The sequence below is a fragment of the Humulus lupulus genome, chromosome 4 (genome assembly GCF_963169125.1).
Source record: "Humulus lupulus chromosome 4, drHumLupu1.1, whole genome shotgun sequence".
Lineage (NCBI taxonomy): Eukaryota > Viridiplantae > Streptophyta > Magnoliopsida > Rosales > Cannabaceae > Humulus > Humulus lupulus.
The window spans coordinates 27,324,746-27,396,834 of record NC_084796.1 but is presented as its reverse complement, the minus strand read 5'-3'; the positions used below and the strand labels follow the sequence as shown (position 1 = coordinate 27,396,834).

The 72,089-nt window shown below is 38.4% G+C and overlaps 4 protein-coding genes, 1 long non-coding RNA gene, 1 other non-coding gene and 1 pseudogene across 6 annotated transcripts; all 7 read left to right on the top strand.

The window, feature by feature from the left end:
• The first annotated feature begins 40,278 nt into the window (after nucleotides 1-40,278).
• LOC133832022 (L10-interacting MYB domain-containing protein-like) lies at nucleotides 40,279-41,303 on the top strand. The gene is made up of 2 exons (XM_062262416.1): nucleotides 40,279-40,626; nucleotides 40,719-41,303. Exons 1-2 carry the CDS (start codon nucleotides 40,279-40,281, stop codon nucleotides 41,301-41,303), a joined length of 933 nt encoding a protein of 310 aa, XP_062118400.1.
• Nucleotides 41,304-41,558: 255 nt separating this feature from the next.
• On the top strand, nucleotides 41,559-42,892 carry LOC133832021 (protein ALP1-like). The gene is made up of 3 exons (XM_062262415.1): nucleotides 41,559-42,044; nucleotides 42,132-42,363; nucleotides 42,441-42,892. Exons 1-3 carry the CDS (start codon nucleotides 41,559-41,561, stop codon nucleotides 42,890-42,892), a joined length of 1,170 nt encoding a protein of 389 aa, XP_062118399.1.
• Nucleotides 42,893-47,188: 4,296 nt separating this feature from the next.
• On the top strand, nucleotides 47,189-47,292 carry LOC133833310 (small nucleolar RNA Z266). The gene has a single exon (XR_009892701.1). It is a non-coding gene; the product is annotated as a small nucleolar RNA Z266 (small nucleolar RNA).
• Nucleotides 47,293-47,524: 232 nt separating this feature from the next.
• Nucleotides 47,525-47,621, top strand: LOC133833312 (small nucleolar RNA Z266; annotated as a pseudogene).
• Nucleotides 47,622-49,808: 2,187 nt separating this feature from the next.
• Nucleotides 49,809-51,667, top strand: LOC133832020 (amino-acid permease BAT1 homolog). Its single transcript, XM_062262414.1, has 5 exons — nucleotides 49,809-50,083; nucleotides 50,876-51,030; nucleotides 51,116-51,258; nucleotides 51,363-51,527; nucleotides 51,605-51,667. Exons 1-5 carry the CDS (start codon nucleotides 49,809-49,811, stop codon nucleotides 51,665-51,667), a joined length of 801 nt encoding a protein of 266 aa, XP_062118398.1.
• A 10,444-nt stretch (nucleotides 51,668-62,111) lies between these two features.
• Nucleotides 62,112-64,740, top strand: LOC133832019 (conserved oligomeric Golgi complex subunit 7-like). The gene is made up of 3 exons (XM_062262413.1): nucleotides 62,112-62,258; nucleotides 62,413-62,695; nucleotides 64,594-64,740. Exons 1-3 carry the CDS (start codon nucleotides 62,209-62,211, stop codon nucleotides 64,738-64,740), a joined length of 480 nt encoding a protein of 159 aa, XP_062118397.1. The 5' UTR covers nucleotides 62,112-62,208.
• A 118-nt stretch (nucleotides 64,741-64,858) lies between these two features.
• LOC133828888 (uncharacterized) lies at nucleotides 64,859-66,753 on the top strand. Its single transcript, XR_009891362.1, has 4 exons — nucleotides 64,859-64,995; nucleotides 65,132-65,636; nucleotides 65,739-65,808; nucleotides 66,628-66,753. It is a non-coding gene; the product is annotated as an uncharacterized LOC133828888 (long non-coding RNA).
• Nucleotides 66,754-72,089: the final 5,336 nt, after the last annotated feature.

Genomic DNA, 72,089 nt, shown 5'->3' with positions numbered 1-72,089 from the left:
CTTATATAGGATATAAATGCCTTATCTGCATACCTTATTATGTAGCATAAGATATACTGATAGGGCCTGGCCCTTGACTATTGCATGATTTAAATAAAACGTGCTTATTAGCACTAATTTATCTTATGAATGCAAATCAACCGCTTATTAGCGCTTTTATATGGACATGTAGGTATGCACACTCATTAGCGATGTCATAAATACATGTATACCAAAAGATGCTTACTTGCATTGTTAAATGTTATGAATATCAGAACGTGCTTATTAGCACCTTACCTGAATATGAATATGAGTCGACATGCTTATTAGCACCTTACCTGAATATGAATATGAGTCGACATGCTTATTAGCATGACTGTTGAATGTGAATGGTTATATGCTTAATCTTGGACCATGAGGCAGCAAGAGGTTTTGTTATCACTACCTAACTGGCTGCATTGATTTTTGCACCAAGGTATAAGCTTGGAAGTATGATTCCAAGGCAGATTGAATCATCAAATGGCCAGGAAGATCAGGGCCAAAATGACAGACAGGGCCAGGATAATGACCAGGGTCAGACCCCACTGCCAGCTCCTGAGAACTGGCAGCAGGTGCTTACAGATTTGCAAGCCAGGGTATTGAGGCATAAAGAAGAACTCCACCTCCTGAGACAACAACATGTTCCTGTAGGGAACATCTAACAGAGGCACCACCTGTGATGGTGCCAACAGTAGAGCCACCGCTAGAGGCTAGGAATAAATAGGAACCTCTTTATGAAAGGTTCAGGAAACAGCACCCCCTAGTCTTTGACGATAGTGCAGATCTGGCTAAGGCCGAATAGTGGATGAGTATGGTTATCACCAACATATACTTTATGAGGGTGGTTGGTAATGAAAGGGTGGCTTGTGTCACATATATGTTTTGGGTGCATGCCCGAATTTGGTGGGAAGAGATATCCCAGACCAGAAATGTTGATGCCCAGATTGGGAAGAGTTTCAGAATCTGTTTAATGAAAGTATTACATTGATGACATTAGGGCGGCAAAGGCTGAAGAGTTCAGCAGATTACTTCAGGGCAACTCATTAGTGACTGAATATGCTCTGAAATTTGATAGACTGGCAAAGTTTGTTGGAGAACTAGTGCCCACTAATGGGACTAGAAAGGGGAGGTTTCTCCATGGGCTATAGCCTATGATAGCCCGGGATATTTGAATTACTGCTGTACAAGGGGTAACTACTTATGCACAGGTGATCGAGAAGGCGCCCACAGCTAAGAGCGCACAGAACAAAATCTGGAAAGATAATGCGGCCAGAAGAGACACTAGGAAGGTGGGACCTCCATTTATGGGTTAAGGTAGGAGCGGAGGACCCAGTGATAAGAAAATAGAGGCTCCTGATGCCTTTCCAGCTCCAAGCCCTGACAGGAGACCACATGTTATTACAACAGGCCACCAGGGTGGCAATGAGGGCTGGAGGACTTTTCCTAAGTACGCCAGATGCAAGAGGCGCCATATAGGAGAGTGTCGGGCAAAGGCCTACTTTTTATGCGAAATAGTGGGACACTTAAAGAAACATTGCCCGAAGGCAAGAAAGGCAGATAGCTCGACCCCAACTTGAGTGTTTTCATTGACACAGGCTGAAGTTGAGGCTTGTCCCTCAATAGTCACAGGTCAGCTATTTAGTGTTGGAACTTCTTATACTGTGTTGATTGATTCTGGTGCTACACATTCTTTTGTTGCTTCTAGAATAATTGATAGACTGTGTAGACCATGTGATTATTATGCTGTGTGGTTTGGGACCTTAATGCCCACTAGGGAGTTAATACTATCTAGGAGATTGTGGGTCAGATCATTGCCAGAGACAGTGGAGGGCAGAGAGTTGTCAGTTGATTTGATAGAGTTGATTATGACTGACTTTGACATGATTCTGGGTATGGAATTGTAGAGTCCCAGAATATTTTCTTAGCTATTATTAGTTTGTAGTATGTTAGATTCTGTGGATTTTGGTTGAAGCTGGGACTTAGTTGGAAACTCATAGCGACAATTATGGATTTTATAAGTTTAACCAATAGTTTAAGAATATTAATTATAACATAAGGTTTGATTAATATTGCTGGTCTTAGATATATATTTATTATAACCTAAGGTTTAGATAGAACCATTAAAAGCATGGCACTTGTCATAATCATGATTATTAATGAATTAACTATTTTGATGAATAGTTTTAATAAAAGAAAGATCGAGAAGCTCTCGAACCTTCCAGAAACTGTCAAGATCGTATTTAGACTCAGTCAAAGCTGTTTATCCAATTCAAAATATGCTAAAAAATTAGAAATACGTGTTTGATATATCAACGTATGCCGATATATCCCAGCTATAGGGGCTGATATATTGCCTACGGAAGATACGAAAAAATCGTCGACATTGCACGAACGATCGAACGAGGCTCGGGAATATAGGGGGAGGCGATATATTGCCTATTGGGGGGCGATATATCGCCTCCAAGGCATGATTTTTGAATGTTGATTATTTTTAAATTTTAAAATAGCCTTAACCACTTAGACCTACCTTTAAATGATTTTGACCGAGTTCTGGGCGTCTATTGAGCGAAAATTCAAATCTTTTTCATTTTATAATCATTTATTTTTTCAAATTAAAAGGGGTTAGTTTCACTCCTTGAACTCTATAAATAGGACCTACTATTCAGCCATTTTCTTCATTCTTCAAGCTATTGTTCAGAGCCTCCAAGTTGCTTGTAACGCCCTACTTCCTTAGAGTCGTCACTAACCAAGGATTTTAAGCCAAAAGTGTGATTAAACCATAAATAGAGTTGTGTACTTTGAAAATAGTTCCATTCATTGAAAATCATAAAGCCTTTAAAAATTGGGATCCCAATATACTGTTTAGAAATATTTACAACTTAGAAATATAACCAGAGTCAACTAAATGACAAAATCTAGGTTTAGTACAATCATCTCCCAAAATACCCTGGTCGTAGCAGCCAGACAGGCTAAACATGTACGCGCCGCTTCACACTCTCCGTACTCATGGTTGGTCGACCTTCCCCTTGCCCACCACAGAGCACCCATGAGCTGAAGCCCAACAAGAAAACCCTCACAAGCAGATAACATATGCATATTTAACATTCAACATGTAATCAAGCCACCAATAGGCCAAACATGTACGACCATGCTGTCCCAGGCGCTTTACCAAGCCCTAAGTTTGCGGTTCACACCGTGAGGATATCCTAGGTATCCTATAGGGTCTTGCCCTGGAAACTCACACTCCGTGTGCTAAACGCTGCCCTCAGCCCCTTACTGTTCTCGACCTTCGCCATTCCCGGGCCTCGACGTTCATTCACATATATGCAGACATAGCATAATTAAGCAGATACTCAAAAACACGTATAAACTCAATCAAAGGGCTACGCCCTGGAACACAACAGTATAGGGTCGTGCCCTGCATCACAAGCTCTACAGGTAGAACTGTTTTCTTACCTGGGTCCCGACCTTTCCAAGCACCGATATCCTGAGCACAGTCCCCTAGTCCGAGCCTCACCGAAACCCTAGTCACAACGCATTAACAATATCCATCCATCAAGTTCTAATCCATTAAATAACTTTGGGTCATAATTCTAGTCTCCGGGACCTTGAATTCTATCAGTCCGGGTGATAAATCCATCTCGAGCCTTAACAATTATGTTCCCAAGTCAGAAACCCACAAGACACCCTACATTTCGAACAAGGGCCGTGGCCCAATCCCTTAAGGGCCACGGCTTGCCTCAAAACAGAGGCAAAACACCTCCCTAGAAAGATACACGGGCCGCGACATGCTTGGCCAAGCGCCGCGGGGCGCCTTAAGCTCAGTGGCCTCCCCAGGCCTCGCATGCACACGGGCCGCGACATACCCCTCCTAGGGCCGCGGCTCGACCTGCAAACCCAGAAAAACCAGCCTTTTCTTCAAGTTTTCCCCAAGCTTAACCCCACATCTCTCACCCAAAACTTCCCCCAACCTCAGAATTAAGCCCATAATTTATATTCATACAACCTAAACACACTAACAAACTCATGAACCAATTCTTACACCCATCAAACATTCAAAACTAATCCTAGAAACCAAACCATGCATGCCTAAGTTCTAACACCCAACACCAGCAGAATTCAGCTTGTTTATTAAGTTTAACACTTACCTTTGAGCTTGATTAGATCCCTATATTAGTCCTCTAAATTCCAGCTTCCAGCCCCCAAAGTCCGTCTTTGAATTCCTCCTTTTTTTCCAAGAACATCAGCTTTCTTCCTCCTCTTCTTGTCTTAGCTTTTGTTTTCCTCTAGAGCTCCAAAGAAAATTCCAGCATAAGCCTAAGTGAATAAACGTGAAGCACTTTACCTCTGCCAATTCTAGCTTATCCTTTAAGCCAAATTCCCTATTTTCCCTATAAACCTATCCTTAACCCTTAAGTAACCCCAATGGCAATTTGGTCATTTCCCAAATCCCGTTAAGTCCTCGAGGGCAAAATAATAAATTTCCTCAATGTTCCCTCCTAGACATTATATCCTCAAATATATCTCCAAATATTTATTTCCATAACCTGATAACCCCATAAGACGTCCAATACCTGAAATACCCCTCGACTCGCCCCGAGTCGGATATTTTACCCCGTTGTGACTTTCTAGCTAAACCTCTCCCTAGGACTGTCTCAGATCGTGCAACATAGACATATCACAATTATTTCAATTATCACATTTATGCCCTCAACGGGCAAAAATTACAAACATGCCCGTAATAACCAAACGGGGCCCACATGCATATTTAATTCACATACTCATGCAAATTCACATATTATAATATTAAATCACTTATTGCCCTCCAGGCACACTAATCAAGGCCCTAAGCTTTATTAGCAAATTGGGGACGCTACATTGCTAGTGTTACTACAGAGAGAAACACTTGGGTTTTGAGTTAAAAACTTTATCATTCTAAGCTTTTCTAAACACTTGGGAAGTGAGATATAGTGAGATTTCTGTATTGAGGTTTAGATCAATCCATAAGATCATTCAAGGTATTCTTATCCCTAGTTCAGTTCTTTATGGTTCTTTATTTTTCTTTTATTTAGATCCTAACTCTTGTTTATGATTCTTGATTAGGTATGTAAGTTTCTTGAAACTTAAGGTTCTTCTTGATAAGTTTCTTCTTGATGGTTTAGTTCTCATTTCATCTTTATTATTTAGAGATACTCACCATTTTTACTGTTGGTTTATAGGAGAGTTTTAATCCTGTTCTTGTTCCCAAATATCCCAGTTTTTTCTAAGGAAAATAGGATAGATTATATGTGCTTTTATGTTTTATGTTATGATATGTATATTTATGTATGAATATGTCTTGTAGTCTTTGGGGCTTATAGTTGCTTAGCTAGCAAACCCCAATGTTTTTATGTTACTTGGGGCTTATAGTTGCTTAGCTAGCAAACCCCAATGTTTTTATGTCACTTGGGGCTTATAGTTGCTTAGATAGCAAACCCCAAGATTATTTATCATTTTCATGGTTTAGAGTTATGATTTAGCCTACCTCGACTAGTAGAGGACCTAGATGGGTTATCATATACTGCCATGTGATCTAACCTTCCTCGATTAGTAGACAGAGGACCTAGATGGTTTATCACATGCCATGTTAATGAGTTAATGGCCATTTTAGTTCTATATGATATATGTTTTTATAATCATATGTTTTATAGTATATGATATAGTCTTATGTTTATGATTTATGATGTATGTTGTTAGTAGATTTTCCTTGTTGGGCATTAGGCACACTCCTTTATTGTTAGCTTGATGCAGGAAAATGATTATGGAAAGCAGAAGGATTCTTGGCAGCTTGACTTGTGTGTTAAGGAAGAATGGAAGGAATGGACTACGTGTCGATCGAGGATGACGTTATTTGTTTTAAGTCTTTTAAATCATGTTTTGATGTAATTCCGCAAATAGTATTTAACAAATTTAAAGTTTATGTTTTATAAACAATGGGATCCCATACCATATCACATTTTATTTTATTTTTATTTTATTTTTACCTTATTTTGTATTTGATACAATATTTTGGGATTTTAAAAAAGATATGTTATTTCTTATGTTTGTATCAAAGTAGTAGCTATGTCTAGTAATTTTAATGGTCAAAGGTCATAGAAATAGTTGGGTCATTACAGGACTGGTTGGTGAAGTATGAAAAAATGGTAACCTTTGTGCCTGAAGGTGAGGATCTTTTGTGTTTATTGGCAATGTGCATGGACCCTGTGTACCGATGATATTTGTGTTGAGGGCTTGAGATCTATTGCAAGGTGGTTGCATAGGATTTTTAGCCAGTGTGGTAGATACCACCCAAGTCATGCCAGTTGGACCAAAGGAGACTAGATTGGTCTGTGAATTTTTGGATGTGTTTCCAGGGAATTACCAGGGTTGCTGCCACAAAGAGAGATTGAATTTTTCATTGATCTGGCACCAGGGATAGAGCCAGTGTCTAGGGTACCTTACAGAATGACCCCAGCAGAGTTAAAAGATTTAAAGGTAAAGCTGTAGAAGCTATTAGACTTGGGTTTTATTAGACCCAGTTTTTCACCATGGGGTGCACCTGTCTTATTTGTAATGAAGAAGGATGGTTCTCTAAGAATGTGTATTGACTACAGAGAACTGAATAAGTTAACAATCAAGAATAAGTATCCTCTACCAAGGATAGATGATCTGTTTGATCTGTTTGACTAATGCCTCAGGTTCTTTTATGGATCTAATGAACCGCTTGGATCGGTTTGTGATTGTCTTTATCGATGATATTCTGGTTTAATCTCAATCAGAGTCAGAACATGAGCAACATTTGAGGTTGGTTCTACAGAGACTGGGGGAACATAGGCTGTTTGCTAAGTTCAAGAAATGTGAGTTCTGGTTACCTCATGTAACTTTCCTTGGTCATATTGTCAGAAAGGAGGGGATCATGGTGGACCCAGCCAAGATTGAGATGGTCAGAGATTGGCCAAGGTTAAGGAATGCATCCGAGATTAGGAGCTTCCTTGGCATGGCAGGTTATTACAGGCGTTTTGTGAAAATGGTTCTCAAGGATTGCTACCTCATTAACTGAACTCACATGCAAGAATCAGAAGTTTGTGTGGTCAGAGCAGAGATTAATTACAACTCCAGTTCTGAGTCTCTCGATGGATCATGAGAAGTTTGTCACATATTGTGATGCCTCACATCAAGGTTTGGATTGTGTTCTTATGCAGTCAGGGATGGTGATTTCCTATGCATGACGTCAGCTGAAAGAATATGAACATAGATACCCCACTCATGATTTAGAGTTAGCAGCATTGCTCTTTGCATTAAAGGTATGGAGTCATTACCTTTATGGGGAGAAGTGTGAGATATACACTGACCACAAGAGCTTGAAGTACTTTTTCACACAAAAAGACCTGAACATGTGACAGAGGCGTTGGCTGGAATTGGTGAAGGATTATGTTTGTGAAATCTTGTATAACCCAGGGAGGGCCAACGTGGTGGCAGATGCCTTAAGTCAGAAGGGACCAGGACAAATATTCAGTGCGAGACTGATATCCAAAGAGTTGGCAGACGATATGACCAGAGTTGACATAGATTTGCTGGTGGGCCAGTTGGCCAATATCACGCTACAGTCTACGCTGTTAGAAAGGATAAAGGAAGTTCAGTTGGGTGATCCACAACTGACAAAGATCAGAGAGGGCGTCCTACCCGGAGTGTTTAGGGACTATCCAATGTCATATTTTGGCTTGTTAAGATACAAGGGTCGGAACTGTGTTTCGATGGACACTGTTATCTGATGGGAGATTCTGGATGAATCTCATACTACTCCTTACTCTTTGCATCCAGGCACCACGAAGATGTATCAGGATGTGAGATCGTTGTATTGGTGGCCTAGGATGAAGAAGAATGCTACAGAATATGTGGCTAAGTTCTTGACATGTCAATAGATCAAGGCTGAGCATCAAAGACCCAGTAAGGCTATTACAGCCACTGGAAATCCCAGAGTGGAAATGGGAGGACATCATGATGGACTTTGTGGTGGGGTTACCCAAGACTGTGGGTCAACATGTTTTAGTGTGGGTTATCGTGGATTGATACACCAAGTCAACTTACTTCTTACCAGTAAGGATACCTTATACAGTTGACTAGTATGCAGATCTCTATATGAGAGAGATAGTGCACCTTCATAGGGCTCCTAGGTCAATCGTGTCAGATCAGGACCCCACATTTACTTCCAAGTTTTGGGGAAGTATGCAGAGGGCCATGGGTACACAGTTAAAGTTCAGTAGTGCTTATCATCCTTAGACAGATGGACAATTTGATAGGACAATTGATATATTAGAGGACATCTTGCGAGCATGTGTGATTTACGTTGATGGGTCCTGGAGTAAGTATTTGTATTTGATATAGTTTTCCTATAATAATAGCTATCAGTCGACCATTGGGGTGGCTCCTTACGAGATTTTGTATGGTAGGAAATGCAGGTCTCCCATTCATTAGGATGAGATAGGAGAAAGGAGATACTTGAGTCCTGAGGCAGTTCATAGGACCAATGAGGCTATTGAGAATATTAGAGCTCGGATGCTCACTTTTCAAAGCAAGAAGAAAATTTATGCGGATCCAAAACGTAGGAATGTGGAGTTTCAAGTGGGAGACTATGCCTTCCTTAGAGTCTTACCATGGAAAGGGGTGAGAAGATTTGGGAAGAAGGGCAAGTTGCGCCTTAGATTTGTAGGACCATATGAGATCCTGGAGAGGATTGGTCAGGTGGCCTATAGGTTGGCCTTACCATTGACACTTTCGATCGTACACAATGTATCTCATATTTTGGTCCTTCGGAAATATGTGTCAGACGTGACTCATGTGTTGAGTTATGAGGATCTGGAGCTTGAGGTAGATCTATCCTATGGAGGAACAACAAGGTCGAGGAAGCGACCTGAGAGCTGGAGTCAGATATGCAGAGTCAGTATACTGAGTTGTTCACGTAAAATTTCAAGGACGAAATTTCTATAAGGAGCGGATAGTTGTAACATCCCAAATTCCCTAATGTTGCTTAGTGCCTTGATTAGCGGTCCAAGAGGGAAATAATTGGTATATTGTGTTATTATATGATTATATGCATGATTATGTGAGTTGTATTATTATATGGCTGTGTTTGCATGCATTTGGGCCCATTTCTTATTAGAAGGGCATTTTCGTAATTTTGGCTCGTATAGGGCATATTTGTATATTTGTGTGCATATATGTGTGAGACCACATTATTATGTGGATATATTTGAGATACTCGACATGAGGCGATCCTAGGAGGCAAGTTAGTGGTTTAGTAATAACGGGTCCAAATACCGAGCTCGGGGTGAGCCTAGGAGTAATTTGGTACTTAGTACATTACCAGGGTTGAGCGGGTAATGGGAAATTATTCGGTAATTGTTTGAGGATATTAGAAGTCACAGGAATTGTGAGACGTTAATTATGATTAACGGGACAAATGGCTAATGGCAAGCTTTCCCTTGAAGCATAGGAAGGAAAGATAAAGGGTTAAGGCCATTTATGTCATTTGGGAGGTAAAACTAGTGACTAAATAACTTTTTCCCTTGGCTGAAGGATAACTACAGAACACTCTAGCTCTTTCGCTCTTCCTCTCGATTATGCTTTTCTTCTCTTTCAATTTTTCTCTCAATTGAGTTTGGGTTTGGGATTTTGATGCTAAGGTTTGGGAATCAAAGCTTGAATTTGGTGTGGTTGGTGTTCTTGAGGCTAAGAAGATTGAATTCATTATTGAGGTAAACTTTAAACTCTATTTCTGGTTGAGTTCTATATTAGTTTTGGTGTTCTTGAGCTTTTAGGCTTAAGGTCTTGAATTTGAGTTTGTGACAATGTTTTGAGTGTGTTAAAGCATGGGTTTTATTGCTGGTTTGGTGATAATGTTGTAAAGGGTTTTAGTTCAGATTTTGGGATTGTTTGGAAATGATTTTGGTTGAGTTTGGGCTAAAGAAAAAACTGGGGTTCTGGGTTTGCAGGGGCACACTGCGGCCGTGTTCTTATGCGTTGTGGCGCGTGCGAACCCCAAGGCCTAAGGAGGAGCTCTATCTTGGTGGCGTGTCGTGGCTTGCCCCTTAGACCCAGACAGGGGGGCTTTCTGTTTTGGAGGCGCACTGCGGCCCTTAGGGGTAGGTCGCATCTCGCCTGGCCATTTTTGGCGATCTTACGTTTTTATGACAGGATTTCAAACCTAAAGGCTTGGGATCGAATCTACTACCCGATTTGGTAGAATTCTTGGTCCCGGAGGCTAAGACCGCTAAGGGCTCAAGATCATCGTGCTCGAGGGTTGTTCTTACTTTACAATATAGTCAGACCTGAGGTAAGAAAATTGCACCTATTATGTGACATACATGATTAGGTCTTGGATCGAATGCTGAATATAGTTTTGATTGGGCATTGGACACTGTAAATGCGCATGATTATGATTATTCCTGTGTATAATTGATTAAATCATGTTGAATGCTTTGTATATAGATATTTGTTATATGATGAATGCATGTTAGCATTATATACTTGAGAAAAGCATTGACGTATTAGTTAAGGACGACAATAGCGCTGGTCATAAAACATTGACTTATAAGTCAAGGGTGATAATAGCGCACTAAGCGCTAGTTGATATGATTAGATTTAATCATGAGCACCTTATACACTTGTCCGACCCAATGGTCGTATAAAATTAAAGTGTCAGGTACGCTGGGCCAACTTCAAGGCTGGTTATACAAAGGAGAGGGCAATGGGCCCCAAGAAAACTTATTAGTCCAAGATCCTAGGGCGCTGAGCCCAAATATGATTTATTAGTCATGCACTTAGGAAACGAGCTCTGATACGATTGTGTTAATCAATTATTAGGGCATTTGGTCCCATATGACACTGTACTCATTTATATGAATTATATGCATACATGACTAATGGTCCCCAAAATATAAGGGTATTTTGGATATTATATTTTTTTTATCCTTTCGCACTTAGATAATGTTCCTTTCAAGTGTTTTTAGGTGTTCTTAGCTTTGTTTTACGAGTTTTTGATTGATAAGTCATAAAATATTTTATAAGGTATTATTGATGACTTTGATACAATTTTGTGGTTAGAAATGAAGGTGCAATGATAGGATTTGAGAAAATGAAGTTTTGAACGAGTTTGAAGTGTTTCAGAAGTCCTTAAACCCGAGAATCGAGCCTAAGTTGGAGATTATGAAGAAAAAGAATGTGAGCAGAAAATGACCAGTGGCTGCGGCCACATGCATTTACTGGCCGCATCCTGGGAGAGAGGGAGTATTGGTCGTGGCCATCATGATCTCCTGGTCGCGGCCTCTGCTCGAATTTGGCCGAGCAACTGACCCGCTGCCGCGGCCACCAAGTATCACTGGCCGCAACCGTGCGACAAAATTTTCCTTAAAATTCAAATTTTAAATGTAATTTTTCATGGGATTTAAAAGGGATTAGGGTTAAATTTTATTATAACTTTGGATTGCGATTTTTAGAGGCTAGAGCAGCAGAGGAGGAGAAAAAAACATCATCATCTATATTCTTCAATCTAGTTTTTCTTTCTTCTCACAACTCTTTTATTTTCATTGAATATTTATGTTTATGAATATGAATATGATTATGGAGTAGTTTTCTTTATAGTTAAGGGTTATTTCAAAACCCTAAACATGAGATCTTGAATGTATTGATGAATTTTATTCCCTTATATTAAATTGCTTCTATTTATCTATTTGAATGTCATGGATCTTGTAAAATCTTGTTTAGATGGCCACTAATTGGGGTTTTGCATTGTTCTACTATCATCTTAGGATTTCTATTCACCTAATAGTTTAGGATTCTAAGTAAAGTGATAAATTGCAATTAAGGTATTGTGACAGGTATTTTAATTGTGAGGAAAAATAGAACCTAGGTTAAATGAATTGCATGCTTAATGAATTTGTTGCCTAGATTAACCTGTTTCCACAAAGTGTAATGCTTTTACTAGGTTAAATAGATTGCATGCTTAATGAGTTTATTGTTGGGTAAAAGGGGTTAATTAAGAGCGCTTAGCTTTAATTATTTATATTAGGAAAACTGGGATAATTGACTGCTTAAGTGTTATTTGCGAGGTTAATAGTTTAATTGGGAGTAAGGAATATTATTCATCATTGTTGATAGATTGATTGTTGAAGGTGGAGAGTAATTCTTGACTATTTATTTAATATCGTTATATCCTTAGTTATTCAATCGTTGATATTTATTTCATTTTATGTTTTTAGCTATTAAAACTAAAACCCCTTTTTAATTTCAGTCTAGTATTATTTTGAATAATAATTTGATCATAGTCCTCGTGGGTTCGACCCTTACTTACTGCTATACTGAAGTAGCTGGTGTAAGTAAATAAAAAATATATATATTTAAATTTGATACGGCATACAACACGCATCACTGGGTAGGTATATTATGATATGGAAATGTGTTATTCACTGCTTATGAGCATGTTAAACTTTCTTCCCTGGCCTTGGCTCATGGGAGCTATGTGGTGCAGGTAAAGGGAAAGAAAATTTGGACCATCCATTAGTTGGAGAGCTTAAGTGGCGACGTGTACATATGTGATCTGTTGACCACCACATCCAAGGTTTCTCAGAGGAACTAGGGTTTAACCCTATTTTTGCCGCTTAGGTCGATGGATTGTAACTTTTGAATTGTAATGACCATTTTGGAAATGTAAACAAATTTGTAAACATTACTATGGGATCCCATGCACATTTTCATGCTTTTAATGAAATATCCATTCATTTTAATCGAAATTTTAACCCTGGACCACTATTCACATTTAGATGCACGTTTATAGCCTAATGACTCGGTTAACGATTTAAGCACTATTTAAAATACACTGTGTAACGCAAGATTGAAGCCTAATGAATCGTTTAGTATGGCATTACAATCATGGTGAGCTCTGCTGGTGGACATTGCAGGATTTAAGCGAATCACTGACATTTATCACAACATTTTAAATACTCGAACGATTCTACTTTTACTGTAGGCCAGAAGTATTCTTGCCTAATTTCCTTCTTTGATAGACTATAACCTCCGGTGTAATCTCTGCAAAATCCTTCATGGATTTCTTCTATGATTTTTCTAGCCTCAGGTGGAGTTTCACACCTTAATAATGGCATAGAATATCCTCTTCTGTACAATCCCCCCTCCATGATAGTGTTTCTTGGTATATTGTACATCAACTTTCTGGCCTCGCTTCGGTTTGCTGGGAGGCTCCCGGTTTCAAGGTAGTGTATTATAGGAGTCGTCCAAGTAGGGTGCTAGTCTATGATGTTGACGTCATCTTCGTCAGGCTTAACTATGCTCGGTACTGGTAAAAATTCGACTGGTACCACATTGAGTGTATCGACTTCCTTGGTAGTTGTGAGTCGAGCTAGAATATCTTCATTCAAATTATGTTCTCACGGAACTTGTTCAATCACATAAAATTTGAATTGTTTGACTGCTGCTTTGACTTTCTCCAAGTATGCTGCAACTTTAGTTCCCCGAGCCTGGTATTCTCGTAGGACCTGGTTGACAACCAATTGCAAGTCACTATAGTAGTGAATGGCTTTTGCGTTTAGTTTGGAAGCTATTCGAAGTCCTACTAATAGTGCCCTGTTATTTTAGGCCCCGAAGCCGAACCATAAGGCTGAGTGAAACATGTTTCCTACGGGGTAATCAAGATAATTCCTACTCCGACTTGTTCTTGTTAGAAGAACCATCGATGTAAAGTCTCCACAACTCGCGGGCTGGGGTTATGACTTGCTCATTTGAGATTCCAATGCATTCTACTATGAAATCTGCCAACGCCGGTCCTTTTATCGTCATTCTCAGGTGATACGTTATCTCGAACACCCAAGTTCGACTACCCATTTTAATAGTCTCCTGGAAGTTTTAGGTTTTGACAATACCTTTCTTAAGGGTTGATCAGGCAACACGTGTACGGGGTGTGCTTGAAAGTAGCGTCAGAGTTTTCGGGATGCATGTATTAAGCATAAGGCTAGATTTTCCATCAACGGATACCTCAAGTCTGCTCCCAACAACCTTTTGTTGACATAATAATCAAGTTTTTCTACCTGCTCTTCTTCTTGAACAAGTATCGCACTAATTCCATGCTCGGTCATAGCGAGGTACAAGTACAATATTTCCCCTGTAACTGGTTTGGATTAGACAGGTGGTTTAGTGAGATGTTTTTTAAGAGCTCAAAAAGCGAGCTCGCACTCGTTTGACCATTCAAAGTTTTTCCCCCTCTCAAAAGATTAAAGAATGGAAGGCATCTATCTGTATATTTTGATATGAATCTACTTAATGCATCCATTTGTCCAGTTAAACTCTGGAAATCTTTATGCTTTCGAGGTGAAGGCATGTCAATTAAATTCGTTATCTTATCCAAGTTTGCCTCTATGCCCCAAGCATTCACTATAATCCGAGAAACTTTTCCGAAGTTACACCGAATGAGCATTTTTGTGGGTTAAGTCTCATGTTGTATTTTCGAAGTATTGCAAAACACTCGGCAAGATCATTAACATGGTTACAATTGTGTATGGACTTGACTAGCATATCATCCAAACACGCTTCCATGTTGTTTCCTATATGCTCGGCAAAAATTCTATTTACCAGTCTCTGATATATGGCCCCGACATTCTTGAGCTCGAAAGGCATCACATTGTAACAATAGCCCTTTATCAATCATAAAGCTCATGTGTTCCTAATCGGGTGCATGCATGGCGATCTAGTTATATCCAGAGTATGCGTCCATGAATGGCATGAAGCCATGACCTAAGGTAGCTAATGCGAGTTGATCGATTTGAGGCAGGGAAAAAAAGTCTTTTGGACATACCTTGTTGAGGTCCGAATAGTCAAGGCAAGTTTGCCACTTGTCATTGGGCCTCGGGACTAGAACTGGGTTGGCTATACAATTTGGGTAGCAAGCATCTCAGATAAACTGATTTATTTTCAGTCTTTCAATATAAAACTCACCAAATCAAGGACCGTTACACTATGTATTTTAAATAGTGCTAGACTCGCTAAACGAGTCATTTGGCCATAACCGTGTAACTAAACATGATTAATGGTTTAGATTAAAAAATTTTGGTCAAAAGGTATAACCGTTTCACTAAAACGTTTACTTCCATGCATGGGATCCCAAGAGAACATTTAAAAAGGTTAATTACAATTGAAATGTTACAACTAGTCGACCTAAGCGGCAAAATAAGGTTTGACCCTAGTTCCTCTGAGAAATCCCGACAGTGGTGCTCGAGTATCCACATTTGTACACATCGTCACCGAAGCTCTCCAACTCATGGATGGTTCATCTTCCTTTTCCCTTTATCTGCACCGCAAAGCACCTGTGAACCAAGGCTTAGCAAAAAAACTTGAACCTGCTCATAAGCAGTTAATAACACATTACCACATCATAATAAACATTCCTAGCAGTAATAACCCTACTCATGCATGCATACCATTCTTTAAAATGAATACAACGTCAAATGAAGCTAGATGCCCTAATTAAATGATTAATGAATCATATCGGGGCACGTTGCGCAAAATACATGATTAATGAATCATACTGGGGCTCAGCGCCCTAGGATATAGAACTAATGAGTCACCTCGGGGTCCTTTGCCCTATCCTTTACATAACCAGCCTTGGAGCTGGCCTAGCGTACCTGGCGCTGAATTTCCACGACCATTGGGTCGGACAAGCATTTGATGCGCTCCTGATTAGGTCTAACCATATCGACCAACACTCAGCGTGCAATTGCTGCACTTGACTTATAATTCAATACTTTCGACCAACACTCAGTGTGCTAATGGCATTCATGACTTATAAGTCAAGTCCGAGGCCCAGCCCAAGGATAAGGGACTAATAAGTCACCCCGGGGTCCATTGCCGTATCCTCTGTATCACCAGCCTTGGAGCTAGCCTAGTGTACCTGGCGCTGAATTTTCCACAACCATTGGGTCGGACATGCGTATGATGTGCTCCTAGTTAGGTCTAACTTTGAGAGGCTCTTCGTTTTTCTAGACATGAGCCGCGACACAGCCAAGTAGGCGCTGCGACATGACCCTACTTCAGGGAAACCGCCCAGACTTCTAGGTTAATGAGGGTCACGATGCGACTCAGCGAACCCAGTTTTCTCAGATCCAAATCCTCCCAAAACTCACCCAAAACTATACCAAACCCACAAAATGTAAATCAAAACTCAAGACACTTAAGGAAATAGAAACTCATAAATTCAAAGCTTAAACTACCTTTGATTAAGTTGTTTCCCACCAAAATCCTCTAGCTATTAAGCTTCTAATCTTCCCTAGAATCGTTATGACTCTAACCTTGCTTGAATTCGTGCCCTGCAACTTGAGTTTCCTTCGAATATGCTAATGAGCTGAAATGGGAGAAAGTGAGAAAGAACAAGAGAGTTTTCCGAGTTATATTGTTATAAGAGGTTACTTCGATTTCAAGTAAGCTTAAGCAAATCCCAAGGCTCGGGGTACCCAAAAACGTCACTGGGGGAAAAATGGTCAAAATCCCCATAATTCCCTCGTAATCTCACTAACTCTGAATATATCCTCAAATATTTATTACCATTACCCAATATCCCTAAAAAATACTAAATACCCAAAATACCCCTTGTCTCACCCCGAGTCGTGTAATGGTCTCGTTGTGACTTTCCCGCTAGCTTGCTCCCTAGGATCACCTCGTGCCGAGTAACCCAAATATATCCACATAATAATGTGGTCTCACATATATGCCAAATATACTCATAATGGGCCAAATTACAAAAATTTCCCTTCTTATGAGAAACGAGCCCAGATGCATATTTAATACACCTAAACATGCATATCAAGTCATATTATAATATAACTCACATAATCATATAATGATACACATATATATATCACATAAACACATAATTTTCCATCATGCCCCCCCTAATCAAGGCCCTAAGCCTTATTGGGTAATTTGGGACGTTACAACTATCCCCTCCTTACAGGAATTTTGTCCTCGAAATTTTACCTGAAAAGCTCGGGATACTGATCCCATATATCTAGCTCTAGCTCTTAGTTCGCTTCCTCGAACTTTCTATTCCTCCATAATACCATAACCAAGGTATAGTCTTATTCCTCAGGACCTTGTCCTTCTGTTTAAAATCTGAAGTGGCTTCTCCTCATAGGATAACTCTGCCTCTAGTTCCAGATCATCCTAACTCAACACATGAGTCTCATCTGATACATATTTCTTCAACATGGAAATATGAGATACATTGTGTACAGTCGACTGTGTCGGAGGTAAGGCCAATCTATAGGCCACCTTACCGATCCTCTCCAGTATCTCAAATGGTCCAACAAATCTAGTGCTTAACTTGCCCATTTTCCCAAACTTCTTCACCCATTTCCATGGTGAAACTCAAAGGAATACATAGTCTCCCACTTGGAACTCCACGTTCATGCGTTTCGAATTAGCATAACTTTTATGTCTACTCTGAGAAGCGAGTATCCGAGCTCTAATCTTTTCAATGGACTCACTGGTTCTCTGAACTACCTCATGACCCAAATATTTCCTCTCACCAATCTCATCCCAGGGAATTGGAAATCTACACTTCCTACCATACAACATCTCATAAGGTGCCACTCCAATAGTCAACTCGTAGCTGTCATTATAGAAAAACTCTATTAGAGGCTGTGAACTGAACTCCAGCTATGTACTCATCATCTTCTATAAACTTCCCTAAAACTTGGAAGTAAAGATAGGGTCCCTATCCAATAGGATAGACCTCGAAGTCCCATGAAAGCGTACTATCTCTCTCACATCAAGATCTACATCTTGGTCATCTTTATTTTTCATCCTCACTGGTAAAAAGTAAGCTGACTTCGTATACCGGTCCAAATGACCCAGACTGAATTATACTTGTCCACTGTCCTGGGCAACCCAACCACGAAATCCATCATGATGTCCTCCTACTTCTACTCTAGGATACCCAAAGGTTATAGTAGACCCACAGGTTTCTGATACTCTGCCTTGACCTGCTAACAGATCAGACACCTTGCCACGTACTCAGTCACGTCTCTCTTCATCCCAGGCCACCAATATATATAGCCTTTAAATCCAAGTACATATTTGTGGTGCCTGGATGTAGAGAGTAAGGGGTAGTATGAGATTCATCCAGAATCTCTTATCTAATCCTAGTGTCTATCAGAACACAAATCTGATCCTTATACCTCGATAAACCCATGTCTGACACTGTATAGTCCTTAACTATTCTAGCTAGGACATCCCCTCTAATATTTCCCAACGGTGCGTCTCTAAACTATTTTTTCTTTGATCCTTTCTAAAAGAGTAAACTAAAGTGTAATGTTGGCCAGCATGCCCACCAATAACTCTATTCCAGCTCTGGTCATATCCTTTGCTAACTCTTTGGATATCTGTCTCACATTGTACAACTGTCCTAGAACTTCAAGGTTTGACGCATCTGCTACCACATTTACTTTCCTAGAGTGATGAAGGATCTCACTATCATAATCATTCACCAACTCCAACCAATGCCTCAATCTTAGCTGAATCCACCTTGATCCCATCCTTACTGACAATGTGACCAAGAAAAGTCACATGCGGTAACCATAACTCACATTTCTTGAACTTCGTATACAATCGATGTTCCCTCAGTCTCTTTAGAACCAACTTGAGATACTTCCCATGTTCTACCTCTGACTGAGAATAAATTAGAATATCGTCAATGAAAACGATCACAAATCGATCTAGATAATCTTTCAACACCCTATTCATCTAATCCGTAAAATAGCTACGGCATTAGTCAAACCAAAAGACATGACTAAGAACTCATAATGGTCATATCTTATACAAAAAACAGTCTTTGGTATATCATCCTCCCTGATCCTCAACTGGTGATAACCAGATCAAAGATCTATCTTGGAGAATACTGTCTTACCTTGTAACTGAACCTGTAGTTCCTTCAGCTCTGTCGGATCCATTCAATATGGTGCCCTAGACACTTGTTCTGTCCCTGGCACCAACCCAATCCCAAAACCATCTCCCTATGTAGAGGTGAACCTGGTAGACCCTCTGGGAACACATCATAAACTCACAAAGTAATCTAGTCTGTCCTAGTCCTACTGGCACAACCTATGTGGTATTCACCACACTAGCTAAGAATCCTACACATTCCCCCTACAATAGGTCTCTAGCTCTAAGTACAGATATCATAGGTATACGGGGTCCATGCACATTGCCAACAGATACAGAAGGTTTCTCACCCTCAGGCTTAAAGGTTACCATTTTTTCTTACAATCTATCATTGCCCTATACTTGGCCAACCAATCCATATCAAAGATCATATCAAACTCGATCATAACCAACTCTATCAAGTCAACTGATGAATCTTTTCCCACAATAATCTAACCCATCTCTTAAAAGTTACCAGTAGGGTTCCAAATTCCCATCACCACATAACCACGTAATCTACATACTAATTATGTGCTTATACTAGATGCAACAAAACTAAGAAAAACATGGCACTAGAACCATTCAACATAATATATGAATGAGAACTAGGAACCTGACCTGTCACTACTGAGGGACCAACCTCAGCCTCTAACTGCATTAGTGTGAACACTCGAGCTGGAGTAAGGTTATCTGCCCCCTTTGGTTCATCCTTCCTCAGCCCTGGGAAATCTCTCATTGGGTGCCCAACCATCTCACATAAGAAACATGCCTTTGCTCTGCATTCTCCTAGGTGGCGCTTCCTGCACCGAGTGCATTCCGAGTAGAGTTTCCAATCTTCTTCCTCGCCTTGATGGCTTATCTAAGCCATTCAAAACCCCTTTTCCAGTCCTGGGGTACTGAATATGTTCATAACTTTTCTGTTATGATCACTTGGGACTCTTCCCCTGCCTGATCCAATAGGCGGAGGTATCACTGCCCGAGCTTCGTACTCTCCGGTGATCTCCCTCCATATCTCATTCCCTATGCTCTCAATAACAAGAGCCCTCCCTACCACTTGAGCATAGGTAGAGATCTTATGTACTGGGGCGATTCTAACGCCCTGACCTGTCCGAGAATTCAATCGATGGATAAATCACTCTTTTCGAGCAACGTCCATGGGTACCATATCAAAAGAAAACTTGGCCAATCCATCGAATTCGTTAACATACTCTGTTACTGTCGTGTTTCCCTTAACCAAGTTCAGAAATTCATTTGTCTTTACAGTCTTAACTGCATTACAATAATATATTTCATTAAACAACTGCCTAAATTCCTCCTAGCTTATCATAGCTATATCTCGCGTCTGGGATACCACTTCCGACCAAGTCTAGGCATCTTCTCATAACACATATGTAGCACCTCTATGAAGTCGAGGATGGAACTGATCATGCCCATCCATTGCTCAGCTCTAAATGGATCTAGGCCTCCCTCAAAAACTAGAGGATAATATTCCTGAAATCTCTCATATAGTAATTCCCACATGTTCTCAACCCTAGGCTGAGCCAAAACTGGTGCCACTCCTGGCATAACAATGGAAAAGGTGTTCCCTAACCGAACCTGCAGTTTTAATTACCTGATCTATTCCTCTTGCCTCTGCAATCTTACTTGCATATTTGTAAACACTTGCTGCCGATTTTGAGGGGCAGGTGAAGGGCTAAGGCTTTGGCTATAATTTCCAGCCATAACATAAACACCGTCGGGTCCCATTAACTGCTTCGGGTACATAACCTCTGAGTCATCTGCAATCAATGACTTAACCCATTAGGTATGATGAGCACATCCAAAAGCCTTCCCACGTGAAAACCAACAACACCACATTCACATACCACTGTAGTACTAAAATACATGCCCATAAATTCATGCATCAATCAATAAGCCCTACTCTTCCCAACATAAATACCACACTTTCTACTCTAGCATGCAGGTAAAGCATTCATATATCAACTGAGCATGCAAGAACTTAATCATATCAACAGTCAAGGGCCAGGCCCCATCAGAATATCTCATGCTTTCTAATAACGCTGGCAGATAAAGCATTTATATCCTATTTAAGCAGTTAAACACATAACCACATAAATAGTTACCAAACCCTGAGTGGAACTTATCTTTAGTGACGAATGTACATGCCCAGCTTGTCTTTAGAAACCCTTAACCTTGGAACACTCTGATACCAAGTTGTAACACCCACCTAATCAAGGACCATTACACTATGTATTTTAAATAGTGCTAGACTCGCTAAACAAGTCATTTGACCATAACTGTGTAACTAACCATGATTAATGGTTTAGGGTTAAAAATTATGGTCAAAAGGTATAACCGTTTCACTAAATTATTTACTTCCATATGTAGGATCCCAAAATAACTTTTAAAAAGGTTAATTTTAATTGAAAAATTACAACCAGTCGACCTAAGCGGAAAAATAGGGTTTGACCCTAGTTCCTCTGAGAAACCCTGGCCACAGTGGTCGAGCAGCTGCATATGTACACATCGTCATCAGAGCTCTCCAACTCATGGATGGTTCATCCTATTTTTCCCCTTACCTGCACCACAAAGCACCTATGAGCCAAGACTCAACAAGAAAACTTGAACATGCTCATAAGCAGTTAGTAACACATTCCTAAATCATAATAAGCATGCCTAGCAGTAATAACCCTACTCATGCATGCATACCATCCATATAAATGACTACAACGTCAAATGAGGCCAGCTGCTCTAATTAAACGATTAATGAATCATACCGGGGCCCGTTGCCCAAAATACATGATTAATGAATCATACTGGGGTTCAGCGCCCTAGGATATGGGACTAATGAGTCACCCCACGGCCCTTTGCCCTATCCTCTGGATAACCAGGCTTGGAGCTAGCCCAGCATACCTCGCGCTGAATTTCCACGACCATTGGGTCGGATAAGCGTATGATGCGCTCTTAATTAGGTCTTACCATATCGACCAAAACTCAGCGTGCTATTGCCGCCTTTGACTTATAAGTCAAGTCCGGGGCCCAGCCCTAGGATATGGGACTAATAATTCACCCTGGCACCCATTTCCCTATCCTATGTATAATCAACCTTAGAGAAGGCCCAATTTACCTGGCGCTGAATTTTCCACGACCATTGGGTTGGACAAGCGTATGATGCACTCCTGGTTAGGTCTAACCATATCGACCAGCTGTCAGCACGTTATTGCCGCCCTTGACTTATAAGTCAATGTTTTTTTAATAGCGCTCAAAGTTATTGCCATCCTTGACTTTTAATTCAAGCCTTTCTCAGTCAGATAATGTAGACAGGCATTCACTATATAATAAATATCCAGATACAGAGCATTCAACATGCTTAATCAATCAATCACAGGCATAATCATATTCATGCACATTCTCAAGAGCCCGAGCCCTATTCATATCCCTGTTTAACAATCTAAGCCAAGCCATAATCACATGTATCACATACTGAGTGTAGGTTTCTTACCTTTAGTCTAAGCACAGGTTAAGAATGAACGACCCTTGAGCACGATCCTAGTTCTGAGACCCTAGCGATAACCTAGTAACAACCAAGTATAGAATCCAGTAAAAAATGAGCGAATAAAGGCTTCCAGATCGAATCCTAGCCTCCGGGACGTCGTATTCAACTAAACTGGGTAGTAGAATCAATCCCGAGCCCTTAGGTTTGAGTTCCCGCACTAAAAACCTCCTCAGGGCAAAGAAACCCCTTAAGCGCCGCAACCCCAAACATTTGAGCCACGACCCACCCTAAGTCAGAGAGGCTCTTCTTTTTCCTGGACACAAGCCACGACATAGCCTAGCAGGCGTCACAGTCCGACCATGCTTCAGGGAAACCGCCAAGACTTCTAGGTTAATGAGGGTCGTGGTGCGACCCTGCGAACCTAGTTTTCTCAGATCCAAATCCTCCCAAAACGGTACCAAACCCACAATTCATTCTCAAAATATCCCTAGAATGTTCCAGGCAACAAAACCCGCTTTTCAAATGGATCAAAAACTCACCAAACCATAAAATCCAAATAAAAACTCAAGAAACTTTAGGAAGCAAAACTCAGAAATTCAAACCTTAAATTACCTCTGATTAAGTTGTTTCCCAGCTAAATCCTTCGGCTATCAAGCTTTTAATCTTCCCTAGAATCGTTATGACTCTAACATTGCTTGAATCCGAGCCCTAAAACTCGAGTTTCCTTCGAAAATTATAACGAGCTTAATTGAGAGAACGAGACAGTTTTCTGAGTTATACGGTTATGTGAGGTTACTTTGAATTCATGTAAGTTTAAGCAAAAGGCTTAAGGTACCCAAAAACATCCCCGAGGGCAAAATGGTCAAAATCCCCAGGATTCCCTCCTAATCTCACTAACTCTGAATATATCCTCAAATATTTACTCCCATTACCCAATATCCTGGTAATGTACTAAATACCCAAAATACCCCTTTGACTCACCCCGAGTTGAGTATTGGTCCCGTTGTGACTTTCCTGCTAGCTTGCTCCCTAGGATCGCCTTGTGCTGAGTAACCCAAATATATCTACATAATAATGTGGTCTCATACATATATCACATATATGCCAAATATACTCCAAATATAATCGTAATGGGCCAAATTAATAAAATTCCCCTACCGATGAGAAACGGGCCCTCCTGCATATTTAATACACCTAAACATGCATATCAAGTCATAATATAATATAACTCACAGAATCATATAAAGATACATATACATACCACATAAACACATAAATTTCCATAATTTCCCATCCTGTCCCCTAATCAAGGCCCTAAGCCTTATTAGGTAATTTAGAATGTTACATTCGACTTCTTCTTTCAAGGCCTTCTTCCTCTCATCAACGAGGAGCCTTATTTTCTGCTACTTTGGAAGGAAGTTTTTGTTGATGTTCAACGCATGCTTATAATGTTTGGGTTGATCCTACTTCAAGAAACTGATTAATTGCTAGCTCGTGTCCTTTGGGAGGTTCTTCCCAATCTTCACCACCTTGGTGGTGTCATCCTCATCGAGCTAGATGTCTTCGACCTCTTAAGTTGGACCGAGATTGGCCCTATCCTCATCTTCCCTTAGATCGATCTCTTCTTCGACCTTGTATATTGCCTCGCTTATTTCCTCAATAATAACTAGTGCCTGCTCACTAGCTTGGCCCTTACCCCTCATTGAGATGCTATATCATTCTTAGGCAGCCAATTGGTCTCCTTTCAATGTCCCAATGCCTCTGGTTGTTGGGAATTTTATGGCCAAGTGCCTAGCAAATGTAACTGCCCCCAGCCCAATTAGGGCTGTCTCCCAAGCAGTACATTGTAGGCAAAAGGGGTGTCTACCATGATGAATTCCATTATCTTGGTTATAAAGACTGGATAGTCTCCCAAGGATACTCGGAGCTCGATAGACCCCGTGTTAGGAATATATGGCTTTACTCTTTGCAAATCAACAATGAATAATGATAATAATGCAATATTCCAAAACCCTAGATGTTGATCAAGATTCAAATTCAAAGTATGAATGCAATTCTTGATAATCAAAGAAACATGTTCATGATATGAATGTTAATCTTGAATATAAAGAACTAAATGATTAAATGATGATTAGATGAACTTAGATACATTTAATCATCAATACTTACAATGAAAATCATAATAGAATGACAAAATATAAGATTAGGGTTAAAGAGATACAACCTTTGTATTGAGCAACTTGAATCTTCAAACTTGGGGAACTTCTAAGGCTTATACACAATAATAATATTGTTGTCCAAAATCTATATTCCAATCTTTCCCAATTGCTTGAAGCTTCAACTAAGTAGAATGAGATTTGGGATTCAACAAGCCATAAAACTCATGCAAGTCAAGCAAAGCTTAATGAGTTTCTTGGAGAAAACATTGATCTTAGAAAACTAGAGAGAGAATGAGGATAGAGAGAGTTGGAAAGTGTGATCAAGACTTTTCAACTCTAATAAACCATATATATAGAGTAGGCATTATCATTAGTCTAACCAATAGGATTAGAACATTTAAAACACATCATTTGTAGCATTTTGCGTAAACTGTACGACCCTAAAAGATTGTCCATGACTACTTGCAGGCGATGCATCACCTGCTAGGGCTTTTGAAGCCCTTCGCAATTTGGCGATGCTACCACTTAGGGGGCGACGCATCGCCACCCTCTCTGACATTGGACCCTTCCAATGGTCCTAAAATTTTCCAAATGCTACCGAACTTTTTGGGAATGTTTGGATTACTCATTGTATCACTTTGGACCCACAAAAGTTACTTTTAGATGCCTTCTACACAATCTCATATTTTCACTTCTCTTTAAGTGAAAATCGTTAAGTGTTTTTCACCTCAACGTGTGAACATCTTAACCATTATATTAAACCAATCTCAACACCTCGTACTGGCTATTCCCTCTCCCAAAAATCCGTATAGAGTAGTCGCACATGCCTTTAGGTCTCGAACGCACAATCCCATTTTGTTAAGGGTAGCCTTATAGAGGATGTTGACTGAGTTCCCGTTATCGATAAGGACTCGGCGCAACCTTTTATTGGCGAGTTGAAAGGTTATGACCAGAGGGTCATTATGAGGAAGGTAATGGGTTGGGATTCATCTTTTGTTCTTTCAGAGCTCTGGATTCAGGCTCATAGGGAGATCCATCCCCTATTTTGAGATCTTAGACATATCTCTTTTGGGTATTCCCACCTGAGCCTGCGATGTGCAGTCCTCCCGCGATGGCTATTACATCTTCTCCATCGATTGGGGGAGGTCGGTTATCCTTCCTTGCATCTGGGGCCACAAATAGTTGGGCAGGTTGGGCCAGAGTTGCATTTTCTCCAAGTGAAGTTTGGGCTAGATTTCAGTTTCAGACGTACTGCCCGGGGTTGCCTCTCGAGATCAATCCCTCGATCTTGTTTTTTAATTGTCTGCATTCATAAGTGGTATGATGTACCTGATCCTGTAAAGGTAGGTCCCAGTCTCCCGGTATCCCTTCTGGCAGCACTCTCGCACCGGATCTTGTTCTTAGTGCCCTCTGTAGTAGGGGCTCTTTTTACTACCTGATTGCATGTCGCCACTCCAAGTACTATTGTAATTCTTACATCTCGGGAAATCATAGACTATAGCCCCTGAAGGAATCTTTCCTTCTTTTTCCCATTGGTGGGCACCAAGTCTGCAGCAAACTTGGCTAATCTATGGAACCTCAATACATACTTTTTCACTGTCATATTGCCTTGCAACCATTTACTGAACTCTTTAGCTTTTGCAGGTCTAATTGCCTCATTATAATACTTTTCATTGAACTGAGTTCTAAACTCTCCCCATCCAAGGTAGTAATGTTCCTAGTCGAGGATACTATCTCCCACCAGATTCGGGCATCTCCCGAAACATATAGGCAGCCTAGGCCACTCTCTCGTTGCCTACCATCCTCATAAAGTCAAGGATGGGTATAATCATACTCATTCGCTACTCTACCTTGAGTAGATATGTGCTACCCTCAAAATCAGAGGATGCTACTTCCTGAACTGTTCATATAACAACTCCCAACAGTTCTCTATCTCACACTGCTGCTATACGACCGGTATTGAAACAACAAGTAGGCCACTGACGTAGCGTACCCTACCGGAACGTATTGCTGTCCCAACTGGCAAATCTCTTCTTCCTGCCTATGCAACTTAGCTTTCATATCAGCAAGCACCTGTTGCCAGTTTTCAGGAGTTGGTGGAGGGGTCTGACCCTAATTATCATTTTTGGCCTATATTCTTTGGTCGACTTGCAGATCTGACTGCCATTGAAGCATACTTACAAACGTGCACCTTGTCGTAGTAATCAATTCACTCAGTTAGGAAGTAATAACTAAACCTCTTTCTGCCCTAAGGCCCAGCCGAACAAACAAATGTTCACACTCAACAGTCATGCTAATAAGCATGTCAATTCATATTCATATCCAAACATGGTGCTAATAAGCACTTCCTAACATATAAAAACAAGTAACGGTGCTCATAAGCATTTTCTAGCACTTATAGACAAATAGCGATGCTAATAGGCATTTATTTAACATTTAACAGTACTAATAAGCATTTCCTAGCATACATGTATCTATTGTAACGTCCTGCGTTTCAAGTGCCTTTAAACGACTCGAGTCGAGATTGTTTTCCCCGAGTTAAGTATATTATTTTAAATAATATAATATTTGTTTGGAATTTATGTCCATGAGATATTGTTAGCCAAATTATGAATTTTGTGATTAAAAGTAAAGACAAGACTTTCGGTCTTGGACCGACACAAAACCCTAATCGGGAAAAAATCTCGAAAAATAAAATGAAACAATATGGAAAATATATTTTGGGCATAAAATACATTCATAAAAATACGAGGGTCGTAAGAGGCATGAGGAAACAAGGACCATCTGATCAGATTAATGCGAGATACGAGGGTCGTAAATCGAAAGACGAAACGGCGGCAAAAAGGTGGCTAGGCCATTTAATACAATCCTCAAAATCCGAACAAACGCCAACCACGGCGTTCCACGTGTCCGACACCCAAGTGGCGGACAGGACATGGGGAGTCGAAACAGAAGTTTAAAAGCCCCCACTGTGAAGATCAAAGATGACGTCATAGGTCACGAGTAGGGGCTTCGGGGGCAAATGTATGCCCTAAATATCCGCACGTACTTGTCGAGCTAGGGAAGGGCCGTAACCGACCTACCACGTGTCCACCATTCATCCGGAGTTATTTTGGTATGGACCCCTAAACAAATAGCTCGAGCTGATGGATGGTTTAGCTGCTCAGCGCTTGGAGCCATCGTGTCGACATAGTATAGCAGGCATGAGCTAGCACCACATTAAGCTCGTGCCACAGTAGAAGCCTGACATACCACTGGATCTTTATAAAGTCAGCCACGCAATATAAATGTGCATATACCAGACATCACGTGTCTGTTCTATTCCTGAATTCTCGGATACACAATATAAATGTGTGTAATCAGACATCCCACACCTGATTTGGGCCATGCGACCCATTACCCATCTTTACCTATTGATTAGACCACACTTCACTATAAGGGTTAGGAATTAATCCTTGTTGTCACATGAATGCCATGATGGGTGAAGAGGTCGTGGGATGACCCCAACACTTACCCAGGGATCATTCCCCTATAAATACCAAGACTCTGGGAAGGGTTGGGGGTTGGATTCTTCTTGTAAAGCAAATACCTAGTAAGAAATAGTAAGGATAGATCAATAATATTGACTGGTGGACTAGGAAGATTTTAACCTCCGAACCACCTAAAAAAGGAGTGACCATCTTTCTTTGCAATTAGTTTCCACATTCTCGATAATCCATCCTATTTGTTCATATAATTTACTGTTGGCGAAAAACCTCGTCAATAGTTTGGTGCTTTCATTGAGAGGTTTTAGATTAGTGCTATCGCGAAAACTTGATCATGGTGGTTACTCGTTCGAGGCATGGTAACGAGGCGGATCAACATGATGGGCAGGAGGCCCACCATGCCGCCATATCCAACGAACCAGACCCAGAGGTAAAACAGTGATCGAGAAAGCAGCCGATGGGCCATGGCGACACTGGAAGTTCAGTGCCCTTACCACCAAATCTGAACCCAGGTTACCTGACGGCGATAAAAATGGAGAACATGCAGTTGAGGAGTCATCTAACCAAAGAGAATAAGAAAATTGAGGAGGTCTTAGGCTGGCTACCCCCTCTTGCAACTGACGTTAATGTCGGAAATAGGTAAAGCAGGATTCATAAGTCCTGCAGAGATAGCCGGCCCAAACCCAGTCGGTCGGTTAGAACCTCGACCTCGAGTTCTGTGCCCATGTTGCACCATAACCAGGAAACTATGTTTTAGGAGTTTCCCAGGGCCCATCAGCAAGTCAGTCGGTTAGTCAGAACTTCAACTCCAAGTTTGGCTCCACCATCGAACGCACCCACGAGAGCTCGTGGTAACTCGCGGAGGAGGTCCGGGGAAAGCTCGCGCAGACAACCTTCTCCGGCCAGCCCTCCCGTGCCGCGGTCAGATCACCGGGCGCAAGAGGTTAGAGGCAGTGGGATAGAGCAACCGCGAGCTAGTTTGATCCAGATAGATGGGACAAGGATTGCTTCACCAGTTAGGCATCCCCCGTCGCCGATCAGATACCCATCCCTTCCTCGTCTTACTCGAGGTATTCCTGCACACGGGAATAGCAGAAGGAATCCTCCTCCCGCCGTTCCTGCCCATCGCCTGCGAGCGCGCGGAAATGTCACAAATCCTCACCCCCGACAGCAGGCTAATCTTTTCCAATGGGAGCTATTGGATCGAGAGCCACTGAAGGGGCAGATCCGGTGGGGACCTGCGCAATCATCTAAGTTTGGCGCAAAGCCCTCGGGCCGCCTCAAGGACTAACCTTCGAGATCGCCTCAACTTGCAAAGGGGGGATCCGGCCAGAAACAAAATTCATACTCGCTGAGAGGATGGTCCTTCCAAAATACATGACAATGGGAATATCCCACCAAACCAAGCTCAAGCTTGGAGGGATAATAATCCGCCTAATGCGTACAATGGAATGTGAGATGTTGAACAACCTCAGAACAACCAAGGGATCAAGGACCAGACCCTCGAAAGGTTAGCTCAGATGGAGGAGCTAATGAAGGAGCTCTTGTCAGAAAAGGGAAAAGACGAATATGACTCGGGAGACGAGCTCGAGCTCTTTGCCCTCAACATCGCAGCCATGGCATACCCACCGGGTTTCCAGATGCCCAATCTATCCAAATTTGATGGGGAAGGGGACCCGTCGGATCACTTGGGGATGTTCAATACCCTGATGATGGCCCATAATATCAGCCCCGAGCTGAGATGCCTGATATTCCCTTCGGTTTTTATCGGGCCAGCTAGGCAGTGGTTCAAGCAGTGTAAGAAACAGTTGATCAGCTCGTGGAAGAATTTCTCTGCTAATTTCATGAGGGCATTTCGAGCCTCTCAAGCGGCTCGCGTAAAATCAGACACCCTGGCGAACGTGAAACAACAGCCCGGGGAACACTTAAAAGCTTTTCTAAGCAGGTTCGCAAATGTTGCGGCCCGAGCTAGGGATGCGGACGATAGTTCCAAACTCATGGCTATGAGAACTGGAATCCTTGTTGGGGGCGGGTTGTGGAAAGAAATCCAGAGGAGAGGTGTCAACACTGTGGATGAATTCTTGAACAAGGCCCAGGAATGGATAAACTTGGACGAAGCACGACCATCGATCGAGGGAACCAACGAAATCCCTAACCACCCGTTGGAGTGGAAACGAACGTCGTGAAAATGACTCAAACCGTTGCCTAGAATAACCAAGGGGTGGAGGCAAGAGAAAGGGGAACGATGAGGGCGGCCAGCATGGTCCAAAGAAGAACAAGCCCGTAGAAAAGTTCAAGTTTGTCTACGCGGTTTATACCGAACTCACAAACACTAGGGAGCACATTTTCCTAGCAAATTCTGCCCGCCTTCCCTGGAAATGGCCAGAGCCCTTGAAATATCAGAAGGCCAAGAGAGACCCCTCCAAATTCTGCCGATTCCACAACGACATCGGCCACAACACATATGATTGTAGGCATTTGAAGGATGAGATCGACAAACTCATCAGAGCCAGACCTCTAGCTCAGTATGCACGGAATCAAGTCCCTACCAGTCAGCAAGCTCCGGAGGCTTCCATAAACCAGCCCGGGGCCCGGGTGAGTCAGGATACCCCTCCTCCCATAATAAAGGGAGAGATAACCACAATCTCCGGAGGACCTTATATGGCAAGCACGAGTAGAGGTGCCCAGAAGAGGTACATCAATGAACTGAGGTCTCATAATAGAGTTGAGTTTATCCTGGAGCAGCATATACCTAAACATCAACGGTTGGAGAGGAAACCAATTAGTTTTACTGAAGAGGACGCTAGTCATGTCCAGTTCCCACACAATGATCCTCTAGTCATAATTGCCCAGCTCACCAATCAGAGAGTTAGGAGAATACTGGTTGATAATGGGAGTTCGATGAACCTCCTGTTCCGGTCCATGCTAGAAAAAATGGGGCTATCCCTAGTCGAGCTAAAGGCCACCTCCGTGATGTTGTATGGGTTTTCTGGCGAAGGATCGGCAGGGATAAGAACGATCTAATTAGTAATAACCTTGGGTGAGGGACCACGATCTGTTTTCAAACTCCTCGAGTTTGTGGTCATCGATTGTCCCTTCGCATATAATTCAATTTTGGGTCGGCCTACGTTGATGGCATTCGAAGCCATAACTTCTGTACGCCACCTTGTAGTCAAATTGCCCTCCTCTATGGGGATATGTATAGTCTGAGGTGATTAGCTCACTGCCAGGGAATGCTATAGCATTTCCATGAAGGGAAAGTCACAACCTGGGCAGCAGACGATGGCCATTCAGGGCGAGAACGAGGAATATTAGGAAGTAAGATCTGATCCTGGGATAGAAAAACCTCAAAAAGCCGATGGCGTAGGTACCACCTTGAGTGATGATATCAAACCAAGAATAGACAAAAATAGATCTGAGCTCCAAGCCATCGAAGAGCTCGAAAGAGGTGAACATCGATCCTAAAGACCCTTCGAGGGTTTTTAGGCTCGAAAAAAACCTTAGTAATGAGAGAAAGGCGGAGCTGCTGAAATTTCTACAAAAAAATCTGGAAGTGTTCGCCTGGTCTCATGAAGACATGATAGGAATCAACCCAAGCGTCATCATGCATACCCTTAACTTGCATAAGAACATGCCTGCGAAGTCCCAGAAATAGAGGCGCCTGGGCACGACCCGAGCTACGACCCTAGAAGAGGAAGTAGCTCGACTTTTAAAATGCAGCTTTATTTGTGAGGCAAAATACCCGATCTGGGTCGCCAATCCTGTTTTGGTCCCGAAGCCCAATGGAAGGTGGTGAACCTGCATCGACTTTTCTGATATGAATAAAGCATGCCCCAAAGATTGCTTCCCCTTGCCGAGAATTGACCAATTGGTGGATGCCACTGCAGCGCACAAGCTCATATCCTTCATGGATGTGTACTCGGGTTATAACCAGATCACTATGAATCCTGCGAACCAGGAGCATACTAGCTTCATGACTCCAACAAACGTTTATTGTTATAAGGTCATGCCCTTCGGGCTGAAGAATGCGAGAGCTACATAACAGCGATTGGTCAACAGAATGTTCGCTAATCAGATCGGGAAAAACATGGAAGTGTATGTTGACGACATGTTGGTCAAGTCAAAAGTTGCCAATAACCATGTTCCCGATCTGAAGAAATGTTTTGAGATCTTGAGGAAGTATAGTATGAGGCTGAATCTCCAAAAGTGTACATTCGAGGTGGCATCAGGAAAATTTCTAGGGTTCATAGCCCAGGTCGCGAAAGGACGTCCAAAGCCTAACAAGAAGAGTGGCAGCCCTTAATCGGTTTATTTCTAAGTCAACCGACAAATGTTTGCCATTCTACAACCTGCTCAGGGGGAATAAAAAATTTGAATGAACCGAGTAATGCGAGCGGGTCTTCCTCGATCTAAAAGCACATTTAGCCGAGCCACCAGTGTTGTCCAAACCGACGGTAGGAGAGACTCTTTTTCTTTAGTTATCTGTTACGGAAGACGCGGCTAGTGCTGTGCTAGTTCGAGAAGAGGGTAGTGTTCAAAAGCCAGTCTATTACATTAGCAAAAGACTTCTCAGAGCTGAATCACGATACCCTTTAATGGAAAAGATGGTTTTCTGCCTTATCACGTCCTCCAGAAAGCTTAGGCCGTACTTCCAATCCCATTCAATCCATGTCATGACCGATCAACCTTTAAGGCAGGTACTTCAAAAACCTGAGGCATCGCGGCATCTATAGAAATGGGCTATTGAGCTCAGCCAATTCGAAATATTGTATGTTCCATGGACTGCAATCAAAAGCCAAACTCTGGCTGAATGCACTGGATTCCAAGAGGAACCTTTGGGAGAACCGATGCAGGCCATGTGGTGAATATTTGTGGATGGTTCATCTAACGAGAACGGGTCCAGAGCTGGAATCATTATGATATCCCCAAAGGGGCATCATTTCCACTCCGCGCTGTGGTTCGGGTTCAAGGCGTCTAACAACGAGGTTGAGTACGAAGCTTTATTAGATGGGCTTAGAGTGGCTAATGAGTTGAAGGCCAAGGCCATCCAGTGCTACAGCGATTCCCAGCTTGTGGTAAACCAGGTGTTAGGGGAATACCAAGCGCGAGGAGCCAAGATGGTGACCTACCTGGCCAAGGTGAAGATGGACCTGTCTGATTTTGAATATAGCCAAGTCGAGCAGATCCCTCGTGAGCAAAACGCCAATGCGGATGCTCTAGCAAAACTCGCCACCTCCAGGGAGGCCAAAACCTTGAACCTGGTATTGGTGGAATTCTTGGAAAGGCCAAGCGTGGAGGAGACTACAAGAGAGGTTGAGATGATCGACACCAGGCCAACCTGGATGACTACCATAGTCGAATACCTTACAACAGGAAAGTTACCCGAAGAACGAAATGACGTGAGGAGGATACTTTACCAAGCTCCGAGGTATAGTGTTGTACCAACGTGGTCTTTCTTTGCCTCTTCTGCGATGTGTTCTGCCAGATGAGGCCAAGACTATTCTGCAGGAGGTTAATAAAGGCTTTTGTGGGGATCACGCTGGAGGCAAAACCTGGCCTTAAAGGTTTTAAGATAAGGATATTATTGGCCCACTCTCTCAAAGGATTCAATTTCCTGCGTCCGAAGGTGTGACAAGTGCCAGCGGTTTGCCACGATCGCCCGAGCTCCACCAGTCGAGCTAAAGATGATCTTGTCCCGTGGCCGTTCGCGATCTGGGGAATTGACTTAATTAGAGCTCTGCCCACGAGAAAAAGAGGAGGTCGTTATGCAGTAGTTGTAATGCCCAAAATTCTCCGGTATGGTTTAATGGCGGGATTAGTAGGCCGGGAGGGCCATACTTGTTTAATTATGCCATTAAATGATATTATGCATGTATATGTGAATTATATTATGATATGATGTTATATGCGTGCATGTGGGTCCACATTTGAATAATTATGTTGTTTTGATAACTTGACCCATTGAGGGTGAATATGTGTATTTGGGTGCATAATGTGATTTGTGAATGAGATTTCATTATTATGGAGATATATTCGAGCTATTCGGCATGAGACGATCATATATAATGGATTAGCGGTTTTTTCATAACGAGGTCAATTTTGGGGTAATAGAAATGTTTATTTGATGATAAATTGGGAATATTTGAGATCAAGGTGAAATTTTGGAGGTTTTGACTATAATGTCCCCAGGGGTATTTTCGGGACCCCGAGCATTAGGTTTTATTTGAGGTTACTTAAGCTTGAAGTAACTGTCAGATAGAATGTACGATTAGAAAACCTCTCGTTCTCCCTTTTGATAGTTCGTTTTACCGTTTGAGCATTTTCGAAGATATCTTGAGTTCTAGGAATCGGAATCAAGCAAGGATCGAGGCATAGCGATCCTAGGAAAGATTAGAAGCTTCTTAACCAAAGGATTTGACGGAAAACAACCCAATCAAAGGTAATCTAAGTTTAAAGTTTTGAGTTTTCTGAGTTTCTAAGCTTTGAATTGGACTTTGTGAATTGTTGAGTTTTTAGTTAGTTTGAACCTTGGGTTTTGAAGGTTTTGGAGTTTTGGGACGCTTGGGAACTATTTTTTGGTGATTGGGGATGGTTAGGTATGATTTTGGAAGCTTGGAGAAGTTGAAAACACGTTTGGGAATGGCCCAGGGTTGGGGGTCGCGGCCTTGTTCTTGGGCGCCGCGGCCCTGGCTCGATGAGGAAGAAAGGGGGGTTCTGTTTTGGCTGGGCGCCACGGCCCTTGGTGTTGGGCACCGCAACGCTTGCTTCAAGAATTTCTGGGGGCCGTGGCCCATGGTGCCAGGGCCGCAGCCCTGTCTTGTTTTCACCCCGTTTGCTCGTTTTGACCCCGGGAACTTAGCTATAGGCCTCGGGAGTGTCCCTACTACCTGGATTAGTTTGGATTGATCTTCTGAAGGCTAGATATTGGTGTGGAAACCTATGTTGAACATTATTATTGATGATGTCCCGCGTTTGGTTATGATTAGGTGACTGCTAAAGGACTAAAGGTTGATCATTCTCACGGGTCATTCTTTTTATCTTTCTAGCTCGAATATGAGGTAAGAAAACTGCACCCTGTGTATGTGACATGCGTGATTATTATTGAGGCATGTTGATTGATAAATGTGGACATGGATTTCTTATTAAATGCTAGCGAATGTTGAATACTTGTATATGTACTGACTAGTCAGGGACACTAACCTAAAGAGTTAGAAATGGCATAGCGTCATGAACACCGAGCCAAATGAAGATTAGATCTAATCGATATCAATGTTGAATGACTCATATGAGGTATTAACGCTGGACCGACCCTGAGGTCGATGAACTTATAAGCACTTGTCTGGTCTAAGACCAGTTATTCAGAGCCAGGGCATATGGCCCCGGTGACTGTTTGTCACATGGCTAGGGAACGTTGTTCCAGGGTTCTGACTGTAAGTCTTGAGGAAGGTTATGTTGGTGACTAATCACCATACACCTGTCCTGTTCAAACTTATGAAAGGTTCTCTTATCAGTTAAGCCCGAGTGACCCTAACGTCACATGGCTAGAGTGGGGCTGTACCCACTTTTGTGACTTTTGCGACTGTCACCTATTTGTTTGGACTGATGGTCCTGAATGATTATTACGATCATTGTTGATATTATCTCATGCTTTATTGTGTTTTCTTGCTGGGCCTTGGCTCATGGGTGCTATCTGGTACAGGTAAAGGGAAAGAAAAGCTCACCCAGCCTTGAGTGGAGAGCTTAGGTGGTGATGTGTACATATGCGGCCGCTTGACCACCACGGCCAACGCGTTCTCAGAGGAACTAGGGGGTTTACCCTATTTTTGCCGCTTAGGTCGGCGGGGTTGTAAATTTGAAACAGTAATGACCGTTTCGTACTGAGAACAACTTGTAAATGTTTTGATTAGCTCTGCAAAGCAGTTTTTAATGAAAAATATCCATTCCTTTTTATTAGTTTTCCACCTTAACCTATTAATCACACTTAGAGCACGTTTCTCACCAAAGGACTCGGGTAGCGGGTCAAATTTCTGGTTCACCGTTCACCGTAACTGTTCTGGGGTAACCAGGGCGTTACAATAGTGGCCATTGATTATTTCACGAAGTGGGCAGAAGCAGAACCCCTGGCGACAATAACGTCGAAGAAAGTCCTCGACTTTGTAGTTAAGAATATCGTCTGCCGGTTCGGACTGCCAAGGAAGATCGTATCGGACAATGGAACCCAGTTCGACAACGATCTCTTCACCGAATTCTGTGGAAGGCACGACATAATTAAGAGTTTCTCTTCAGTGGCCTACCCACAAGCTAATGGACAGGTCGAGGCTGTAAATAAGATGCTCAAGGCGAGCCTTAAGAAGAGGCTGGAAGAAGCTATGGGAGTTTGCCTTAACAGCTCCCCCAGGTGCTATGGGCATACCGGACCTCACACTGAACTTCGACGGGGCATACTCCTTTCTCCATGAGTTTTGGAAGTGAGGTCGTCCTTCCTGTCGAAACAAAGATACCTACGCACAGAGTCCAAGCGTTCAGCCAAGAGCAGAATGATAAATTGCTCAGCGCGTCCCTCGACCTAATTGACGAAAAGCGAGAAGCTTCACAGCTACAGCTCGTGCATTATCAACAAAAGACCACTCGTTATTTTAACTCGAGGGTCAAGAGACGCATCTTTAACTTAGGCGACCTGGTGCTCCAAAGACTCTTTTTAGCTGGGAAGGACCCCAAGGACGGAGCTTTGGGATCAAACTGGGAAGGACCCTATCAAATAATAGAGGTTCTAAAGGAAGGGACCTTTAAACTAGCTCGGCTTAATGGAGAAACAGTCCCACAGACATAGAACGTTGTACACCTAAAGAAATATTATCAATAGTCGTACTTTTGTAAGCCTTAGTTATAGAAGCCACCATTTTTTATTAAAAAATGTGAAGTATATTTCTTATATCCACTACAACAAAATCCTCTTTCCACAACACTTAATTATAAGATTATTGAAAAAGTATTATAATAGAATAAAGTAATGGGGGGGGGGGGGGAGAGGGAAAAAAATTAAACTTAAACGCGGTAAATGAAAAAAAGGCAGCAGCAAATGAAATTTTTTCTTATATTTCTCTTTCCTTTTTTTTTTTAAAAAAAAATCATATCTATTTCCTCTTAAGAACTTTGTTTTCCTCTTTCTTTCTTTCCCTTTTTCTTCCGCCTCCCTTAGTATTTTTGGAAACCTAGGCTTGAAACAAGACTGAATCTTGAAAGCTAGCCACCACCTCTCTTGTAGGTAAATCTTTTACAAGCCTTGACGACTAAAGGAAGTATGTTGGCCACCACCTTCGTAGAGTCTCTTTCAATCTCATCGATGACGTGAAGTTGTGGGTGAACCCATTTTGTTTTAGAGTTTCTATTTTTCTCTATTTCCTTCTCTCTGTTTGATTCTTTCTCTCTTTTTTTTGAAGATCCAGAAGGTCCATATATTTTGGGATTATCATCAATGAAGGAGAGAACTTCTACCAAAGATCATTGAAAGAGCTTGCTGAATTTGTGAACGAGTGGGTTCAAGTTGATGGAATCGTAGTGTTTGTGAAGGAAATGCTCAATGGAAGGAGTCAGAGACATTCTTTAAAAATGAAGATAAGAAACTAATATTGTGTTGGGGTTCATATTTCTTATTGTCTTCTTAACGTTTTCTATTATTTAATATATTGTTTGTTGGATTCTAAGGGAGCTTTGAGAACCTAGGCCCCAATACATACATGCAGGTACTATTATTTCTCTCTCAATTTCTAGTTCTATAGATAATTATTTACTCTTCTCACTTCTCCTTCACTTGGTTAGATTGGACTAAGGCCCCGTTTGGAATGGCTTTTTGAAAAGCCCAAAGCACTTTTTAAAAAAGCTATTGACTAAAAAATGTTTGGTAAAATAAAAAAAAAATAGCTTTTTTAGGAATTTAGGTTAAAATTATAGCTTTTTATCAAAGTTGGCCCACACCAACTTTGAGATTTTAGCTTATACGGGAAGCTGAAATTGTGGTTTAATGATTTTTTTTTTGGACCAAAATATCCTCATTTAAATTAGAATTATTTAGGTCTTCTTTTTCAATCGTTAAATCTTCTTCATCTTGCCTCACCATTTCTTCTTCCTTCTTCCTCACGGACTACACTTCTCTGTCAAAAACTCCAGCACAATCAAGTCAAGGTATTTCTCTAACTTTTTTTTTGAATGCTATATTAAACACAGATTTATTAAAGGGCATTATTATATATATATATATATTTGTACAGTGATTTGATTATTGTTTCTGTGATACTGGGTTATTCGATTTTCTTCATACCAGTATATTTGTGTGTATATATATATATATGGGTTGGACTTGTTTAATGGTTTATTTTGATGCATTTCCTTTTTTGTTTCTAATGGATATATAGAGTGCATTTGGTTTTTTTTTTGTTTATAATGGATACGCAGAGGAGAGAGATTTTTTTTTTCTAATGGATATATAGAAGTAATTCAAGCCTCTGGTTTTTTTCTTTATTAAAATATTTTTTCCAATAATAAATTAATAATTCAATTCTTTCTCAGTTAAAAATTATTAATTGCTCCTCCATTCAAAAGTTCCGTCCTTGATTCGTACACGTACTCACCCATCTTGATCGACGATGTGTACTTGTTTTGGAATGAGTCTTTGGGTTCTATTCTAGTCCCACAAGAAAAGAATTTAAAAGTGAAGACTGAACACCCTTCTGTGCCACCTTTGTTGATAATCATGGAAAATTGAACTTGATTCATGTATCTATAATAGGTCATATCATATTTGCTAGCTAAAATAAAATGTGAAAATTTCGAACTTGATTTGATTGATTCAAGTATAAAGTCTAACTTTAGATGTTTTCATGAACTATATTTTTCTTTTATCTTTATCCATAATAGATAGAATTGATTTGTACACAAAATATGCACCAATATGATAAAATTTTCTAATACGATAAAATTTAGAAAATGACTGTCGTAGGATAGTCATTTTTACTTTATCGGTATAGCACATCCTTTAAATGAGCATATAGTGGTGTTTTTATCCTAGTTTTTTTTTTTGTATGATTGTGTTCATTGTACTTATAACAAACCTTCTGTAAATTTTTAAGAAATTTCAAATAATTTATAGTGCCGAAAATAGAGTTCAAATAGTTTGTTGCACTCGTACTTGTTTTTTTTATATGCGTGTAAAAATAACTGTTTTAGCTTTACTTTTGGCACTGTAAATTATTCAGATTTTCTTGAAAACTTGTAGAAAGTTCGTTATAACTATAATTAACACATTCATAAAAAATTGTGGTAAAAAAACCCATACATGTCCATTTAGGGTGTATTGTAATGGATATATAGAGTAGGACGCAGAGGAGAGAGAGAGAGAGAGAGAATTAAAGTCGTATATAGAGTTATATTCAACACTGAGAGAATTAAAGTCATATGTAGAGTTGAATATTCAACACTGACTGAAAAAGGAGCCTTTGTGATTGACCAAGAAAAATACAGAGTGATGGGTGCCAATAGAGTACGACACAGAGAGAGAGTACACAGCCTTTTTTTTTTTTTTTTAATCTTTTTTCTAAATAAACTTTTATAATAAAGAATAAGAATTACCATGAAAGAATAGATATGCTTTTTTAATACAAAAACTAGATTAGATTTCTATCTTTTTGTTTTGAGTGAAATAAACAATATAAAGGAGATATATTTTGTCTAACAATATCTATAATTAAAATAATTTCATTTATGGTTGTCTGCTCTCTCAGCCGAGAAGTGGACATTAAAAATACAATTTTTACATTCAAATATGAATCATTTATGGTTGCCATATACATAACAAAAATATCTTTTTAGTTCTTTTATTTTTACTTAATTTTCTCACTTCAAAAGTTGATTTATAGTAACCTTTTTACATGTATATGAATGTACATATGTGTGTGTTTTATCTTCTCCCAAGGTATTCTTTAAGAATAGTCTTGAAGTTGGATATGTTGAACTTTAGTTGAATTATTTAGTTTTACATAGACGGTAGTGATTGATAAGAGTTGTTGCGTATATGGATACATCATTTTACTTTTGTATTTTTTTATACTTATCATTTCACTTTTATTAGATGGAAAATGAAAATAATATTTGCACCAAGAGTGACATACCAAGAAGTAAAGCAATATGGAATTCAGAGAGTTTGAATTTTTTCTTAGACTTCTGTATCAAAGAGGTTGATGATGGGCATCGTCCTACTACTTATTTAGATAAAGTTGGATATGTAAACTTGATTACAAATATGAAGAAAGCAACTGGAAGAGATTACACTAGACCACAATTGAAAAATAAGTGGGATGGATTAAAAAATGAATGGAAGCTTTGGAAGCAACTCAAGGGAAAAGAAACTGGCTTAGGATGGAATATAAAAAAGAATACAATTGATGCAACTGAAGATTGGTGGAATAGTAAATTACAGGTACATTATAATCTTGTTAAATATTTATATGAAACTAAAAGACTTTTTTTTTTTCATAAATGTTACATTTAATTAACAAAATTTTTTTGTAGAGTCATCCCAATGCTGCAAAGTTTCGCATTCGGGGAATTGAACCAGAGGTAGAGGAAAAATTAGATAGGATTTTCATGAACACTGTTGCTACAGGAGAGTATGCTTGGACACCTTCATCTGGAATAATTCCATCTGAGTCTGAAAAATCTTTTAACAATATTGAAACCTTACATGAACAACTTGAGAGTAGTGATGATGATCTAGAGATGCCTAATACTGATAGATTTCTTAGAGAGAAAAATAACAAGAGATTAGCCGAGCCACTTGAGAAACAAAATAAAGCAATGAAACATGGAAAAGGAAAAATGAAGAAGACAGGGCCTTTAATGATATTTGAACAAATTGGTCGCCTTGCTGATGCTGTGGAGACAAGGAGTAGAAATATTGAAACAGCTAGAAAGGAGAATAGTATTACCGAAGTTATGAAAATTTTAAATTCTTTGCCTGGAATTGAGAAAGGGAGCAGCTTGTATTTATTTGCAACTCGCTTGTTTATCATGAAAGAGATGAGAGAGATGTTTGCTTCATTGGAAGAACCTGAGTTGATGCTTACTTGGCTCAAGAATGAGCATACTCTGGGATAATTATAATACTATGACTTATAGTAGTAGTAGTATTTATTTTCTAAACTTTGTGTTATGACGTTAGTATATGTTTATTATGTTATTTCTTTACAGACTTTTTTTTTAAATTGCTCTCAAGACTTGGTGTTGTCACTATTTAATATAAATATGCTTTATTATGTTTTTCACTTGCATTTGTTATGAAGACTTTATGGCTATTTGGCATGTATTTTATATACTCTTTAATATACACAGGTTTATTTTAAATTAGAAATAATGGCAGACACGGATGAGGAGATTGAGTTACAATCGGCGTCTATAGCTACATACTTTGTTCAACATTATTATACAACATATATTGAAAAGACACCTTGTATGAATTCTTCTCAAACTGGTCATATGTGGTTGATGGAAATATTAAAAGGAAATGAAAGTAGATGTTATAGCATGTTTAGGATGGAGAAAGATGTTTTCATTAAATTATGCTATGAATTGGAAGCTAATTATGGATTTAAGGGTTCAAAGAGAATGTGTGCTCTTGAGATATTAGGCATGTTTTTATTTACATTAGGTCACGGTGCTGGAAACCGATTAACACAAGAGCGATTCCAACACTCAGGCGAGACAGTTAGTCGATATTTCAATAAGGTTTTAGATGTTTTATGTCATATGAGTGTAGATGTATTAAAACCACTAGACCCAGAATTTAAAGATGTTCCTGAAGAGATATTGAAAGATTCTAGATATATGCCTCATTTTAAGGTAAGTCATACTTTAAAATTATACAATTTTTTAATAATTTTTTTTCTAACTAGAGTATATTTTTATAATCTTGTATTTTTTTTCTAGAACTGTATTGGCACAATAGACGGTGTACATGTGAATGCTGTAATTCCACCTGAAGATCAAGTACCATTTGTTGGTAGAAAAAGGATACCAACTCAGAATGTCATGGCAATATGTAATTTTGATATGCAATTTATATATGCATATGCTGGGTGGGAAGGTTATGCTCATGATAGAAGAATTTTCTATACAGCTTTACGTGATTCAACTTCAAATTTTCCAAAACCTCCCCAAGGTTGTCATCTAAACACATTTATAAAATATTAAAGTCTTTATAATTTTGTAATTATATTTTTATATTTTATTTGACAGGAAAATATTATTTAGTGGATGCGGGATACCCACAAATTACAGGTTTTTTAGGACCATATAAAGGCCAAAGATACCATCTACCACAATTTCAACGAGGTAGCAAACCTACTGGTTATAAAGAGGTATTCAACCAGGCACATTCTTCTCTTCGAAGTGTTATTGAAAGAACTTTTGGAGTATGGAAGAAAAGATGGAAAATATTAAGAGATATGCCTAGTTATCCATATCAGAAGCAAGTGAAAATAGTGATTGCATCAATGACCTTGCATAATTACATTCGAAGGCATGCAAAACGTGATCGACATTTTGAGAAAATTAGAGATAATCCATATTATTGTGTAGAAGATCAAACTAATATTGAAGATGAAGATGAGACAGTTAGAGCTTCAAATTTAAATGAAATGGACAATACTAGAGATCTGATTGCTGCAAGTTTAATGGGATATAATTAAACTATATTCTTATCTATTTTATTTTATTTAAGTTTTGTATTTTGTCGTATCAAATTGACTAAATTTAAATTATTTGTTATGATCAAAATTTATAATAATTTAAAAATAGACAATATTTATGTTGATTTTTTATTTTTTAAAATTTAATTAATCATTTTATTATACATATATATTAAAAGAATTAAATATTATAAAAAATCATTATTATTTTTAATAAAACAAAAAATAATTATAAATATGTTAATATGTATAAATTTATTCAAACAAAATTAGTTAAATACATATGATACCTATTTTGGTCATTCTGTATTTAACAGCTATCTAATAATCCAGTTTACCAAACACTTATATACAACTTTTCCAACTTACAGTATTTCTAAAGTTATAATTTACCAAACACCCAGCAGCTTTTTCTCACAGCACAGCTACAGCTGTTTTTTCCCACAGCACAGCTGTACCAAACTGGCCCTAAGTTGGTTGTATTATTTTGCTGAATAAGAATAGTGAGAAAATTCATTTGGTTTCACTTTACATATTTTGCTCAGTTTTTTATTTCTTATGCACTCAAGATGTTTGAAAAAATGCCTATTAGAATGACAAAAAAAAAAAGTGGATTTATAATTAATAATATTCTAATATATATATACACTTATAAGCTTTATTTATAGGCATGAGTTTAATCTCTCTATTTTTCTGAGTTCTATAGATATATTATATATATATATATATAACTCTTCTTTGTTTTGACTACTATAAGCAAATAAGCGTAATCTCTCAGTTAGTATTGATTATGCATTTTGAGACTAATGCATTTGAATCATATGCTTTCAGTGCTCATAAGGAAAAGCTCCCATAATAATAACAAGATTGATTGGAATGGTGCATGCATCGTTTCTCTTCAATGTATGCTTTCAGTTGTGTCCTTCATGTTTTCATATATATATATATATATATATATTGTTCATATATGTGTATTTCCTAAATGTTACAAGTCAATAGAAGATAGAAGGTTAGAAGTTGTACTCATGATTATGCCTTTTCCTATTGAACTTTCTATTTTGTGAACTTTGAAACATGTTTTAGCCTTTAGTATACCAATAATACATGACTTATTTATGTGAAGAGGAATCATATAATAATTAAAGTTGGAAATGAACTGGTACATATATGGTTCTTTTTCTTTTTTTTTTCCCTTATCTAAAACGAGTCAAACTTCACTAAATTTTTCTAAGTAGATTAAGAGGCCTTTTATCGCGTGTGTGTGTGTGTTAGTTAAGTACAACCATGTTAAACTCTAGCTCTGGCTGGGACATATGTTACTCTTTAATATCCAAAAGCTTGTTTGGTCTATTTCCATGAAATTTTTTTTTTTTAATCCCAGTTTTGCTATGTTCTGTAGTATGATTCAATTTCAGTTTATCTTTCTTGAGAAAAGTGACTTGTAGAGACCATTAAGGAATATTGTAGAAAATTTTGTATTATTATTATATTAATTTTTTTTGGTATGACATCACATAGCATTATTATTATATGACTTTGATTGTGGATTAAAACAATGAGGCTTTAGAACTTTTTTCAACGGTCCATCTTTTTAGCTTGGAGTTGAAATTGTAGTGAAAAAGTAAGTAATAAAACAATCAAAACTAGCAATATAAAAATTGTTCTAACATACTTTTTTTTTTTGCTTGACCATATTGTTTGTGCAATTCCTTTAGTTTTGTCCCTGAAATAAGGTACCATGTCAACTTACATTTATTATGATTATGGAGCATTTGTTCCCAATTCGGTCTCTGTTTGTGTAAGAATGATTCTTTGAATTTTGTTATGAATCTTTTTTATGCCATGAGATAAAAGGGTGCACTAGTATATAAATTCATCATGCAAGTTAGTTGAGCAAAGCTTAGGTAAAGAAAAAAGGGAATAAAGTTGGTAGGCATGTTGGCTTTGACAGGAAAATAAATTCGGTCCAGAAAGGGCATTCAACATATGATAGTTTGTGAAATTTGTTGGATGAAAATATTGATTTGTTACAAGCCACCATTTCTCTTTAAAAAATAAGATGGTAGGTAATAGCTTTGTATCCACAAACATGTCCTAAAACTTATATTTCCAAGTTCACTATTACAATCTTAATTTTTGCAAATTTGGAGAAGTTATAAATTGATTTAGGATTAACTGGAATGAATTTGGTTGGGTTTGTACATGATATGGACAATTGTGAGTAACTTTTCATGTCTGCATTGTTTGTTGAGTCGGAGAGATTAGAGAGTTTGTTTTCATAGATCAATAATTTATTTATTATTGGTTGAATTTTCAACTGAAACCATAGCTTTATTTTGAGTGACATTGAAAATTTCAATTAGTGAGAGCATCGCAATGGAGGATATTGTTTAATGAGTTGATAGTTTTGAAGGAAGTTCTTTAACCATCAATTAATCTGTTCATTTACTTTTTTTGGCAGAGGAAGATTAAATTATCATATATAAAGCTCAGGTGTAGTTTTAGAAGTGGAAGAGAGTAGCTTTGGGCCTTATCACCAGGTACTACACTCATAGTCTCTTGATTGTCTATTGAAATGTTTGAATCTTTAAATCTATATGTATCTGTGTGTGTAGAGTTTCCACTATTTTTCCATTCTATCATAATTGGTAAAGTAGATTGCTTTTTCTATTATGGTGGGTTTGCTTTGATCTGGGTTTGTTTTTGTTTCATAATTCATTTATGCACGTTGGATTGAATGGGAGTATATAATCTGATATCTTATCTGGGAATTGGGATTTTTTTTGCGTGGTTGACGTGACGTGACTTTCTTGGGTTGATTATGCATACCAAATTAGTAGGTAATGAAGCTGAAAAGTTAACTGCCTTTTTTTAGTGGAAGAAGGGTCTTGGGATTTAGGAACTGTGTTTGAAATTTGGTATTTTGATTTTATAAAAATGAATCCTTGGTCATAAAAGTGATGGTTGTTGGATTTGGAAATATGGGTAGTGATTATGTTACAATGATTAATGAAATCAGTGTGGCTTTATCTACTGGGGATAATTAGTTATTGGTGCCAGTTAAATTAATTAAAACTCATCTACTTACTGACCATTGTGTAATTTCTTTCCCCATTTGTCTTGTTAAACTATGTAAATTGATGATAGTTTCTTTTGGTTTACAGAAGATCTATCTAGCTTATATAATTCTTTTTCTCACTCACACTTTCCCTGTTTTTACTCCGTTTTTCTTTAAATTTGACTATAATAATACCAAATTTCTTTCTTTGAATGTTTGGTGATATTAGAGTCCAGATGGTGATATTATAGATTGTGTTTTGTCTCATCAACAACCAGCTTTTGACCATCCTCAGTTGAAGGGATGAAAGCCATTGGTAATACCAATAATTCAATTTCAAGATTTATATAAATTGAAGTGATAAATTGTTTGAATATTGATTGAATATTACATATTGTGCAGGATCCACCAGATAGGCCAAAAGCTCATAAAGATCATCCTAATAGTATGGACCTCGAAAATTATCAGACATGGAGCTTGTCAGGCGAATCATGTCCAGGAAATCTCTTTTCCCATCTCTATTTTTTTTTCCCATTGCACTCTCACTCTCTCTATTTTAGTCTCTTTCCCATATTCCTTTTCCTTCTTTATAATATAATTGTCGAATAGCTGTATATATTTGTGATTTCTTATTCTGGATTTAGAGAAAGTTGGAAGTTTTACCATAGTTTTTCTTTTATTTGCAAATCTGGTGTTCTTATATTTTCTTAGTCGTTCCAAGTTTTTGGTTTTGTTGCTTCTTTTTAATCAGTAATATATATTTTGATTTGGTGTTTGAAATATATTTGATGATCTTATATATGTAATCAATAAGGAATGGTCTAAAATTTAAACACTATATATATATATATCCATAATGTGTGTGTATATATATTTTATGATCTGTTTTGATAAATGTTCCTTGCATATATTACTCCATTTTGGTATTGCACTCCAACTGTCTAATTTATTTAACTGGGTTACTAGGTGGATCGATTGCATTTTCTATTAGATCGAATAGAAGACTAGTGAGTGGTGGTTCTTTCTATCTATTTCTGTGAAAACCCAACAATGAGTAGCCATCTTCTTTTATATATTTCTTAACTTCTTTTTTTCAATTTATTTTTTCTATAATAATGTTTTTTTTTTGTTTGTTTCTTTTCAAATGTACATGATTCTCTTTCTCTTAGGTATGATTTTCCTACCTATATTTTAGATTTTTTTCAAGTGATTTATTAATTTCGATTTGTTGAGTTTGAAATTGGCAAGAATGATGATTCAATTAGAGTGTGAAAAGGAGAACAAAAACTCCTTTCATGAACTCAAAACATTTGAGGCATTTGAATTGTCTGACTTGTTTATCGCAACACCTATATTAAGTTTCTGGTCTTAGTTGGTCACAAACACTTCCCTGGCATAGCATGTATGTGTTTGTTTGTTTCTTTCTTTTTTTTTTTTTTTTTTTTTGAATTCTTTCCATTTTATTTATGTTACTTCTGGAGATATCCCTTGTTACTCTGGTCCAGTGGCTTTTTTGCTATTATATATATGTTTTGGAATGGTTTGTTTGTATTGGTTTTGGTAATTTTGTAATGGATTGGGCAAGAATGACGAATCAATTAGATGCGTGAAAGGAGAACTCTTTATTGAACTCAACTTTGAGGCATTTGAATTGTCTGACACATGCCTGTCACAACCATCCTCACCATATAAATGTCTATACATTAGAGCTATAGGGAGTATCTCAAGCATCTTTAGCTTAATCTTGAGATCAAGTTGTTATATCAACTTGGATAAAAATGGTCTTACTCTTAATTACTATTAAGCCAAAATATTGAAGAAAAAAAATGTAACAAATTTTATTGACTTAATGGATAATTTGTTAATACTTCTAGTTTTATTATTTCATTTTGAAAACTCTAGCTAGCAATTTAGTCTGCCAATTTATTTATCCTTAATGGAGTACTGATTTGTTTAATGTATCGGTCATTTTTTCTCTTTAAAAGTTGTGTACCACATTGTGTCATTTTTTATAATGATATAGATTAATAGTTCATACATGGGTGGGAGTGGCACTAGATGACAATATTAGATTTCTCTGCAAGGAATATGCCAATGACTACTTTACAATGCAATATCAAATTATGCTTGTTTTTTTTTGGGTACTACTGTTATATATGCATATTATATTTTTAAATTTGTGATCGGTATTATTTATTATTTGTGGTCTTACTTTTTCTTAAATAATACAGTGGCTTTCCAAATTTCATATAAATAATAGAATGGCTTTACATTTTGTTAATTTTTTAAATTAATTTGCCAAATTGGTAAATGATTTTTCATTTGTGAATCAGCTTATTGTTACCTTTGAGTGTAAACATGTCGATCTGTGTTTTCCTTTACTTTTAATTTCTGTAAAGAGATTATGGTCTTTTGTTTTCTAGTTAATGAATTGTTTAAAAATAATGAATTTTCTTCTTCTTCTTCTTCTATACAGTTTCTGAATCACCTTGCTCTTGATGGTCTTTTAAGTGATAAAGATCGAAAGGTTGGTCTTTTATTTCCTTGTGCACTCTAGATATCTATGATGACATATGTGCATTTTTATATATTTATAATTATTATCTAATGATTTCGTTGAATATCTTGGTTCATCAAATTTCAGCATATGCTTGATTTTGTCCCCTGTTTTTCCAAAGCATGTTCTGTTTGCTTATCTATGGCATGTTTGTTGTATATATTTCTAATATTGGTATTAGATTTAGGATTTTGTGTGATGACATATTTGTTGTATTCACATTTAGACAGCCCTGCTTGTATGCTGATAAACTGCAAATTCTTTCTACTACTATTATATAATCCATGCATTCTAAATATGATAAAGATAAAATGTATTCAAAATATTTATTGCTAATTATGTGTAATTGCCTCAGATGAAGAGTTTATTGTATTTTGTGTCCTGTTTTGTGCCTATTTTTATGTTTTGCTGCTTATTTTACCAGATGACCAGAGTGAGTTGGAAAGAACATAAGCAAGAATAAGTGTTGCTGCATCCTTAAATTTCACAACCTTTTCAAGAAAATCTATCACAACTAGTAAACGTTTATGATAATTTCTTACCAAAGGATCACTCATTTAGTTTTTAATATTTATTGGACTTGCACACTTTTGATAAAAATGAATAAAGATTGTTATTTTTGTTTTGGATTCTATTATTATTGTGTATTATTTGTTACTTTACCAAATTTTTTAATAGGGTTTGTATTTGTTAGTGAGATTTTTAGCGGATAAAACTTGCTTTGCTAGCCATGAAAATTGACAACCCAGTTTTGAAAATAACATGTACACGATAATTGTGCTAGTTTGTTTTCTTAGAATTAATTATGTTTTAGCTCTAGTAGTAATTTTTTTTTTATATTCTTGTGTACGTAGGGAGGGAGACACCATCAGTTGCTGGAATCCTTAACCCAGATGCTAAGGGATTTCAGAAACTCTTTTTTGGTAAAGAAAGCTAAAACTGAGAACTTTTCTCTTTGTACTGAAGCCTTGTAATTATTCTAGATTGATCATAGTGAAAACTCACGTAGGCCAATTCCACTGAACCATGTATCTTGTGGTGTTGTTTTGACTACTGTTTCTATCATTCCTTAAAGTTTGTGATTTGTTTCTGTTTCTGGCATTATTTCTTGTTTGTGTTTGTTCTTTTTTCTGGTTCGTTTTGTTGGTGTTGTTGGCAGGTTATTAAAGGGTTCATTGCCTTTCAATATCATCCTCTTATACTAGGTACACTGACTATGATTTCAAGATAGATTTCTGGAACGTAAACATCTTAAAAAACCATGGTGAAAATAGAAAAGAGTTGGGATTTCAGAAACTCAGATGCTGAGGGAGACACCATCAGTTGCTGGAATCATTAACCCAGATGCTGAGGGATTTCAGAATCTATTAATAGACCCAGTCAAATATTGTCTTTCCTTTGCATTTTCATTCTCTATCATATCAGTGCTTTCTGGTGTGCTTTCTTTCTCCGTGTTGGTTGCTTTGTCCATGGCTGAGATTTGTTCTTCTTACCTTACTTCTGGGGGTCTCTACTATTGGAGTGCCAAGCTTGCTGGCCCAAAATGGTCACCATTTGCTTCATGGATAACTGGTTGGTATGTAATAATATTCTTTTTCTAACTGTTAACTTGGGAAAATGTCTTTCTTCAATTTTTTCTAGTTGACTGTTTATACTCTGGCTTGGAGCTTTTAGAGTTTCATTTGGGGTCTGAGACTGTAATGCCTGTACAGTACAAAGTCGCCACTAGTAAGTATAGCACATACTTTAATCTTAGCAATAGACCTTATATATATATAATTTAGTTAAATCAGTTAGTTTAGTTAAGTTATTGAGAGTAATTTTGAGCTTAGTATTGGACCTTATATGCCTAAATTAGTTGAAACAGATAGTTTATTTAAGTATAGAACTGTATCTTACTTTTCTTGATTCTTCTTTGTGGCATGTATATATTGGTGCCACTTGTATTCTGTATTCATTCAATTCAATACAATTTCATTTTCTTTCATAATATGGTATCAGAGAATTAAACTATTCTAGCTTCATTCATCTCCTATACTTTAAAAAGACAAGTTTCAAACTTGTATCTTAGGCATGTCTTTGACTAAATGAGATGTTCTTCATTGGAGATCATCACTTATAGATTTGTAAACTTGATAAGAACAAAATTTAAGGAGCTAGGGTCTGGTCTATCCTATATACGGTCAGATTGACTTATTTTTAACACAAAATAACTGTGCCAAATCCATCTTTTTGAAATAACATCCTCTGAATTCTAAGCACTGTAGTTTCAAAGTCTTCAACATTTTGTAATCATTAAGTAATAACACAACATGTATTTACATATTTTCAGTGGGCAATCACATTAAGTGTAGATCATTCTCCTTAGCACTGGTGGAAAAACTGGTGGTGGATATGAGGCCTCAAAGTACTCAGTCATTGCTTTCCATGGAGGAATTTTGCTTCTTCATGCAATCACAAATAGTCTTCCCATATCTTGGTTATCTTTCTTTGGAAAGTTGGCTGCAGCATGGAATATTGTTGGTATGATCAAGAGTTTCCCTCTCCTGCCCATACCATACATTTTCCAATTTCTCACTGAAAATTACTGAAATTTTCACTTACTCAGGAGTGTTTGTTCTTATTATCCTCATTCCTTCTGTTGCCACTGAGAGAGCTAGTGTCAAATATGTCTTCACTCACTTCAACACTGATAATGAGCAAGGAATCGGCAACTCGGTGACCCCAATTTTTGTTCTATGTAACAGAAGGGTCAGACTAATTCTTCTTGTATTCTTATTATTGTAAAACACTTGCACTATTCTTTTTACCTTGTCTTTCGTTTTTGTAAAACACTTGAACTATTCTTCAGGCAGGTTTCTTCTCATTTTTCCTTAATTGATGTCCAAGAGATGGATGCAATAGTGTCAAGTTTTAATGCTTTTGAAACTAAGGAAGCAGGCCCACTAATTCTAACATGGGCAGTGTTTCTTTGTCTGATTTCATCACTTCTGGGAAAAGAAGAAAACAATGTTCTAATGGTATGCATTTTAGTTTGGCTTTTTCTTTTCCCCCTGCACTATACTGTTACAGCACTTAATTAATGTTGTATATGCAGGAGATTGGTCATATTATCTATGTTCGTCAAGCTTTTGAAGAAAAAATTCTTCAAAAGCTTTGAAAAAAAAAATTCTTGAGATCCTCGAGAGTGACTTATTAAATGAGTCAGATGTAAGTTATTTTAGTTTATCTAGGTTCCTATGTAAGAAGTTGAACTATGTTAGTAAACACTACACTATACTATATCAGCATAATTGATTGCGAATATGTATCACTATTTTGTAATTACTTGTTAGTGCCCAAATAGCTTAAGGTCTCGAGTTTATTACCTCTTTGAGCTCCATATTCTATTACACCATTCCTTTAAATGAGATATGAGATTTGATGGATCTACCCTGGAAATAATAGTATCATTCTAAATGCTTTTGTAACTCAAATCTCCCGAACTTTTAACATGTTGTCTCAGTAATTAAGCACCTGAACCAGAGATGCCTTTAGGGTGAAATTGAGGCCCCTTTAACCTGAAAATGTTAATGTTTGTTTACTGTAATATGTATCTATTCAATATGTGATAGCAGTATTTTGAATTTTGAAGTATGTTCACCTGGTATTGCTTGCTTAGGTCTTATATTGTATATAGTTTTATTATTTGATTCATATTATTTAATTTTTTTAAGCATATACCTTACCTTTTATCTGCTATTACAGTAGAAAAATGTCTCTTTCTCCATCAATTGGAGGAGAAAATGATACTTAATTTTGAAGGCTTTGTGTTGGGCAGCTGTAGAATATTTTGTGGTGAAAGTAGTAACTTTTCAATATGTTGAATATTTAAGACTACTTGAATACTTAAAAAATATTTTGTTGTTGATGACCGTGTTGAATGTTTTAAACTAATTTGTGGATTGTTAATACAATGTTGAATGTTTCTACTTTTTGTTATTTGAAAATCAAGTTCATTTGATGATGCTAGTATATATTAGAAAGCTAATTTTAATTATATAAAAAAAATTAAAATATAATAGAATAAACTTATATAATGAGAATTTAAACTTATCTAAATATTAAAATAATACGAAAATTGTGTTATAATATCTATTACAATAACACTTTTTATGTAAAGAATTTTGTTGTGCAAACTTCATTATATAACACAAATAATGTGTTATACTAAAGTGTAGTATAACACAAATTTATAAGTATTGAAATGTGTTATTTAATCGACTATAAATAATATAATTAAACAATTATCTATTTATTAAAATAACACAGAAAGTGTGTTATCGTTGAAAGTATAATAACACATCTGTATAACAATGATAAAGTGTTATGTAAAGTACCCTAACCTACGATAACATAGTCGGTCTTAACACATCAAAAAGTGTTATGGTATGTTTTGATAACACATTTTTGGTGTTATAAAAAGCATTTTTCTTGTAGTGATCGTTGTATGTTTCCGTGTGCATATAGATTTGAAAGAGCGTGTCCAAAGTAACCGAGAAAGTTCTGTTTCTGATTACTTGGGGGGCGCATACCCCGAGAACCAGGTAAAGACTTGGAAGTTAGTGAAGTGATTGACCAATGTTTTTCCTAAAAAAACACAAGGGATCAATCATACTAACACGAACTAAGTTTTAAATTAAAATCCTGGATACGACCAGGTAAAAACTTGGAAGTTAGTGAAGTGATTGACCAGGGATTTTCCTAAAAAACACAAGGCATCAATCATACTAACGCGAACTAAGTTTTAAATTAAAATCCTGGATACGACCAGGTAAAAACTTGGAAGTTAGTGAAAAGTGATTGACCAGTGTTTTTTCTAAAAAACACAAGGCATCAATCATAGTAATGCAAACTAAGTTTTAAATTAAAATCCTGGATACGACTAGGTAAAAACTTGGAAGTTAGTGAAAAGTGATTGACCAGTGTTTTTCCTAAAAAAAAACAAGGCATCAATCATACTAACACGAACTAAGTTTTAAATTAAAATCCTAGATACGACCAGGTCAAAACTTGGAGGTTAGTGAAAAGTGATTGACTAGAGTTTTTCCTAAAAAACACAAGGCATCAATCATACTAATGCGAACTAAGTTTTAAATTAAAATCCTGGATACGACCAGGTAAAAACTTGGAAGTTAGTGAAGTGATTGACCAGTGTTTTTCTAACAAACACAAGGCATCAATCATACTAACGCGAACTAAGTTTTAAATTAAAATCCTGGATACGACCAGGTAAAAATTTGGAAGTTAGTGAAGAATGATTGATCAGTGTTTTTCCTAAAAAACACAAGGCGTCAATCATACTAACGCGAGCTAAGTTTTAATTTAAAACCCTGGATACAACCAGGTCCGAGGCCTAATGTTTAACAAGTAAGATGTAGATTAGATGCAATTCTGGTCACGACCAAAGTCTAGATGTCTATCTTGAACTAAAAGTCTCTTCCCTTAGCTTTGGATGAACGAGTTATAAGCATATATAAAATATATATATAATCGAAATCAAGGACTAAGTGAAAAATAGATATTTAAAAGTACAGACAAATAGTCTCGAGGAAAATAACCTCATCTCAAGCCAAAACTGGCAAGTTACAAAAAAAAAAGAGAAAGAGGTTCTTTAAACAAAAACAATAAACTAGGACTCCCCAGGACGCTCCGAAGAGGTCACCCCTTTGGTTTCTTGCTCGCCGGCAGTGAAGGTCTCCCCAGTCTCAGAAGGTGGCTCCTGTTGAAGACAAGCCTTGAACTTCTCGTGGTAAGGCTCCCACACCTCGGGGGCCAGAAAAGAGAAGTCATCGTTCTGGTTGAAGGCCCAGCAATGGTAAAGCATGGCCTCCATGGAAGAGCTGGAGGACACCATCTCTGCCTCGGTGGTGGCCTCGGCCACCAGTTGCTTAGCCCTGGCCTCCCTGAGCTCAGTCTTCGCAGCAGCCAAGGCAGCCTGGGTAGCCTGCTCACCTTCTTCGGCAGCCACCAAGGCAACCTTGGCACTTTGCTCATGTTGTTAAGTGGTTGCGAGAGCGGACTAAGTGGTCTGGAGCTCGGCCCTGAAATCTTCATTCCTAGCCCTAGACCGACCTAGGCTACGATGTAGGGCCAAAGCCGACTGCAAAAAAGTAAAGAAAGTTAGGCGCGTTCTGGGAAGAAAACCAAAGAATAAATTTAACTAAGTAGGCTTATAGTGAGGTTCATCACCAGTGCGGACTCTATGACATTCTCAGGGCTCCTTGCCTCGATCTCCCTCAAGTCCTTCAAATTGGCCTTATAATAATGCTCCACCGTATAGCTCGCGGTCTCATAGACCGCCCCTAGAAGGTATCTGGAATTTTCTCCAGATCTTGGGCATTAACCGGGATGCGCACGGTGGGAGTAGGGACTGGCGGAGTTCCAGTCAATGCCCCTTGCTCCCGAGCAGGGGCTGGAGGTCATGGGGGAGATGGTGGCATATTCTATGAGGCTGCGGGGATTTGACTCCTCCCCTTGGCAGGGGGCTTGGAGGTTGTCCCAGAGGCAGGAGTTTTCTTGGTCAGCCGGGGTCTCTTTACCAATGGCCCGGGTGGTCCAGAGGAAGGGTTCCCCCCTGAAAGATGGAGCGCAGGCCGCTGTCTTCGAATTGTGCCATCTCCTCACCTAAAACAAAAGGAAAAGGATGTTAGTATACGTGTAAGGTTGTTTTATTCCAAGGGAAATCTAAAGGAGTATTGAAAAAAGTCCTACCCTTAGAGCTAGAGGAGGAATCTATTGCCACAACCTCCGACCTCGGAACCTCTATAGGGGAGTCTAAGTTTATTACTTTACGAATCAGAGGGGGTTCTGGGTCCGAATCTACCTTAGGACTAGACTCCTCTACGTATTGTCTAAGTCCTGGAGCGACTACACCCTCTAGGAGGGAGGGCCACGACCTAAGGTTGGTCCCGTACTCCTAAAAAAATGCCGACCTAAAGGACAAGGTGTTATCTGCTACCACGGTACCCCTAGGGCGGCCCATATCATGGCGTAATATTTGTTGGTCTACGCACTGGAGCAAGGTTATATTACGGTCTGGGTAATCTTGGTGATGATGTACGAGCTGGTTTGGGTTAAGCCTAACAAGCTTGAGGTCTGCAGCAGCCCTGTCTGATCCCTAAACGGGTATGGGTTACCTTGGCCGGAGCGGCCGGCTGCTGCCCCTGATTGAGCTCATTCCACATCGGGGCCCCGAGCAGCCTCAGTAGCTCACCTTTTTCGCACGAGTGGCACCTCATTTTCTTCGTCCTGCTCGTCGCCGTCGCAGTCGCCGACTGCGGCATCCCCCTCGGGGTGGGCACCAGCTCGCGAGCTACTGGGTAGTTATCCCGCGTCCTCCTCAAGGCCAGAGTCTAGCCCACAGAAATTAACTTACACGCCAGCATTGTCTCATCAAATATGAGCTGGCATTAGTCCTTCTCACTAGGCGAAAGCCCCGCCAAAGTGTCGTATTGACCCCCAAGGGTCACTGATTTGGTCGTCCTCACAAAAATGGATGCATGGTGATGCTCCAATTAGTATACATGCGAAAAGAAAGAATAAAATAATAATCATATGATGATTTCACGAACTGAAAGTAGAAAGGAAACTTATAAGGACGGTTGAAATAATGGTGTTCGCAGTTGCGAAACCCATTCGACATAAAGAACTGGTCTTTGAAATCGTTGGGATGGCTGGGCAGTTCGATGACTGCAGGAGAGTTCAGGAAACGGGTTAGGTAGTAGAAGCCGTCGCCTCGGCCCCGTTGATCCGGGCTAGCCTTAAGGCAGAAGAAATAGAAGATATCTGCAAGGGTGGGGATCTCCCACATCTGTTGCAGGAAAAGATACCTCAGCCCGGCCAGCAGACGATACGAGTTCGGAGGGAGTTGAAAGGGCGCCAGCTTCACATAGTTAAAGAAGTCGACAAAGTACTGGTCGAGGGGGAGGAAGGCCCCGGCCCTCAAGTGCTCATCACTCCAGGCCACGAACTCCACTTCCAGTGGTACGCAGCTCCTCTCCACCTAAAAAGGAGGTCAGGCGATAAGAGCGTCAGTCCCAATCTCGATGTTATGGGACAGCATAATCTTATTGACCCTCCCTTGGGTCATGATCTTCGAAACTATCCTTTCTGCCTCAAAGTAATCGTCAGGTCCTACCTCGACCTCCCTCTCCACCGTGGGGCCAAACGGAGGGATGGGGGATTCAACCGCGACCTCTTTTCCCCTACTGGATTGCTGGGAGGATGAGCCGGCTGCACTTTTCTAGGACACATTCTTTTTGGGCCCCATCTGATCGCCTAGCGAACAAGAACGATAAAAAACTTAGTTGGCGACCTAAAAGCTAAGAAAGGACAAACAGCGCGAGAATAATGGTTCTTCATACGCGAGCTAAGGAAATATCAGTCCGTGCGGTGTGATGCCACAGATCCCAATATCCAGGGATCCTTGTGTCAGGAGGGTCAGATTATTACTTGCCTTGGAGGAGAGGTTTTGAGAGGAAAATTGCCTAGGAAGTGTGACCCCTAAGCTACCCAGTTTTGCACCCTAAAAACCTCTCACCTTCCATTTTCTGAATGGGTGTTTCCTAAATTTACCCAGAAAAGTTACCCAAAAGCTACCTAGTTATGAACATTGCATTCTTAGACATGTTTTTAAATATAATCAATATGCCTATAATCGGAACCTATGCACCAAAAACCAGCCAAAAACAACCTCTTGTTCACAACTATGAGAAGTGGGTTTGCATAACAAAGAAACGAAGAAATCAAAACATACAACGGACAGAGAACTTACAGTGTATATTTCGAATGAAAGTTGCAGGCAGTGTAAGAGTAAGAGTCCTGGTGGAATCCTTAAGGCTGGACTTCTGAAAGGCTTTTGTGGCAAGAATGTGGGGATTTCTAGAATTATGACCAGAAGAAGAAGAAGAAGAGCTTCTAAAACTCAAAAGAGAGAAAATAACGGGAAAATTCTGAATGAAGGGTGACTAATACTGAAGACTGCCAACCTTATATATACGTAAGAGGCATGACGAAACGAGGACCATCCGATCAGATTAATGCGAGATACGAGGGTTGTAACTAGAAAGACAAAACGACGGCAAAAAGGTGGCTAGGCCATTTAATACAATCCTCAAAATCCGAACAGACGCCAACCACGGCGTTCCACGTGTCAGACACCCAAGTGGCAGACAGGACATGGGGAGTCGAAACAGAAGTTTAAAAGCCCTCACAGTGAAGATCAAAGATGACGTCATAGGTCACGAGCAGGGGCTTCGGGGGCAAATGTATGCCCTGAATATCCGCACGTACTTGTCGAGCTAGGGAAGGGTCGTAACCGACCTACCACGTGTCCACCATTCATCCAAAGCTATTTTGGTATGGACCCCTAAACAAATAGCTCGAGCATATGGATGGTTTAGCTGCTCAGCGCTTGGAGCCATCGTGTCGACATAGTATAGCAGGCACGAGCTAGCACCACATTAAGCTGGTGCAACAGTAGAACCCTGACGTACCACTGAATCTTTATAAAGTCAGCCATGCAATATAAATGTGCATATACCAGACATCACGTGTCTGTTCTATTCCTGAATTCTTGGATACACAATATAAGCGTGCGTAATGAGACGTCCCACACCTGATTTGGGCCATGCGGCCCATTACCCATCTTTACCTATTGATTAGACCACACTTCACTGTAAGGGTTAGGAATTAATCCTTGTTGTCACATGAATGACATGATGGGTGAAGAGGTCACGGGATGACCCCAGCACTTACCCAGGGATCATTCCCCTATAAATACCAAGACTCTGGGAAGGTTTGGAGGTTGGATTCTTCTTGTAAAGCAAATACCTTGTAAGAAATAGTAACGATAGATCAATAATATTGACTGGTGGACTAGGGTAATTTTAACCTCTGAACCACCTAAAAAGGGAGTGACCATCTTTCTTTGCAATTAGTTTCCACATTCTCGATAATTATCATTCTCATATTACAGTTTATCAATCAGTACTAATCCATCCTATTTGTTCATATAATTTACTGTTGGCGAAAAACTGCGTCAACATGAGGATTTCACACTTACTGTAAAAGTGGGATTTTGAAACTTAAGGTAAAAAGTAAAATTTTGCTTCGTGCAAGATAAAAACTAGGTAAGTCTTGAAAACATATTTTTGACCTAAAATACCACTTTGAGATTAGTGAGAATTATTTTTATTAAAGAATTTTTATTCTTTCTAAACATAAAAAATTTAATTTATTAAAAAGTTAATAAATTAAAAGATGGTTTAAAACCCTATATTTTGAGAAAATAATTAAGTAAATTATTTTTCTAGTAAGAAAACTTGATTAATTGACTTCAGAAAATTAACTAGTCAAGATGAGAAATTTTTAACGGTTTTTCCAATTAAGTTAAAATTAGGCTATTTCCTTAAACTGGTTTTTAGAGAGTAAAACCTTAAGAAAAATAAAAGGAAAATTAAGAGATTATTTTCTTGAAAATTAATTCAGGAATTTAATTAGTATTTTCTGGATATAATACCGACTAAAATCTTCTATATATTTAACCGACTTGTTGAAAGTACGGGTTAATAGCGATACTTTTAAAGAATAAGAGTTTTAGGGGATTGTGGGAAAATAATATTGTGATACACGAGCCTAGGTTTCAAGACCATAGGATAGGTCTCCCCGAGACTTAGGGTTTAGTCTCAAATTTTTTAGTATGAATTTCTTGAATGGGTTTAAAACGAAATAAGGATTATTAATCCTTACAAGTGATTTTTAAAACGACCAAACTGCCCAAAATAAAAATAATGAGTTATGAGTGCCATAATTAATCTGAGTATACTTTGTACAGATAACTACAGTATTGGCTAAGTGTAACTAGACTATACGTTGGAGGGTGAAATTTTACTAAGAGCTAAGGACTCCAAGTAAGTCAACTTCTATTGTGTGGCTACAACATGAAACGACTATTGTATTGTAAGTTAGTATAGAGACACATGAAAATATATACACTGTCATAGAAAGTTTGCATAGAGACGTTAGTCTAGTGGTTGCTGATTCAGACATATTCTAGACGACTAATCCTCGTCACACTGCTTGATTTTATTATGTCCGTTTCATTACCACGACGAGTGGCCAAGAGGTGAGCATTGCTAGTTTAATCCTAGGGGTGCCAAAATGAATGGGACCTAGGGGCCCTCATGCTTACTTAATCAGTGAACGGTTAGAACCCGAGCAAGTGCTTTGATCAGTTATTCCCAGATAGTAGCCATGAATATTGGTCATTCAGTGAGAGTGCCAAGACATACTAGGGGTTGCCAAGTTTGAGTAAGGTTGAACACCGTAGGGGAAACTGCTCACTAGCACCATTGATTAACATAGAAGTCTCTGTAAACCCATGTAACTTTTATTACACTCTTGAATAGTATTAATGCTCTAGGTGACTTAAGGGTTACCCTTGTGAGAGATTTAATCTTAGATAAGTAGCGATACACTAGGTAACTTGATAATTACCCTTGATGGGGATAATTATTGGCTAGATCGTAGTGTTGAGACTCAGTTCTCTCTTAAAGATTAGAATTTATGCTGGAGGGCGTGATACGCCCGAATTGTTGGAAATTGCCGAGCGTTGATCTCGAATAATAGTTGTGATATATTATATATGCTTGCTCTGGGATTTTCTGAGTGCAGGGATTTATCTGTTCATATGAAATAGTTTGTCATTGCTTATCAAGCATTACCATTAGTTTGCCAGGATGCTTTTGCATTCTTGAAATTGATTGTGTAGGGTCCGGATAGATCCGGAACCCTAATCTTTGTGAGCTATTGTTATCTGTGGACAGAAACTTGGTCAGTGACCACCTGTCTTCTCTGCGTGCTTTTGTTTTAAAGTTGAACTTACCAAGCATTTTCGCTTACCTAGTTGTTTCCTGTTGTAGGTAAGAACAAGGGCAAGGCAGAGCAATGAGCACTGGAGTCTACCTTGTGAATGTACATGTGGACCGACCTTTTGGGAAGTCGTTTTGTTTTTGGAAAATGTTGTGTTATTTTCATAAAACTAGGCTCACTGTACTCTTCATAAATTATGTTTGTATTAAATGTTAAGTATGATCGTACGTCTTTTAAAAAGTTTTTTTATGCGGATTTTTGAGACAATTTGTTAAATGAAAACGTTTATATTTTCTGCATTATCAAGTCTTGAAAATCCGGGTCATTACAGTTGGTATCAGAGCTCGAGTTGAGCTGGTTCTGTAGACAACCCACATGTACATTTCGCAAAGATATACCAACAACACTATAAGTACTGCCTTTTAATATATGTTTCCTTAGCTTTCTTTTATTTACCTCAATTTTATAAATTGTAGGTTATGGTAGATATACCTGAGATAGGTGACCTTGTGATAGGAAACCTACCCATGATCCCTATGCTTAGGATCTTTTACTATAGAATCTTTAACGATGAGAATCAATGACGCTTCAAGTACGATCAACAACATTGGCATTTCATTTGGCAATGGACTCATTACATGATAGAAGTCCTTGATGGGGCCAACACACCCAAGCGATGGAGAGGGTGATATGCCAGCACTTGTCTAAGAGGCTCGGCACAGATATGGCACTACAACAATTTTGACTATATGTTACATTAAAATATAACATAAATGAAGAAGCGTTATTAATGTGTAAGTGAAAAAAAAGGAGAATTAATTATTTTTTAACAAGTCATGTATGTGTTAGGAACCAAATGAAAAAGAAATAAGGCGCCATGTGAAACTTTTGGTCTAATCCCTCATCTGCTCTCATTGAATCCCTAAACCCTAAACTACCCAAACCAGCTCCCTAAATCAGTGTCGCCTCCTCTTCCTCTCTCTCTCACTTAGTTTCCTCAGCCCTCTCTTTCTCATGCGAGTCGCTGAAACGCACCATGACTGTGCCAGCTTCCCCGTCATTCTTTCTCTCTGATATCTCTCCCGCTGGACCTCTGTTTTTCTGTGAGGTATTTTTTTTTGTTTTTTTAGCATTTAGATTTCAATTAATATCATACAATCAATGTATATATATATTCAATTTATTTGAGTTGAATGCCATTTCAATAGACACCAATTTCTCAGCCTAGAGAGAAAGAGAGCGAGAGAGGGAGTCGCACACAGAGATGGCGGGTCAGATTGTTAAAGCAAGGAGGGATGGAGGCATGCATGACGTGCCCTCTTTGTAATAAGCTCTTGAGGAAAGATACTACCATCTCTCTCTGCCTCCACACGAGTATGTTCCTTCTCTCGACTCTTTCTCTCGTCAATTCTTCTTTTCTCTCAAGTTTTTCGATGATTTTTGTGATCTGGGTTTGCATTGTTTTTGCGTTTTGTGTGTCTGGGTTCTTCATGTTTTTGTGATTTTTTTGATCTGGATTTTCAGCTATTATGGAATTCGTTTCCAATTTCTTGTCAAATCGTTGTGTTATTGATTTGCATTGCACGACCTGTTTGTTAATTTCAATTCCGTATGTGTAATTTTTCTTCTTTGCATTTTGAGTTGCTCCTTTTCTGTTTTGGTGTGTGATTGCTCTAATATGGACATTTTAACGAGGTGAATGAGGCATTGATTGAGTTACACAACGTGACACAGACTTTTGCTAGAAATATTCAGCATTCCTTTTCAGATTTTGATCTTCGAGTTCTAATGAATACACTGAAGGTAGTGTACTCTCCCTTTGAATCATTTAAACAAAGGTAAGAATCATAAACTCTTTTGCACTTCCACATTCTTCTAAAATATCTAGGTTTTTTTTTTTGAAAACTTTTTTCTGTTATTTTTTCTTCATTATATACTAGATTCTGTAAATGCTATGTTCATTTTTGATTAATGATTGAATATGTATATAAGGTATGGACAGATGGAGCGGGCCATCCTTTCTTCTGAAATTGCTGGGGTGGATCTCAGGGGAGCTGTTACTCGTGGTGTGGGTGCCCATGGGATTGAACTCAGTGAAACAGTTTTCAGAATGGAGGAATCTATTCCCCATATCATTGTACTTCTTGAGGCAGCTGTAGAAAGGTGTATCAACTTTACTGGTGATTCTGAGGCAGATGAACTAATTCTTGCACTTGATGACATAATGTTACAATATATCTCTGCTTTACAAGAGACACTAAGATCATTAAGAGTGGTCTATTGTAGAGTCCAAGAAATTTACTTAGCTAGTTATATAGTAGTATTATAGTATCTATAGTATTATCTTTATAACTGTGGATTTTTGGTTCAGACCGGGAATTATTTGGACACTCATAGTAGTACTTGTAGATTTTCTAAGTTTAACATATAGTTTAAGAATATTAATGTTAACCTAAGGTTTGATTAATATGGTTGATATTAAGGATAATATATATTATACTATAAGGTTTAGATAAGAACCAATAGGATTTTAAGCACATGTTATGAATGGGTGATTAAGGATTAAGTATTTTGAGGATTAAATTTAATAAGGGTAAAGTTTGAATGCTCTAAGGTCAGTCAGCAGCTTTGAATACGTTTAAGGGCTTAGTCAAGGCTGTTTACTCAATTTGAATTAAGCTAAAAATGTGTAATTTCATGTTTAAATAATCAACGAATGCCGATATATCGCAACTATAGGGGGCGATATATCGCAGCACATAGATACGAAAAACACGAAATGATGTACGACTGCCTCGGGCATACTAGCCCAGGCGATATATCGCCTACAGGGGGCGATATATCGCCTCCTTCAGCTTATTTTGAAAGTTTTTGAATTTTTTTTCCATTCAGCCATTCAACCTTTTGATAAGTCCAACACCTTTTTGAACGAGTCTTCAGCCTCTGCTGAACGATTATTCAAATTATTTTCACTTAAAAAGCCATTATTTTTATTCAAGTTAAATTAAGATCCTTTCATTCCTAAACTCTATAAATAGGACCTAGTACCCATCCATTATTCACCTTTTACTCTAAGTTTAGAAGCTGCATGTTGCTAGGTGAGTGTGAGAGTGTAAACACTTGGGTGGGGAAATCATAAGCTTATCAAACACTTGGGGAAGTAAGGTTTCATAGTATTTTGGTTCGAGGTTTAGATTGGTCTACAAGTCTTCAAGGTATTTCTACACCTTAGTTCATTGGTATTATTTTATTTTAAGTTCTCATAGTCTTCTACTCAACCTCTAACCTTAATCTTTATTTTGGTTAGGAAATCTAAGTTCTTGAGCAAAAAGGTTTTGGTAAGTATTTTTGTCAATGGTTTAGTCCTTCCATTCTTTTCATTTCTCTTCTTCACTATACTCACTCTTTTTCAAATGGTTCTTAGGAGTGTTCCAAAGTCCCAACTCTGTCCTCTTATCCTGATATTTTTGTAAGGAAAATAGGATAGAAATTCATATGTTATATGTTTTATATGTTATCTTATGTTTCTTATGTTATGATAAGTGTTATGATATGTATGTTTGTAGGCTTGGGCATATGACCCATATGACTAACAAGACCCTAAATAGATTATGGGCATATGACCTGCTTAGCTAGTAGGACCCCACTAATCTCATGGGCATATGACTTGTTTAGTCTATGGGACCCCAAGTAATAATGGCCATTATAGTATGTGTATGATAAAAGTGTAATGTATGTTATGTTATGTTTTTATGTTTCTTATGAAATTGATGTATATGAACTATGTGGTAGATTTTCCTTGCTGGGCATTAGGCTCATTCCTTTTTGTTTATATGTGCAGGAAAATAGCTATAGTGGCGGTAAGATTCGTGAATGCTTGGGGAATGTGTATCGGTGATGAATGGATTCAAGGAGTCGAGAGTTTGATTTTCGAGGATGTAGTCTTGTTTTTATGGTTTTACATGTATTTTTCCGCACTTGCTATGTAACTCCTTTTTATTTTAAATTATGTTTTGTTTTTAAAACAATGGGATCCCATATCCTACTTGACAATTTATGTAAGTAACTCTTATTTTTACAAGTTCCTAATAAAGTTATGGTATTTTCACAATGTAAGTTTTATTAAGGATTAGTATGTTTAGTTTTCGTTAATGGTCCAAAAGTCTAGAGTAGTTGGGTCATTACATCTGTGGAGTAGACCATGATGGTGTTGGTTCAAAGAAAGAGATGGGATCAGACAAGAGAGATGGCAACACTGCACGAAAAGTTGAATTGATTTCAAATGAGGAGGAATGGTCCATTGTTCAAGGGGCTTTGTAGATCCTCACAGTTTCAGACTGTTTAACTAGCAGGCCCTCTGGTTTTGAAGCTTCCTTGAGAGCTACTCTTGCTAGATTAAGCACGACTTTGTCTTTGTCAGTATTTGGTTCAAGTGTGGACCAAAGCCCATCACATGTTGGTGATGACAGTAATGGAGAAGCATCTATGGGTGGAAGGGCTGCCTTAGATGTGGCAGCAGTGCGGCTTGTTGACATTACTGAGAAGGCCCGGAAGCTCTTTAACCTTTTAAGTCAGGTACATGATACCAATATTTCAATTTCAGAGGCATATTAGTTTTTAATGACTGAAAAAAGATTTTGTCGCATTCCTTGCTGGAACTTCTTGTGGGGTAAGGAGATGATGCTCACAAGTTTTACCTTTTGTTATGCAGTCTAAAGATCCCAGGTTTCATGCACTTCCTTTGGCATCTCAAAGAGTCACAGCATTTGCTGACACAGTAAATTAACTTGTATATCTGAATTATTCATTAGTATGGAAATTTTCGAATCCGAATTATTCATTAGTATTTTTATTGTTTTCTGTTCTGTATATCTGATCTATTTAGTCTCTATTGATCTTGCTCCTCTTAGTATAGTATATTTATTTATATGATAGATGTTTTTTATCTGAATGTCTTATACTCTCATGTTACTCGACGTTATGGTGAATATCTGGCCATTTAACTTGCAAGACTGAAGATTTTTTAGTTGTTGTGTTATGAGCTTAGACCTCCCACCAAGCAATTTAGTGCAGTTTTTGATCCCTTGAATCACACCACAACACCCTCCCTTTTTCTTTCTCTCTGCCTCAACCCTCAGGCGACAAGCAAGAACAAGGGCCCAGATGTGGTTCTCTTTTTTTCTCTATCTTCCTCTCCATGCGTGTCTCATTCTCAGGTGAAGTTTTATTTTTAGCTATGTATAACTAATTAACCTATGTATACATATGTTTGTTTGACTAATTAACCTTAGTTTTTGAACATAAATTTCAATGTTAAGGTCTACCAATTGAATGATGATGGAAAATGGGATGATCAAGGTTGGGCATGTCACTCTTGACAATTTGGAGGTTTGTTCTTTTCCTTGATCCATTCTTATGCACATTTAGTGTTACAAAATTTTACAAACCCTTTCAAATAGAGTTTTTTGGTGGTTGCTATATATTGTTTGTATTATGACTGAATGTGAATATCATTTAGTCATTATTACACAACAAAGAGAAGAGCTTGGTTTTTTTTTTTTTTTTTTTGTGATGGCATTACTTTTGCATTTTGTTAGTGCATATGGAATTTTTTTATAGCAAGAAGGTATTTTTTTAAAACATCTTTGGTGCATTTTGCTACTGGTTTAATGGCTTAGAATATTTATTTCGCTATTGGCTTTGGTGTATTTTGTTACTGGTTTGTGTTGTTTTTTTACTGCCTACATATTGTAGAATTGAACATTCACAGAATACGTGAAAATAAATGCTAACATATACATAATAATAAGTTTCTTCTTTCATTTGTAAGGAGACTCGTACAACTAGAAAGAACAATAGATGAAAAGCAGTGGAAAGGCATAACTGGGTTGTAACATTGTGTCAAATGTAGGATTTGTAGGAAATTTCTAAGGTAATCAAACTATACCTGCATAAGCCTTCTTTCTTCCAGCCACTGCTTAACTGGTATAACTTTATCATTTTCATCCTTCCACTCATTGGCCACCACAGTTGCTATGCGGTTTGCTGAAACTTTTGCTCTTGCAAGTTCTCGCTCTAGAGTCCTCTTTTCCTCCTGAATTTTTTACTCAAATGAGGTTAGCATACCATAATTGTCAAAAAGACAACACGTAAATTTATCTAGACTCACATTCAATTCTTCTATCTGTCATTTGTAATCGTGAATAGCATTGACTGCAACTCCTCCAGCTAGAACAACCTCCTCAAGTTCTTGAATGGTTTGGCTAAGCTTTTCCACCTCCTGAACCTTTTGGCAGTTTGTTTTCTCAAGGATTCTATTTTCTTCCTGCACATGTTACACATGTCAGTTACCTTGACAATTCAGCCTCACGATATGTCTATGCCGAACCAACAAAATAGAATCTGTTGTGATGTTATAAATACCTGGCAGATCTCAATCTGTCTCCTCAATTCAAAGTTCTGGTTTTGAACCTCTTCAACTATCAAAGCTCTTTCTAGCCATGACCTGTCAAAAAAGTAAGGGCTTGAATTCTAGCCTTGACCTGTCAAAATGCAAACGCCTCCATTAGTCTTATTTGAAGTACACTCATTATATTTGAAAATATCTCATGAAAGACCATAACTCACCTTGTGCTCAAGAATATTTTCAGTGACAGAGACTTTTTCATCCATTTTTTCAACCTCGTCCTGACTGGATTTAAATGGGGCTAATTGTATGTTAGGTTTGTGGCATTAGCTCGCCAATTGGTGAAAACTTTGGAGGTGCTGTTGGTGAATGATTTAGGCTATACGAAGAGATACGTACGCTGCTTGTAGGTAATTTTTTCTTTAAAGGAAAATGTATATCCTTAGTGTTTCAGTTTTTGTTTATGATTGTGACATTTAATTATTTGTGGGTGTGTTTTGGGAATCTGCTAGTTTTTGGTGAGATATCATTAAATGTTATCAAGACACAGTGGCAAAAAGTTTCACTTTCACCTTTATGTCATCTTTATAGCACAGTAATATTTCAAGTAGTTTCTTTTCACGAGTTTGGAGTGTCTAAACAATATTATATAATATCTCATATCACTTGTATTTTAGTTATAACCATCTTTCCAAATAAGTTTGCGTTTGTAATACTTTGTGAATGCATATTGAGAAAGACTTAGAAATGTTATAATATATGATCAGACTCAACTCTAAGACAACTTTTCATTAGTAGCTTTTTGGTTACTGTTTTATTGATTTTTTGTTTTTTGTTTTTTGCCCTTTCTTTTAAATTCTAATTACATTAATGCTTGCCTTTCAGATTTCTGAAGTGGTTAATAGTATGAAAGACTTGATTGATTATAGTCGAGAAACAGGGACAGGACCTATGGGTAAGTTTAATGCATCTTAATCATATTTAGATTTAATTATCTATTATTTTTTTCGTATGCATAATTTTTTAAAGTTGAGATCTACATTGGATTTCCTTACTTGACTTCACTGGTGGTCTGAGAGTTCCTTTGAGTAAGAAAAATTTATGCTTTACTGACCATTTTTTAAACCTTAAAAATTTGAGTTAGTACCTACCTATAATCTCTGTTTTAATATGTTGTCAAAAAGTGTTTGGTCAGACATTGCTTGTTCTTTGTCCTTTTAGCCTGTTAACTTTTGCATTACTATTCTTGCTTAATTCTATGGAACTTAGTGAAGCTATAACAGATGTGATAGGAATTGCAGAATAAAATATTCTTAAATGATGCTTGGTAAGGAGATTAGTTGCAACTCCTTTCAATCTGTAGAAGAAATGTGAAAAATATATATTCATATATAGAAATTTGCATATATTTTAGAATGGATATGATCTTATTCTTAATAGTGCCTACCCTAAAGTGAGAAGCTTTTTCACTAACCTCTATTAAAAACTAACACATCAGTGTAGATAAAATCATATTATCACCCCCACTTAGTTAGCATGATAATGTTTTCCTGAATTTTGCATTGGGTGTGAAACTGGAAGTACAAACTAGAATTTGAACACTAAACTCTAAATGTGAACTAGTTGTAGTTTTAATAGATCTTTATGCTACTTAAATTCTTCCATGTACAGTTTTGAGATATTGTTGCAAGCTCAAATAGGATTCTGTTAGTTATGTTGCTCTAAATATTTTGCTATATGCATATACCAACTTTGTATTCTGTTATAGACTATCAACTGTATTGCATAAGGCTTCTCGAGTTTAATATTATTAATGAACCAATAAACTTTCCATGATTCTATTGTTTAGCCATAGCTTTGTCTTTCTATATATAAGAGAGGGCTAAATATTTACAAGAAAAACAAATTATTTAACATTTATTGGTTCCTTAATACACTTCACAACAACTTTAATAATCATGATTTTCCATATAAATGAATTTCTAAGCTTTGCCTTGTGAATGAGCTAGATGACAGCTTGCTTCTTGCAGCTAGCTTCTTGGACTATGCTAATTGATTCCTTGTATTATTTATTATCCCAAATCATATTTAATTTCTCTTTTAAAATAAATTATTTTTCATGTATTAAGTCTAATTTTATTTTTGATACAGTAATCATCTACACATCCTATTTTCAATTATTTGGTCCTCCTTTTGGTGTATTGGTTATTCCAGTAAGCTTTATTGATTATAGGCTGACTTGTCTAAGTGTACTATTTTAGTTTACTATTAACTCTAAGTTTAAGCATTAATTATTTAAACTCTTGTGTAGCTAAGCAAATCAACTTTACAGCAAAGACAAGTGCACAATGGAATAGATGATGAATTGGAGGGTGGAGGAAGCTTCATGGTTTACTTTTTGTGTATCTTGTTATGTTTCTCGTTTTTACTTTTGAAGCACAAGATGTGCAAGACTATAGAATTTTATTATGTATGCTTTCAAATTCAGGTTAGAACTAAGAACTTTTGAAGTGGATAGTGTCATGGTTTGAAGTAGTTTGTCTTCAAATGTAAAAATAGTCATGGTTTATCATATATATTGAATATTTAAAAAAAAAATTGATCTATTTAATATTACACTTGTGATCAATTGTGATTTTTTTAATCAAAATACAATAATAAAAACTTTTTATAACAATTAAAAATGCATATTACTGGGAGAATTTACAATAATTATGGTTGCTTTGTATAATATATTATAATTGGGACAAAAAGTTATGATTTATATAATAGAATGAACTAAAAATGTTATAAAATGATCAAATATAACAATTTTCATAACAGTTGGAAAGTGTTATGCATAAAGTTTAAGATTAAACTCCAAATTTATAATCAAATACTCTAACTAAATGTTGTTATTTGAATATTATAGCAACTAAAAATGTGTTATTGAATAGTTTAAGAAAACATCGAACATAACATTCGAATACTGTTATAGAAAAGACAGGACTTTTAATAACAGGGGCTATGTTAGCGTTTTCAGAAGCGTTATCAATACTCCCGGTTAGCAGTTTTTAAGTGTTATGAATACTGTTTTTTCTTGTAGTGTGGTTTTGTCACAGACATTGGCGACTAATTCGCGACACATGGTATGACTTCCGTACGTAGATCGAGCTAGCGTTTGGGCCATGGATTATCCTATCTCCATGATCGATAGCTTACCTCGAGGCAGAGGAGGATCCTGAGAAGCCGGACGAGGATACCGACATAAAGCTGGATAACCTGATGGATATCCTATAGTAGGTTATGCTATGAGAGTCTTGTTGATACTTTTTGTAAAAGACCTTGCAAACCTACTAGTTTGTAGGACTTTGGTGTAGCTGTAGCAAGCATATGTAGAAATCCGATGTGTAGTTGGGGTTCTCTTTTTGTATTTATCATCCTGCTAACTAAAATCCTATGGCATGATCTTTCATGATCATTTTGTATTCCTAGGTTATATCCCTATATATTATGGCTACCTATTTTGAGTCGAATCATTATGGTTCTTCTTTCTTGTTTATCAGAAAAAATGGTATGCTCATTTATTACAAGGATAGTATTCTTCCTTACTATACATTATGGCATAAATACTTGGGATGGTGCCTAACACTTGAGTCAAGGGAGGTCGAGCTGTTAATTAACCAGACCCAGCCGAGAAAGTAGTCGTTTACCAAGATGCAGGTCATGGCCGAGGCAGAGGAAGGGGTCGAGGCTGAGGACAAAGAGTACAGCCGGAACCAAATCTAGCAACTCAGATAGAGGATCTTTGACTTTGTGGCGGCTGCCGAAATAGAAAAGGTAATCTGTGTTGGTATCAACTTCTTGTTCCTATGTGCTTAGGAGCTTTTTGATTTGGAATCAAACAAAATGGCAAGGACAAGAGCTCAAAGGTCGTGCCTGCTGATAGAGCTCAGAACGTGCCTGCCGCTAGAATTCCAAACCAAGCTGCTAGAGTTCGCGATATAGCCGAGCAGATAAATAACCCGCAAAGGCTATTGGAGATGCACGGAGCCCAAATTGAAAGAGGGCAAAAGAGACAGGAGGACGCTGATGCCCTCCAAGCTTAAAGGTTTAACACCCTTTTGGGATGACTCCCCATGCCACCCAATAATGCTCAAAACATTGAAATACCACCTGAATACAATGAATAATAGAACCCTGGCCCGCATGTTTTCATTGAGAAACTGGTACTGCCAGTTGAAGCACCATGAGTTGCCCGAACAAAACCTATATCAGAATGGTTCGGCAACTAGAATCCACCTATATTCGAGGGGAGCAGTGACCCATCAATGGTAGAGGAATGGATCAGTATTTTGGAAAGATTCTTCGCCTTCATTGGAACTACCGAGAGAGAAAAGGTAGTTTGTGCGACCTATATGATGAGAAAAGATGCTCGCTTCTGGTGGGACGCAGCCAAGAAAGGGCATAATCTTGCCGAGATGGAATGGCTAGAGTTCTTGACCTTGTTTAATGGAATGCACTTTAGTAAGGCAGTGATCGAGCACAAAGTGAATGAGTTCACTAATCTGAAGCATGGAACGTCGAGTGTGCAGGACTACGTTCAAAAATTTGAGCAGTTGTCTAGGTTTGCGAAGAACCAGGTGAACACTGAAAACAATAAGATCTGGAGTTTTATGAAGGGCCTGCGCAGAGACATTGCCAGGTGTGTAGACACTAGTAGAATTGGCCCGGAGACGTATGCCGAAGCTGTGGAATGGGCTCTTCACCAACAGTCTTGGGCCGTGTTAGACAAGCCAGAACCACAGAAGAACGAAGATAGGAGGTACACTCCCAACAACCTAGGACAGTTTCAGGCCAATCAGAATGGCCCAAGGGGAAAGTTCAACCCAAGGTTTGGCCAGAACTTGGTGCGAACAAACAATCAAAGAGGCACAAGGTCAATTTTTGGGGAAAATAACAAAAGAACAGGGGGACCTCCCAATCAGGCAATGGCTAGTCCCAATACACAACCGAGACGTGAGTTTGAACAATGGGCACTGTGCAATAAGTGTAACCGATGCCATCGGGGCGAGTGTGGGGTATATTATAACTGTGGAAAGTTAGGGCACTTTGCTAAAGAGTGTCGAATTCCATCTAAGGGAAATGGAAATGACCAGTAGGAAAAAATTGGAGCTCCGCCTCGAGTTTATGCACTTACGCAAAGCGAGAAGGGAGCTGGACCATCTCATATGGTGTCAGGTCAGATTTCTATCGCCCAAACCTCGGCATATGCATTAATGGA

What these genes read in the sequence shown, in the direction of transcription:
- LOC133832019 (XM_062262413.1), top strand. Translation starts at nt 62,209, where the DNA reads ATGAATACACTGAAGGTAGTGTACTCTCCCTTTGAATCATTTAAACAA. An exon ending in TTTGAATCATTTAAACAAAG is followed by an intron (nt 62,259 to 62,412) that starts GTAAGAATCATA and finishes TATGTATATAAG; the next exon opens with GTATGGACAGATGGAGCGGG. An exon ending in CACTAAGATCATTAAGAGTG is followed by an intron (nt 62,696 to 64,593) that starts GTCTATTGTAGA and finishes AGTCTAGAGTAG; the next exon opens with TTGGGTCATTACATCTGTGG.
- LOC133832020 (XM_062262414.1), top strand. Translation starts at nt 49,809, where the DNA reads ATGCTGAGGGAGACACCATCAGTTGCTGGAATCATTAACCCAGATGCT. An exon ending in GCTTCATGGATAACTGGTTG is followed by an intron (nt 50,084 to 50,875) that starts GTATGTAATAAT and finishes CATTCTCCTTAG; the next exon opens with CACTGGTGGAAAAACTGGTG. An exon ending in TGCAGCATGGAATATTGTTG is followed by an intron (nt 51,031 to 51,115) that starts GTATGATCAAGA and finishes TCACTTACTCAG; the next exon opens with GAGTGTTTGTTCTTATTATC.
- LOC133832022 (XM_062262416.1), top strand. Translation starts at nt 40,279, where the DNA reads ATGGAAAATGAAAATAATATTTGCACCAAGAGTGACATACCAAGAAGT. An exon ending in GGTGGAATAGTAAATTACAG is followed by an intron (nt 40,627 to 40,718) that starts GTACATTATAAT and finishes ATTTTTTTGTAG; the next exon opens with AGTCATCCCAATGCTGCAAA.
- LOC133832021 (XM_062262415.1), top strand. Translation starts at nt 41,559, where the DNA reads ATGGCAGACACGGATGAGGAGATTGAGTTACAATCGGCGTCTATAGCT. An exon ending in GATATATGCCTCATTTTAAG is followed by an intron (nt 42,045 to 42,131) that starts GTAAGTCATACT and finishes TTTTTTTTCTAG; the next exon opens with AACTGTATTGGCACAATAGA. An exon ending in TTTTCCAAAACCTCCCCAAG is followed by an intron (nt 42,364 to 42,440) that starts GTTGTCATCTAA and finishes TTTATTTGACAG; the next exon opens with GAAAATATTATTTAGTGGAT.